Source organism: Phyllostomus hastatus, unplaced genomic scaffold, assembly GCF_019186645.2.
Source record: "Phyllostomus hastatus isolate PE091 unplaced genomic scaffold, TTU_PhHast_1.1 phas_contig_133, whole genome shotgun sequence".
NCBI lineage: Eukaryota > Metazoa > Chordata > Mammalia > Chiroptera > Phyllostomidae > Phyllostomus > Phyllostomus hastatus.
The window spans coordinates 702186-757548 of NW_025333577.1; the positions used below are offsets into that span (position 1 = coordinate 702186).

General features: G+C 47.0%; 1 protein-coding gene, 1 non-coding gene and 1 pseudogene across 2 annotated transcripts; 2 read left to right on the forward strand and 1 right to left on the reverse strand.

The window, feature by feature from the left end:
• The first annotated feature begins 4788 nt into the window (after positions 1-4788).
• Positions 4789-25928, forward strand: LOC123826571 (zinc finger protein 2 homolog). The gene is made up of 4 exons (XM_045850562.1): positions 4789-4813; positions 9410-9478; positions 12615-12741; positions 21463-25928. Exons 2-4 carry the CDS (start codon positions 9431-9433, stop codon positions 23181-23183), a joined length of 1896 nt encoding a protein of 631 aa, XP_045706518.1. The 5' UTR covers positions 4789-4813; positions 9410-9430; the 3' UTR covers positions 23184-25928.
• On the forward strand, positions 24456-29029 carry LOC123825921 (annotated as a pseudogene).
• A 1538-nt stretch (positions 29030-30567) lies between these two features.
• Positions 30568-30700, reverse strand: LOC123826923. The gene has a single exon (XR_006787144.1). It is a non-coding gene; the product is annotated as a small nucleolar RNA SNORA38 (small nucleolar RNA).
• Between the last annotated feature and the right edge of the window lie 24663 nt (positions 30701-55363).

The window sequence follows — 55363 nt, forward strand, 5'->3', positions numbered from 1 at the left end:
TGAACACTCAATAGGAACCTCACAATCCTGCCCCAAGTATGAGGCTACCTGCACCTCCCAGCCCTGGCTTCCTGGCTTGGGAATGGTGAGACTAGAAGGTTGGGCCCAGACTATGTGTCAGAGATGGGGAAAGCCCCCTTTCCAGAAACCCAGCCAGGCTGGCCCCCCTCCCCACAGGGCTGTTTCAGTTACAAGAGAACAATCCTCAGATCACAAGCAATCCCCCACCCACTCCATGCTGGCTGGAATTTTGTGAAAATAAAGTGCCTTCAGTGTGGTGGGCACATTATCCAATTTATGCCTTACCCTCAGCCTTAGCCATGGTGTACTTAATGATTTTGATATTGATGATGATAGTGATCTGTTATTAATAATAAATAGTAAACCTAAAAATGGTGCTCTGTCAACAATAAAATAATACATAAAGTGCTATATTAATAAATGGGTAATTAAATACTACTCAGAGACTGCTACACTACTGCCTGGTGCCTTGAATCCATGTTACCCTACTATTTATTTGCATTGAAGGAAATGGGTTTTTATTAACAGGGTTCCAACCTTGGGGGTGGTGAGAACACTCCTGCTCTGAGCCCTTCTCTCCCACAAGACCCAAAACTTCCCTTGCTCCCCAAAAGACTTCAAGCCAAAAACTATGCCCAGAAATTCCTCATTTCCTTATCTGTCCTTAAGCTGGTCATGCAAACAGATCTCCATCCTCTCTGGAATGTGCACTTGAGGGTTTCAGAGTCACCATCGCCTGGCAGCAGCTCTCAGGATCTGGGATGCATTGTTTTCAGTCTCCATGGAGTGGTCCAGAAGCCGTGTGCTGTGCTGCACTGGATCATGGTGTCCTACATGCTGGAGCCCAGGGAGGCACACATCCCCCTGAGAGACCCTGCCTCCAGAAGTAGGTGCCCATCCATGTGGGGCTGGCATCTCCTGGTCCCAGAAGTGGTCCCGTCCATTCCCAGAGCAGGGACAGAGGCCCAGAATGTCCAAATGGCAAAAGCCCAGTGAGAGAGCTTGCACCAAGCTTCAAAGCAAGAGAATAACTTTAAGATTTTATTTATTTTTAGAGAGGGGAAAGGAGGGAGAAAAGAGAACTATCAAATGTGTAGTCGCCTCTCCTGCATCCTCTACTGGGGACTTGGCCTGCAACCCAGGCATGTGCCCTGACTGAGAATCTAACCAGCAACCCTTTGGTTCATAAACCTGAGTTCAATCTAGTGAGCCACACCAGCCAGGGCAAGAGAGTAACTTCTTACCAAGTGTCCATACCCAGAACAGGAGGGAGAGAGAGCGTGAGAGAACTTGTGTTAACTTTTAAAAGCTGTCCCAAAATCTCAGGTGCGCAGGAAGCCAGTGGGAGTATCCATCTTTTCCTATGGGTGCCTCGTGTTCGCCATTTTTGTCAGTTCCCCAGTCACTTTGACCCTCTTTGAGCTGCTATCTTTAGTCAGCTCAAGTTTCCCAGCTGCGCCCAGGTGCATGTGCATCTGTAAGTCCAAGGGGAAGCATCTGGGCCCCCACAGCTCAGACAGCTCAGACAGTGGTTATATGAGCTCCCTCTACTTTGTCATGAATCCCTCTGCCTGCTCACTTCCTCACAGTCAGGTTGACAATTTGCAACAGGCAGTAGCCTCCTCCTCCACCTCTGCCCTTCAGGAAGGCAAGAGCTATTAATCTGCCTTTGATATGCAGTGTGCCTCAAAAACTGCCTTCCTCTCCTTGGGCACCATTCCCAGTCCCCCTGCCTTTTTTTAGGAATTGGTGTGTGTGGGGGGGATTTACCCTGTTTTTCTTCTCCATAGATTGAACCCAGTTAACATTCCCCATCCCATAATTACAATGCCCATTGTGGCTCAGCCTCTTACTATGAAATATTCACTATCATTATTAAATATGCTATGATATGCCTTGGCTTGTGTGGCTTAGTGGGTTGAGCACTGGCCTGCAAACCAAAGGGTCACTGGTTCGATTCTCAAATCAGGGCACATGCCTGGGTTGTGGGCCAGGTCCCCAGTAGGGGGTGCAGGAGAGGCAACCATACAAAGATGTTCCTCTTTCTCCTTCCTGTCCCCTCTGTCTAAAAATAAATAAACTTTTTTAAAAAGTAAGGATTTTTAGGAAATTTTAAGTTGCAAGGCTTCATGTCACTCAAAACAAATGCCACTGCAACATGATTTCAAATGTTTATAATCTGAGTTAGCATAAAGTATAGCCATGCTATATTCTTGTAAATACACAATAATGCCCTTCTTTGATCCACCTCCCAACATAAAAACTAGAACTTTGCCAATAACTCACATATCCTTACATAGCACTCCCTCAATTTTCCCCAAGCCAAGGTAGCCATCATCCTGAATCCTGACACATCGGTCTTTTGTTTTCTTTTTTGAGGGGGATACATTTTTTTTTGCCACAGAACTCTTTAGAAACTCCGTGTTAATAACTTCAGTCAGGTTGTAGCCAGGCCCTGCCATTCTAAAAGCCAAAGCTGCCACTTAAAAATGACTGTGCAGGTTTTGCCATCATCTGCTTCCATCCCACACTCCTCACAGCCAGAGCTTTGTTTCCAGAGAGGGCAGCAGGGCTCTTTCCCAGGCATGCCGCTTCTTTGAAGAAGTCAGAGGTAGACAGAGCTGTGCGTTCTGCCTAGGGATTCAATCACAGACAGAACCAGCTAGTCTGACTCAGCATGAAAGCCAGGTCTACGAGTTCAGTACTGCGGACAGATCAGCAGGTTTAGGTCAACGCCAGGAACAGTTATATCTAAAAGGGGGTTCAGGCCTGGCTCCGTGGCTCAGTTGCTTTGAAGCATCATCCCGGGCACCAAAAGATTGCAGTTTCCATTCCTGGTCAAGGCACATACCTAGGTTGCAGGTTTAATTTCAGGTGGGGCGCCTGTGGGAGGCAGCCGAAGGATATTTTTCTCTCATACCAACGTTTCTCTTTTTCCTTGCCTCTCTCTAAAATCAATGAACATATCCTCCGCAGAACATTTAAAAAGAAAAGAAAAGATGTCATTAATCACCACCTAAGGAGGCTGCCGTTGGCATTGTTGTGGTCACTGAGACATTCAGCAAATTCGTTTGCACTTGGCTTTGTTTATGGTACAAGGAGGCCCCAGCCTGGAGACACACTTTTCCACTCCCCCACCCCCATTTCCTCTCCTGTGACTTCTCTCGTTTGTTTCACTGTCCTCATCTGGAATGTAGCTTGGTTCCGAGGATTAAATGAATTTGTGCATCTTAATGATGCTGATAGCCTAGCACGACCACTGGGAGAAGCCAGAGGGCGGGAAGGAAAAAAAGAGAGGCCACCGGAGGATATCTCTGTCGTCCAGTCTTTGATGAGGCAGAGGGCAGGACCATGTTGCCTAGGTAACCAAGCACCTGCTTTGAAAGTCGAGCATTCTATCATGGAAGCACAATCTCGTGCTGGGCCAGATGCTAGTAATAGGAAGTATTTCACTGAGCACGTGCTAGTCTATCAAGATGATTGGATAGGGGAAAAGCCCTCCTCCGGCATCTGGTATCAGATTGGGTGTGGTAGCAAGGGAAGGCGGGCACTTGCACCCCAGAGATCAAAATGTGAGGGAGGCGGGGAGATGCTGGATGGAAGACTAACCAGTCAGTATAGACTATGGGAAGGAAGCAATTGGTCGCGGTTGAACTCTCACTGTGTGAAAGTTTGGGCAGTTCATTAGTCAGTCTCACCGTTCTCAAACCTGAAACTAATATAAAAGACAGGAGAAGGTAGAGACGCTCTCTCAACCCTGGCGACCAAAATAGGTGTTGTGTTGTGGATCTTTCTGGCCCTGGAAACGGACTGAACGCTGGTAGTGCCGGCCCCCCAGGCGAGTTCTAGGAGGGAGTCTAAAGCCGAAACGGCAAGGATCAGAGTGAGCTGCCTAGGTGACTGCTCAGCAGCCGTCTGTAGTTCCCAAAAGACGGTACTTTGAAAGGGAGCAGGAACTCTGGGCACTGCCTTCTGTTCTGTTCTGGCTGAGGACTGCTGGGTTTTTCCTGGAGCTTCCCGGAGGGGAAGGGCTTTGAAACAAAAGTCTGCCATTCTCCCTGACCCTGTAGCATCTGAATGACAAATCTCTTTCCATTCTCACCAGCCTCTGCCTCTAGAAGTGGCCTATTTGGGGTATTGGGCAACGGAACCCCCACTTTGGTTTTGTAAATATAATGCCCACCACAGGGCCTGGCCGACAACGCAAAGGACTAATACTTCTTTGCTGGTAACGATCCTTTGCTTTCTTGCTTCTCTGCACGCTTTACAAATTTTCCGTAAGTCAGCACGACCATTAGGACCCCTGGGTGCACAGCAGCATTTCTGCAGTGGGACTAGTTTCTTTCCCCTTATCTACCCAAGGCCCCATTTTTTCCCTGCAATTTCCCTACTCTCTGACCCTCTGCATTCCTCCCTCACCACCTCCCCGCACTTCTCTCAGCCTTCCCCCAACCGCCACCCCCTAGTCCCGGGCCCTACTCCCTCTGCCCACTCGCTCCACGCTCCCCAGTCCGTCCGTTCCCCAGATCCCTCTCGAGCCCCGCCGTCTCGACTTCGTTGCCGCGGGATCTTCTGGGATACAGAGCCGGGCGCAACCGCCAATAGCGTTCAGCGTCGCCAGCAACACTCGCACTACCCGGAGGCCCGATAGTTGGCGACGGGAGGCAATAGAAAGCGGACTTCTGGGAAATACAGCTGTGAGTGCGCGCAGGCGCAGTGCGCAGGGGGTTTGGGCGCCCGCCAGTCTTTTTTCTGAGGAAGGCGTGAGGTAAGTCCTGCTGAAGTTCGGCAGGTGAGAGAGAAGAAAGTGTGCGGCCCGGGGAAGGGACGGGGTGATGCGAGGAAAGATGATGTCGTGTGTGTGTGTGTGTGTGTGTGTATTGGGCTCAAACTCTCGGGCTGTCTTGGTGTGTCTCCGGGTTTGGCACTGCGTGTGCCCGGGAGGCCACCTGTGTCTCGCTCGCCTTTGCTTATGTGTGTGTTTGTGTCGGCTGCCTGTCTTTGTCTCTCCGGGGTCCGTCCGTGTCTGCGTCTGGGTGCGTGTCTGCCTTTGTTTCCGTCCGCGGTGTCTCAGCCTGAAGACGCCATCCAGGTGCCCACCGGTGTCTGGTCCCTTCCTCTGGGCCTGTGTGTCTGTGTGGGTGCGGGGGGTGCGGGGGAGCTGTGTGTGTGTGTGTGTGTGTGTGTGTGCGTGTGTGGTGCGTCTCTCCTGGCCGAGCCTTCCCCAGTCTGTGTGCACCTGGGCCTCTGTCTCTGGCCATGGCTGACATGTGTGAGTGGGTGAGTCGCGGGTGGACAGACGGGCCTGGCGGAGCTGCCTGCCTGAGGGCCCCAGAGCCCATCTCCTTCCTGCCTTTAGAGCCTCCCCTGGCCCTGGGAGGGTAGGACGTGTGTGGTAGCCAGGTGCGGAGTCAAGAAAGAGGGTCAGAGAACTATTCCTTGCTGACCTGGGTGGATTTGTTCAGGGAGGGTGTGTTGGGTGCTCAGGGTATTGTTCTGGGCATTTTATAAGCCTCCCAGTAAGTCTGAGGTAGGGACCCTCACCACCCCCATTTTGCAGATGGGGAAACTGAGGCTCCGAGACTTTAAATGAATCACCCAACTCCATACTCAGACATCTGGGTTCAAGAGCCTTCACACCAACCCACAGATGGCAAATCCTTGTTTCCCTTGGAAACAATGTATGGCAGGAAATGCTACAAAGCTTGTACAGAGGAGGAGGAGCTTGAGCATCTGGAGCCACAGATCTGAGACCACACTGGGTTCAGAGGTCACCAGGTCATGCACAGGTCACTTTCGGGCCACTGTACCTTTGTGACATCCCTTTAAATAAGGTAGAAGTTAAAGTTGTGATTGCATTGCTATATGGACAAATATGGTCCGGGCTGGATTAGATTGGCTTTTTCTCTTACAATTTTATAAGAAATGATGATATTTTCAAGGTCCTGTACAGGTGTCAGGTGCCCTGGGCTCACCGTGCTTTCTGGGTAAGTGGACTCTGGTGCCTTCCACATCTGACAAAAGGAGCCCGTGTTGTTGCCCTCACTGTGCAGGGGCAGGAGTCAGACACCACAAGTCCAAAAAGAATATTTCTGAAAATTAAATTCTGTTTAAAGAAATCATGAAGTCACTGCACCCAGGAGCATAACTCCTGCTTCCTGGTGGCAACTTCAAAGTTTAGAATGAACTCCCAGCCCTCTGTCTGCTTACCCAGGGTTTATTTGTTGATGTTTGTTTCTAGGAACAGCACTACAATTAACATCGTTTATATATTTTTTCATTTTTTAAAATAATATTTTATTGATTATGTTACTACAGTTGTCCTGATTTTTCCTGTGTTGCCCCCACCTCCATCCAGCACCCTCTACTCCCTCAGGCAATCCTTACACCATTGTTCATGTCCTTGGGTCATGCATATAAATTCTTTGGCTTCTCTATTTCCTATACTGTACTTTACATCCCCTTGGCTATTCTGTATTACCTATTTATACTTCTTAATCCCTCACCTCTTCACCTGTTCTCCCCCTCCCCCCTCCCATCTGGCAACCATCTGGTAACTAACTTCTCTTGCTGCTTTTAAGATTCTCTCTTTGGCATTTTGATTATGATGTGTCTTGGAGTGGGCCTCTTTGCATCCATCATAATTGGGACTGTCTGTGCTTCCTGGACTAGCATGTCTGTTTCCTTCACCAAATTAGGGAAGTTTTCTTTCTTAGATTTTATTTATTTATTTTTAGGGAAGGGAAGGGAGGGAGAAAGAGAGGGAGAGAAACACCCCCGTGTGGTTGCTTCTCACATGCTCCCTACTGAGGACGTGGCCCACAACACAGATATGTGCCTCAGATTGGGAATTGAACCGGCAACCCTTTGATTTGCAGGCTGACACTCAATCCACTGAGCCACACCAGCCAGGGCCAGGGAAGTTTTCACTCACTATTTTTTCAGATAGATTTCCAGTTTCCAGATCTTTCTCTTCTCCTTCTGGCACTCCTATGAGGTGAATGTTGGACATCTTAAAGTTGTCCCATAGGCTGCTTACACTATCCCCATTTTTTTGGATTCTTTTTTTCTTCTGGTTGTTCTACATGGTGGTTTTTTGCTTCCTTATGCTCCAAATCATTGATTTAATTCTCAGTGTCATTTATTCTACTGTTGTTTCCCTGTAAATTGTTCTTTATTTTAATTTGTGAATCCTTCATTTCTGACTGGATCTTTTTTATGCTGTTGAGGTCCTCACTAAGTTCCTTGAGCATCCTTATAACCAGCGTTTTGAACTCTTCATCTGATAGATTGCTTATCTCCATTTTGTTTAGTTCTTTTTCTGGAATTTTGATCTGTTCTTGGCCCTGTTTCTTTGTCTCCTCATTTTGGCAGTCTCCCTGTGTTTGTTTCCATGCATTAAGTAGAGCTGCTTTGACTCTCTGTCTTGGTAGTGCGGCTTTATGTAGTAGGTGTCCTGTAGGACCCAGGGGCACAGCCTCCCCTATCATCCAAACTGGGTAATCTAGGTGTGCCCTTCATGTGGGCTGAGTATACCCTCCTCTTGTAGTTGAATCTTGGTTGCTGTTGGCAGATCAATGGGAGGGATTTACTCAGGACTAGTCAGGGATTAGTCAGCTGCAAGGTCTGGCTGTGACCACTGACCACAAACCTCTGCCATCTGTGGAGGATCAGCTGTGCAGGGGCAGGGCGGTAGTGCTCTGATGTGGTCTGTAGCTGTCCACTGGGTGTGCTGGCCCTTGGGTTTCCAGGGTGGTGCAGGTCAAGGTCAGCCCCCACCTGTGTTTTGTTCAGGGCACCCTGCCTGAGCTGTAAAGCGATCTAAGATGACTGCTACTTGTGCTGGACTTGGAGATTCCCAGGTGAAGCCAAGGTGTGACTCTAATCTGGCTATAGCTAGGGCTCACCGAAGCCAGCTGTTGCTTGTTTGATATGATTTAGGAGCCAAGACCAGCCATTCTTGTGGAAAAGCAGCTTGGCTGAACCCATGAATTGAGTGCAGTGGAGCCTCTGTAAATCTCTAAGGAGGGTCACATAATGTTAGTCAGGTTTATGGAGTCTCAGATATGGCACCAGTCTATCAGCTCTGGGGGTGGGGGGTGCTGCTGAGCAAAGGGACAGTGGCCTCTACTCACCCTGATGCCAGACACTTCAGTCTCTCCCTGTACACCACTGGTGCCCTTCAAGCTGCCACTCCAGTGCTGGAGCTCAGTGGGAGCAAGTCTGAGTAGGTGAGTAGGTGTGTGGGTTCCCCAAGAGGAACTGCTTAGGGCTCCAGCAGCCTCCTTCACCGACTAAATCACTACTGGTTTTCTCAGCCAGAGGTTGTGGGGACTTATCTTCCTGGCATTGGAATCCTGGGCTGGAGGGCCTGGTGTGGGTCTGGGACTCCTTGTTCCTGAGATAATGCCTCCCAAATTTTTATCCACATGGGTGTGGGGCCAGCCAGTTCTGTTCTGCATCTGTGCCCCTCCTACCAGTCTGGATGGATATGGTTTCTTGAATTCCGTAGTTGTCAGACTTCTATTCAACTCAATTTTGTAGTTATCAAACTTCCATTCAACTCAATTTCTGATATTGCTGAGTGATGGTTGTTCTATATTTTAGTTGTAATTTTGATGTGGTTGTGTGAAGAGGCAAGCCATATCTGCCTACGTCACCATCTTGACTGGAAGCCTTGTTTATTGATTTTAGAGAGAGAAAAATATTAACCGGTTGCCTCCCACTAGCACCTCTCCAAGGATGGGGGAAGAATGAAACCTGCAACGTAGGCCTGGTCCACGACCAGGGATTGAACTCTACCTTTTGTGTTTGGCACGATGCTCCAACCAACTAAACCACCTGGACAGGGTTGGACTGAGTCATTACTTTGTGCCCCACTGCTCCAGGATCCGTACATGTACCTGTTCAATGAGCCTCACAGTAACCCTGCAGAGTGAGGCAGCTGGTTCCGTTGCTTCCTCCAGGCTGTGGGACTGGCTGTGTGCGTATGTGTGTGTGTTGGCGGCGTGTCACTGTGCATATGTCAGGTGTCTGCCAAGCCTGGGAACCCGGACCTAGTCATCCCAGCACCAACTGCAGCTCTGTTTTCTTGGGCGTGTGGCTTAGGTCTTTGGCCCTAAGGTCTTTGGCCCTATTTCATCTGTGAAATAGGGTGAGTAGAAATTGCCCTCACCGTATAAAGCGTCATAAGGATTAAATCATAGATATTTGTAGAGTGCCTTGGATGCCACAGATACCCTTGCCCCCCACATGTGTCCATTATTAACGTGTATGCGTGTTCTTCTCTGCCTGTCTCCTAGTGGGTGTGTCTGTGGCTGTCTGCAATGTGAGGTGGGCCTCCACCTGATCTCTCACTGTGCCTTTCCCTTTCTCTCCCTACCCACAGCCTGCCTGTCCCCTGGACACCATGGGCACTGGAAGGATGTTCCCCGAGCCACTGACCAAGAAGGCCCTGGTGAGTCATGTCACCCTCTTGCACCTCTTTCCTGTGAGTCAGCCTTTTGGGCAGGGATGACCCTCTGACCCCTGAAACCCTCTCAGTGCCCAGGTCCCTGGCCCAGTCTACTGGGGTTGCACCTACCCTGAGGATGGATGTTACTGTTCTGACACTGGTGTTTGTCAACTGCATAGGACAGGATAGCTCACGAGTGACCTGTTCTACTCTAGGGGCTCTCAAGAGACACCGGTGGGCACCTGGAAATGGCAGTATAAACATATTGCAACTAGTGTGACAGAGGCCTTGGGAAGGACGTGCTGGACGAGGGACCTCAGAAGCAGGCAGAGACTAAATGCCCAGGGGATGGGAGGAGGAGATCTGTACAGAGGGACCTATGCATGTCCCCAGCTCTTGCTGTGATGTTTTTATGATGTTTTAGTGGTTGGCTATTTGTGGTATTTTTCTCTATATTTCCTTTTATGCAAGAAATGCTTTACAATAATAAATACATTCATGATCCAGGCCATGTAGCTCAGTGTGATAGAGCATCATCTTGATATGCCAAGGTTACAGGTTTGATTTGTGATCAGGGAACATTTAAGAACAACCAATGAATTTATCATAAGTGAAGTGACATCTCTCTATCTCAAATCAATGAATGGGGGAGGCGCATAATTATATATTTTTTTATTTCATCCTCACTAGCGGATATGTTCATTTGAGTTTTACAGAAAGGGGAAGAGAAAGAGAGAAAGAGAAACACAGATGTGAGAGAGAAAAATAGATTGGTTGCCCCCAACATTCCTCCCAGCCCTGGGATTGAACCTGCAACCTTTTGGTGTATAGGACAATGCTCCAACCAGCTGAACCACCCAACCAGGACTGGTCATAAATCTTTCCCCTGCTTTTTGTATGATATTTTTTCAGTCACTTATTTATTTGTTTATTTAAAGAGAAGGGAAGGAGAAGGTGAAAAAGGGACATCAATGAGTGGTTGCCTCTCTCATGCTACCTTCTGGTGACCTGGCCCAAAACCCAGGCACGTGCCCTGACTGGAAATAGAACTGGTGACCCTTTGGTTCACAGGTCTGTGCTCAACCCACTGAGCTACACCAGCCAGGGCTTTTTTTTTTAAGATTTTATTTATTTTTAAAAAGAAGGAAGGGGAGTAGAAAGAGATGGAAAGACCCATGTGTGAGAGAAACATCTATTGGTTGCCTCCCATATGTGCCCCAACTGGGGATTGCACCCACAACCTCTGGTTGTGCAGACAACACTGTAAGCAGCTGACTCACCTGGCTAGGGCTTTCTTATAAATGGAATCCCATGACACGTGGTTGTTGTTTTTTTTGTCACTGGCTACTTTCACTGAGCTTCATGCTTCGGGTGCTCATCTGTGTTGTGGCAGGTGTGCTTTTTCATTACTGTTTACTGTTCCATTGTACAGGTAGACCATGTGGTATACATTTGGGTTGCTCTCACTTTTGGGTTGTTATCAGCAATGCTGTTGTGAACATTCATGCAGTTTTTTTGAGCTTCTGATTTCTCTTGGGAGTAGTAGTGGAAAGTATGGGTCCTTTGATAACAGTATATTTAACCATCCAAGGAACACTCTGACTGTTTCCCAACTCGGCTGCACCATGGTGTCTCCACTGTTACCTTCTCTGTGATGGTTGCCTTGGTTTCCTCCTTCACCAACATTCTTTAGGATTTCCTGGCAGTTGTCATTTCAGTGTGCTTGGAATTTTGGAGTTCAATTTTTACTTTCCTTAATCTCTTTTACTGTAATTGCATTCTTTTTTCTCTCTAAAAATACAGCCTGCCCTGGCTGGGTGGCTAAGTTGGTTATAGCATCATCCCATACACCAAAAGTTTGCAGGTTCAATCCTAGTCCGGGGACATGCATGAGGCAAACAGATCAATGTCTCTTTCTCTCCCTGACTCTGCCTTCCTCTCCCTCTTAAATCAATAAATATACCCTCAGGTAAGGGTTAAAACAAAACAGATCCTGATTTCAGCTCTTTGGAACTGGGTGAGGTTTTTCTTATGGTGAAGTAGTTTGTGCCATTAGACAAGAATCCCAAACAGATGGAGCCCTGGAATGAGCTGCCTCAGTCACGTGAGTATATCAATCATACCTCAATAAAGTGCTTTTTTCAAAAAAAAAAAAAAAGTTATTGCCCTGGCCATGTGGCTCAGTTTGATGCAGCATTGCCCTGTGTATGAAAAGGCTGCAGATTCCACCTCAGCTCAGGCACATTCAGGAGGCTGCCAATTGATGTTTCTCTCCCTTCCTTTTTCTCTCTCTCAAATTAACAAGTATATATTCAGAAAGTGATTTTAAAAGAAATTATTAGCTTGGATTTCCCAAAGGATGAATCAGGCAAAGAATCAAATAATAATGACATAAGATTTGTGGTAATGACAAGAGACATATAGAAGAGATATATGAAATGTCCAATTAATCAAATGATTAAGAACTGCCATTTCTGAGAGCTTCTTGCAGCTGTACCACACTGTGGAATCACCCACACATGACTTCATTTAACCTTGTAACAGCTACATAGTGGGGCGTTGTTACTAGGAGGTCCAGTGAACAAACAGGCTCAGAAAGGTTAAGACAGTGATCTGAGAAAACACAGCTGGAGATGTGCAACAGAGCCAGAATTTCATCACAGGCTCCCCAGCCCAGACTGTGAACCACTGACCACCCCCTACTACTCCCTCATCACATGGTGGTGGCCCCAAGACTCAGAAGGCCTGTGTAAGCTCAGAGTCCCTAGCAGACACTCAGACCACAGAGAGATTGGCCAGCAGGTGGCACTCCACTAGCAGAGGGTGCATCATACTTCATGGTCCACGACAGATGCGTACTCTTCCAGAAATGTCTATTCAGGCCCTTAGCCCGTGTTTCAGTTGGGTTGTTTGTCTTCCTGGTGAACAGCCCCATAGTTTATTTGTACCTCCAAGGACCATCCAGTGACTTAGGCACCAAGGACATTGAGTGGTCAGGCCCTTCAGAGCTCTGCACCATGTTGATGCTAGGTCAGGGGCATACTGTGTCTCTTCCCTGATCCTCTTGGCCCTTCTGGCCACAGCTCCCAACTTCTGTGAGGAGGGCCCTGTGGTGAGTAGTGTGCGCTTCCTCTTACAGGGGTCAGTGGCGTTCAGGGATGTGATTGTGGACTTCACCCAGGAGGAGTGGCTGCAGCTGAAGCCTGCGCAGAAGGACCTGTACAGGGACGTGATGATGGAGAACTACTGGAACCTGGTCTCACTCGGTGAGGGGACAACTTTCCTGCATTATTCACCATTTGCCTGTCACTTCAGGATGGCACAGAAATGAAAAAGATGGACAGATCTGACTAAGTTGGAACTTCAAATTACTCAAACTTAAAAATAAACTTCATAGGTGATGAAGTTGGGAATAGCATTTACCACATGTATATCAGTCAGAGGATTATACTATATAAAGAGCTTGTAGGAATAAATGAGAAAAAGACCTAATGAATGATAGATGGTCTAAGCTTAAGGGCATGCAATTCATATATATAGAGATGCATGGAGTAATACTTCATAAAAGATTTTTAAGCCTTACTAATCATCACAAGTATAAATTGAGTCACAGAAATACATTTCTTGCCTATGAGGTACACAGAAATGAAAAATAACAGTCCTGGCCATGTGTGGCTCAGTTAGTTGGAACTTTTTCTGGTATACCAAGAGGTTGCAGGATCGATTCCCTGACCATGTACATACCTAGGCTGTGAGTTTGAGCACAAGGCAGAGCACATTCCAGAGGTAACTGATAAGTGATTCTCTCTCATTAGTGTTTCTCTTTTTCTTTCTCTATCCATCCCCCTCTCCTTCCCCCTCACCTTTCTCCCTCTCTAAGCATATCCTAAGATGAGGCATTAAAAAAAGTAATCGCATCCTGTATTATGAGAGTTCAGGGAAAAAGGACTCTTCACTTTAGGAGCATGAAGTTGGGAAAACTTTTGGAAGATAATTTGGTGTTATCAACCAAATTTCAAATGATTCCATTTCTAGAATATAAACCTTAAAATTTTTCTTGTAAGTGTGCAGAGTTTGTCATAGGAAGAAAAATCAAGAGAAATGCCCTAGTTTCGCACCTATGAGACTGATCAAACAGATTAGGGTGTAGCTATATGATGAAATCACAGAGATCTTGGAAGATGAGCACCCTTTGTAGTCACTGGCACAGAGAGATTTCCCTGGATAACATTGTTCAGGAAAAACACTAACTTTCACAATTAGTGTATAGTTCCATTTCATTAACAGCTTTTATGGAGGTTTAACTGACCTAAAACTAACTGCACATAGTTAATGCTAACATTTTGTTGCATTTTGATATTTATATGCACCCGAGAAATCATTGTCGTGATGCAGACATGTCCATTAGCCCAAAAAGTTTTCCTTCCATTTCACCCACTCTCCATTCCCTGGTGAGACTGGTTTAGATTGCCTATTCTAGAATTTTATATCTATATAATCATATGGTACATACCTTTTTTAAAATCTGACTTCTTACAAGTGGTATTATTGTTTTTTATTTAAGGTTTTATTTACTTATTTTTAGAGGGAAAGGGAGGGAGAGAAACATTGCTCAGCTGGCTCTCGCACACCCCAACTGGTGCCCTGGTCTGCAACCCAGGCATGTGCCCTGACTGGGAATCAAACCAGTGACCTTTTGGTTTGCAGGGTGGCGCTGAATCTACTGAGTCATACCACCCGGGACGGTATCATGTTTTTGGGAGTTACCCATGTTGTCCATATATATCAATAGTTCCCTTCATTATTTTGTTTTTCTTTTTTTCTTTAAAAAAATTTTTAAGAGAGGGACAGAAACATCAATGTGTGGTTGGCTCTCATGCACCCTGCACTGGGGACCAGGCCCCCATTGCAGGCATGTACCCTGACTGGGAATCAAACCAGCTTGTTTGTAGGCCTGCACTCAATCTACTGAGCCACACCAGCCAGGGCTATTTTTCTTTTTTTAACCCCTCACCTGAGGATACATTTATGCATTTGAGAGGGAGAGAGAAACATGAATCAGTTGCCTTCCCATACAGAACTTGATGGGACTGAACCTACAAACTTCTGGTGCTGGGGACATAGTTCCAATCAACTGAGCCCTTCAGCCAGGTCAGTAGTTTACTTCTTTTTATTGCTGAGTAATATTCTACTTCATGGAGAGACCACAATGTGTTTATCCCTTCACTTGATGGTAAACATGTGGGTTGATTCCAGTTCTGGATATTTTTCTGTAGACACAATCTGTCCTTTCTGTGGAGGGTGGTTGGGTCATATATAGGTGCCTGTTTTACTTTTTGAATCTGCCAAACTTTTTTCAAAACAGTTGTCTTGTTTTTTATATCTACCAGCACTTGCTGGGAATTTCATTGCTTTGTGTTCTTGTCAGAACTGAACATGCTGAGTCCCTCTCATTGCAGCCATTCTCGTGGGTGTGCAGTCTTTCCACAACCCAGCTCCGAGATGATACTGAGAAGCTTTCCAGGTGCTTATTTCCCATCCGTATATTCTCTTTGGTGTAGTGCCTGGTTCAAATCTTTGTGTCTTTACTTAGGTTGTTTGCTTCCTTATTATTCACTTTGAAAATTCTTTATATATTCTTTTGTTGTTAATTCTTGCTCTAAGACCTTTATGAGACATGCACTTTACAACTATTTCTCCCATTCTGTGGGTCCTCTTTTCTCTTCCTCAATGGCATCATTTGGAACACAAACGTTTTCAATGTTGATGGGGTCCAACTTATTTATTTTGTTGTTACTTGTGCTTTAGGTGTTATATCTGAGAGACTGTTGCCTAAACCAAGGCCATGAGGATTTACTCCTGTTTCTTCTACGAGTTTTAGAATTTCCCTCTTTATTTGTGTCTTTGGTCTAATTTGAGTTAATTGTTATGAATGATGTAAAAAGGATCTAACATCACCATTTTTTTTTAATTAAATTGATTGTGGTGACATTGGGTAATAGGATCATATAGGTTTGAAGTGTACACTTTTAGGATAAGCAATCTGTATGTTACATTGCGTACCCGCCACCCAAAGTCACATCACCTCCCATCACCACGTATCATCGCTCTTTTGAATGTGGATATCCAAGTGCCCTGGAACCATTTGTGTGTTTTTTCTGTTTTTGTTTTTGTTTTTAAAGATTTTATTTATTTATTTTTAGAGGGGAAGGGAAAGAGAAAGAGAAGAGGAGAAACACCAGTGTGTGGTTGCCTCTTGTGCGTCCCCCACTGGAGGCCTGGCCCGAAACCCAGGCAAGCACCCCAACCAGGAATCCAATCAGTGACCGTTTGGTTTACAGGCTGGCATTCAATCCACTAAGCCACAGCAGCCAGGGCCCCCACATCATTTGTTGATGAGAAGATATTTGTAATTTGATGAAGTCTAGTTTATGAATTACTTTCTTTGAGGATTTGCTTCTAACCATATTCACAACCATAATTCTTCTCTGTCCAATCTCTGAATTTACTGGCCAATTATGTCCCCAGCATGTCTGAGACCCATGGGCTCCAAACACACCCACTATCACCCTCATTCCCTCTACCCTCTGGAACATTACCCTCAGCCTCCATGTCCCAGGCCACCCACCACCTTCTATGGTATCACCCCACACCTCAGGGTCAGGAAACCAGGATCGTTCTCCAATGTAAGATACTTGTCAAATCCTTTCCTCTGGGATGGGACAGTGACAGGTGTCCAGATAGTGACTCAGGGATTGGACCACATGATAGAATGCGCTGGGTGACCTTGAGGGTGTGGCTCCATTCTCAGAGCCTGGGTTTCCCCATCTGTAAAATGGGTGTAATCTTACCAGCACCTATTCACGTGCTGTGAGGGCTACTTTGTACCATGCCAGCAAGTGGCTGATGGTTGGTGAAGGTTTATCAGGCACCTTCCATGTGCTGGACACTGTGCAGGAACTGAGGACCAATAAGGCCCTTGCCTTCATGGAGATAACTTCCCACTGCGGGATCTGTCAGTGTGCACATGGAGGAAGAATGCCTTAATGGGCTCTCACAGTGATGCAGGTAAGAGAGTGGCAGGTGGGAGCTTCCTTTGTACAGCAGCATGAACAGAGAAGGCCTCCCTGTGGGGGACAAAGGCTCAGTGAGGCTCAAGGATGAGTGCCCATGGGAAGGCTGGGAGAAAGGCAGGTGCAAAGGCTCTGAGACAGGCACTGGGCATGGACAAGGAAATCAAAGGGAAACAAGGATGAGTGGGGCTGGGTGGCATAGAGGAGTCAGGATGGTGGGAAGGCATTGCCTGTGGTCCCCCCCGCCCCAGTACTGGGAAGGTGCTGGAGGGTTAGGTCTGACTCCTGAGCTCCTCTTCCTTCGGAGTGGGCAGTGGGTTGTAGAGAGTGGGGGAGGCTGCTGCATTGCAGCCGTGGTGGTGCGTCAGTCTGGTCCAGTTCAAGGTGTTCTCCTGTGCGGTGGCATTTGTTAACAGTCTGGACAGTGGGAGGGAAGGGGTGAATCAAGGATGACTGCTAGATCTTTTTTAATTTAAAAAATTATTGTTGCAAAATATATATAACATAAAATTGACCATTTAACTCCTTTTAGGTGTATAGTTCAGTGGCATGAAGTACATTCACATTGTTGCTCACTGCCATCCATTTCCAGAGCTCTTTTAACGTCCTCAACTGACAATCTGTCCCCTCCAAACAACACCTCCTCATCCCCCTCCCCGAGCCCAGGCACTTATGTCCTCCTTTCTGTCTCTATCTTTGATGATTCTAGTTGCCTTATATGAGTGAAATCATAAGGTGTCAGTCATTGTGCGTCTGAATTATTTGGCCAAGTCTCTTAATGAGCCTTCCTTTTTATTATTTGGGAAAGAATTCTAAAATCACAGACTCACATCAAATGTGTTAGGTTTATGATACCCAAGAGGGGCACACAAGGTCTCGGATTATTCCTTAGCAGAGCTCAGAGCGGGGGTTTGGGCAGGGGCATCCATGTAGGAGGTGTCAGCATAGAGAAGAGACAGAAACAGGACTCTCGTGACTCAGCAGAGGGGTCTCCACCTCAGGGGTTGTAGGCTCAATGGGAACTTAAATGTGGGGAGGGGAACAGCTGCTTACCAACCCTGCTTTTTTTGTTGCCTCTTAGGAAGGAGGGCTCATTGTGACAGGATCCTCAATTTTGTAATGAGATTTTTGTGTAAGATATCATGGTTTTTAATGTTGGCATGAACCGCGAGGTCCATGTGTAGAGTCCAGAACTCAGGACAGCTCCTAGGCTGGAAACAGAAATTGAAGAATCCACAGGACACAAGCAAGAGGGAATTGGAGCAGCTGTGATCAGCACAGAGGGATGAGTGTGCAGAGTGGAGGGGTCTGGACCCAGCTGTCAGGGCCAGGCTGCTCCTGGGCAGTGCATGAAGACAGGAGCTAGGCTGGAGAGTGGGGAGACAGAGGACAACCAGCACCCACACGAGAATCAGCTCTTATTTGATCATTTTTAATAAAAGACATTCCTTTGAGAAGCACAGATGGAATGTCCAGGGTGGAGTCTGGAAGCGAGGAGCCATGTGCAGGGAATCCTCACTGAGTTTGTGGGAACCTTTGATCTGCTCCTTCAAGCCCATCTTCCGCCAGATTCTCTCCTGCTGTCTATCTGCCTAGCTCTGAGCTCTCCTGGCCGCCTTTGCACCCACTCCCAAGGGGACTTTTTTGTCTGTGCTCACCTCCTACACCTCACTGTGTCAGCTTACTACTTTCCTTTCTGCCTGCCCCACGATAGTTTGTCCCCTGTCCTGAGACTACCTGGTCATGCCTTGGGAAGGTCCTCCCTCCCAGCTTTGTTAACTACATGTGTGTCATCATCTCTTTCCCCCTCTCCTCAGACTTGGAGAGTAGACCTGACATGAAAGAATTGGACCCACAGGAGGACACGTAGAAATACAGTCCATCTGTTGCTGGGTGGAAGGACCCATGAGGAATGGTTTGTGACTGTGAAGGAGCAGGGACACAGCATGACTGGGTAGGGTGACAACAGGGGAGCCCAGGAACTTATCTGGGGAGGTTTGACGTGTCCCAAGCATTAGTCCATGAATGTCATGAATTTAAGGCATTTGTGCACCAAAGAACCATGGCAGCCCTACCAAGATCAGAAGGACCAAGAGGACTAGGTCCTGTTAAATTTTAGTGTTCTGTTAAATTTTATTTATTTTTAAAATATTTTATTTATTTATTTTTAGAGAGAGGGGAAGGGAGTAAGAAAGAAAGGGAGAGAAACATCAATGTGTGGTTGCCTCTCATGCACACCCAACTGGGGACCTGGCCCGCAGCCCAGGCATGTGCCCTGACTGGGAATCAAACTGGCGACCCTTTGCTCCCTAGTCCAGTGCTCAATCTATTGAGCTACACCAGCCAGGGCTAAAAATTATTTTTTAAATAAAACTTTTAATGAGGGAGATCATTCCACATCATTTTGAACCATCAGATGTAAAAGATATAAATAGCAGTTGTCTGTCAAAATGAGTGTCAGTACTTCGGAGTGGGGGCACAAATTGCCAACAGGAACCCTGGGAACCCAGCAAGCCTGCCCCAGGTATGAGGACACCTGCTGCCCCCAGCCCTGAATTCCTGGCTTGGGAATGGTCAGACCAGGTGGCAGGGCTCAGACCCCCAGAGTCAGAGATGGGTTGAGGGTCTCCTGAAGAAACCCACTTAGGTGGCACCCCTCCCCACAGGGCTGTTTCAGTCACTGGAGAAAAGTCTCTCACATACAGACTGTCTGCCACCCACCCCCTGCTGGCTGGTATTCTTGTGAAAATAAAGTGCCTTCAGTCTGGAGGGCACATTCAACCTATGCCTTACCCTCAGCCTTAGTCATGGTGTACTTACGATTTCATTATTGATGTTGATAGCAATCTGTTACCAATAATAAATAGCAAATGATATAAGAATGGTGCCCAATTAATAATACATAAAGTGTTTATTAATAAATGAGTAATTAACTACTACTCAGAGCCCTGTAATTATCCTGGGGTTTCCACTGAGGTAACCAAGGCTCAGGGTGCTAATACTTTGCATGAGAAAAACACCAGGGGCCAGTGAACCTGCCCTATGGACTCCAGCAGCCATCTTTCCAGAACTGCAAGGTCTATTTTCCTGGGGCCTGGAGGTCACACCTACCTCCCCTTCCTCTGATGTGGTGGGAGGGGCAAATGTAGGGGGAGGAGCTTAAAGGGGGAGAGGAGGAAGTGGTAGGTGGAAGAATAGGTCAGAGTAAGGGCAGGTGCAAAGGCCCTGAGGCAGGAAACACTGGGCATGGACAAGGAAATGAAAGCGAACCATAGGATGTATGACGCTGGATGGAAGAGAGGGGTCAGGAGAGTGAACAGGCATTGCCTGTGGTCCCCCCCAGTACTGGGAAGGTGCTGGAGGTTTTGGTGTGACTCCTGAGCTCCTCTTCCCATGGAGTGGACAGTGGGTTGTAGAGAGTGGGGGAGGCTGCTGAATTGCGGCAGTGGAGGTGCATCGGTCTGGTCCAGTTCAAAGTGTTCTCCTGTGCAGTGGCATTTGTTAACAGTCTGGACAGTCTGGAGGGAACGAGTGAGCCAAGGATGACTTGTAATTCTTTTTTTTTTTTTTAATTAAAAATTTTTTATTTCCTTAATGTTCACAAAATATATGCAACAAAATAGACCGTTTAATTTTAGGAGTAGATGTTAGTGGCACTAAGCACATTCACATTGTTGTTCAACCATCACCACTGTCCATCTCCAGAACTATTTAATAATTCCCAGCTGACACTCTGTCACCTCTAAAGACCAGATCCCCATCCACCCTCCTTGAGCCTGGCACACATGTCCTGCTTTCTGTCTGTATAAATTTGATGGTTCCAGTTGCCTCATATGAGTGGAATCATACAGAATTCATCACTGTGTCGCTGAACTATTTTGCTAAGTGTGTTTTGATGAGCCTTTTTATTATTTAGGAATAGATGTTCCAAAAGCACAGGTCTTGCATCAAAAGCATTAGATTTGTGATACCCAAGAGGTGCGCAGTAGGACTTGGGTTACTCCTCAGCAGAGCTCAGAGGAAGTCTGGATGGGAGCATCCATTTAGGAGGTGTCAGCATAGACAAGAGACTGAAATCCAGGCTCCTGTGGCTTACGGGAGGGTAGTTAAACTTTGGTTTGGGGTCCACTGTGGGCTTAAATGAGGGGAGCAGGGCAACTGCTTACCACTCCCTATCTCTTTGTTGCTTCCTGGAGGGGAGAGCTCCATGTGGCCAGATCTCCACTTTTTCTTATCAGAGTGTTGTGTAATGTCTCACAGTTTTTAAATACTGGGATGAACTATGAGGTCCATATGCAGAGTCCTGAACTCAGGACAGCCCCTAGGCTGGAAACAGATTGAAGAACCCACAGGGCACACGCAAGAGGGGACTGGAGTGGCTGTGGTCAGCATGGAGGCACGAGTATTTAGAGAGGAGGGGTAAGTAGTCAGCTGCTAGGGCCAGGCTGCTCCTGGGCAGTGTAGAAAGGCAGGAGCTTGGCTGGGCAGTGGGGAAACAGGACAACCAGCACCTAAGTGAGAGTCAGCCCTTTTTTGTTTCTAGTAACTGTTGATGCTTTGAGAAGCACAGCTGACTGGGGTTGTGCAGAATGGGGCCTGGAAGCTAGAAGCCCCTTCACCCCGTGCAGTGACTCCCCACTGGGTTTGTGGGAGCCTTTGGTCCAATCCTCCAAGCCTGCCATTTTCCTCTTTCTCTCCTGGGGCCTGTCCTCCCAGCTCTGAGCTCTGCTGGCCGCCACCTTTGTACCCACTCCCAAGGGGACCTTTCACCCTGAACTAACCTCTGTAAATCTCACTATCTCACTTCTTCCTCTGTCCCCTGCTCTCAGGCTGTGCCTTGTTGCACCTTGAGAAGGTCCCCCCTCCCAGTGTGGTTAACTACATGTGTGTTGTCATCTCTTTCCCCTCCCTCAGACTTGGAGACTAGTCCTGAAATGAAAGAATTGGACCCACAGAAGGACATTTGGAAAGACAGACCATCCATTGCTGTTGTGGCAGAAGGACCCACAAGGAATGGTGCCCAGGATTCTGCCTGTGAAGGAGCAGGGATACAGGGCGACCTAGTGGGGCAGCGACAGGGGAGCCTGAGGACTTCTCTGGGGTGCTTGGACATGTCCCAAATGTTATCCCCCGAATATCTTGAATTTAAGGCATTTGTCCACCAAAGCCCCACACCAGACCCACTGAGACCTGAAGGACTGGGAGGAGTGGGGATGTACCCGTTCACCATGTGTGGGAAGGACTCAGGTACTTCCAGCCTCGGTCCTCCCTCCAGACTCCATGCAGAGGGGAAGCCCTATGAGTGTGGGGGCTGTGGCAAAGCTTTCAGCTATAATTTGTCCCTGAAGGAGCAGCAACGAATTCACACCAGGGAGAAGCCATTCTCATGCATCACATGCGAGAAGCAGTTCACCTGGACGTCTTCCCTCACCATCCACCAGCGTGTGCACACTGGGGAGAAGCTGTTCACCTCTGGGGACTGCAGAAAGGTCTTCAGCAGGAACAAGTACCTCATCATGCACCAGAGGACTTGCAGGGGTGAGAAGCCACTCGTGGTCCCGGAGTGCAGCCAGGCTGTCAGCCACAACTCCCCAATTATGGATCAGCAGCGTGTGCATACTGGGGAGAAGCCATATGTGTGCGTGGACTGTGGGAAGGCCTTCCGCCAGAACAAGCACCTTATCGTGCACCAGAGCACTCACACCGGGGAGAAGCCGTACATGTGTGGGCACTGTGGGAAGGCCTTTAGCCAAAACAAGTACCTCACTGTGCACCAGAGGACGCACACTGGGGAGAAGCCATTCACGTGTGTGGAGTGCAGCAAGGCTTTCAGCCAGAAGGCTCATCTCGTTCGTCACCAGAGGACGCACACTGGGGAGAAGCCATACATGTGTGGGGACTGTGGCAGGTCCTTCAGCCAGAACAAGCATCTCATTGTGCACCAGCGAACACACACAGGCGAGAAGCCATTCATGTGTCCAGAGTGTGGCAAGGCCTTCAACAGGAGCTCGTCTCTTAGGCTGCACCTGGGCACCCACACGGGTGAGCGGCCCTACTCGTGTGGCCACTGTGGCAAGACTTTTAGCCAGAATGCCTACCTGATCGAGCACCAGCGCATCCACATGGGGGTAAAGCCCTTGAAGTGCAGCATTTGTGGAAAGACTTTCAGCAAGAACTTCTTACTCATGCAGCACCTGCGTGTGCACACCGGTGAGAAGCCCTACAAGTGCAGCCAGTGCGGCAAGGCGTTTGGCTGTAACTCATCACTGAGGACGCACCAGCGAATTCACACTGGGGAGAAGCCATATGAGTGCAGGGAGTGCAGCAAGGCTTTCCGCTATAGCTCATGCTTGAAGAATCACCAACGAATCCACACTGGGGACAAGCCTTATGAGTGCAGGGAGTGTGGAAAGGCTTTCCGTTACAAATTGTGCCTAAATATGCACCAACACATCCACACTGGGGAGAAGCCATACCAGTGTGTGCAGTGTGGCAAAGCTTTTAGCTGTAACTCGATTCTGAAGAAGCACCAACAAATTCACACTGGAGAGAAGCCCTTCTCATGCACCTTGTGTGGGAAGCAGTTCACCCAGCAGTCGAACCTCACGGTCCACCAGCGTGTGCATACTGGGTGAAGCGTTCCATGTGTGGGAACTATGGCGAGGCCTTCAGCAGAGCGCTCAGCTCATTGTGCAACAAAGACACACAATGGGGAGAAGCAATCCAAGTGTGCCCTGTGCAGGAGTGCCTTCAGCCAGAGCATGCATCTGATGGATGCACCAGTGGATGCATCGGCGAGAACACCTGGCTGATCCAGCACCAGTGCTACCAAAAGGGGGTGAAGGCCTCCCAGTGTAGCCTGTGTGGAAAGACTTTCAGGAAGAACTTCTTCCTCATGTTATACCTGTGCTTGCACCCCGAGGACAGGCCCGACAAGTGCTCCATCTGACAGATGCACTGCGCAGAGCACTCGTTCCTGTGGCACACCGCCACACCTGGGAGAAGCCCTACAGGTGCAGCCAGTGTGGCAAGGCCTTTTATAGGAACTACTTGCTCACCCTGCACTAGAGGATCCATAGGGAAGAGAAGCCCTGCGAGCATGGCAAGGGAGAGAAGATGTTTAGCCTGACCATCTACCTCTGGGACACCTGAGAAGGATGTGCCTGTATTGGGGGCGGGCAGGGGGAGCATGGGATGTCAAAATTCACACCCAACAGGCTGATCCTGAGCCCGTGGGCCACTGCCAGGCTTGACATTGGAGCTTACAGGTAGGACTCAAGAGAAGTCCTGTCCAGATGGGTATTAGGCATGTGGATTCTGGGGAGAGGCCACGCCATACACACAAGCTGCTTCTAGAGCATCTGCAGGGCCATGAGGAAAGCAAGCTCTCTGTAGGTCTGGTATCTGGGAGCGTGGCCAAGGGCTCTGTGGCTGGAGATTGAGCTCAAATAAACTTGACATATGAGTTTAGAGAATGCAATAGTGTCTCTGGGTCTCCATCTCCTGGATTGTAAAGTGGGGGAGGGGAAGAAGAAAGAAACTCTGGGGAGGTGGGCTCCATGGGGACATTCTCCTTGTCACACACACCTGGATGTAGTGCAGAGGTCAGGTTGTTGCCATCCCTTGGTTTCCTCATCTTCCCACACCCAGCCTCCAGTTTCCCTGCAGCAGGAGCAGTTTCCATGTGGTTCATGAGGGGAAAAAATTCTTTTTGTCAGCATTAGAAAGTAACTAATTGCTTCATGTGCCCAAGTTTCACATAGTGGTCTGTTCAATTATTTTTAATGAAACTTTTAATTAATGGGAACCAATGCCATTTTAAACACTCTTAAGGGGCAAAAGATACAGGTGCAGGTTGTCGTGTCAAAAATGAGTGTCGTGAGTGTCAGCGCCTGGGGGGAGGGGGCATGAATTCCCCACCAGAACCCCCGAAAGCCAGCAATGCTGACCCAGGTATGAGGCCACCTGCCCCTCTCAGCCCTGGATTCCTGACTTGGGAAAGCTCAGACCAGAAGGCAGGGCCCAGACCCTCGGCCTCAGAGATCAGGGGAAGGGTCCCCCCTGTTGTAAGCCAGCCAGACTACCCCCTCCCTCCCATCAGAGCTGTTTCCCTTACAGGAGAACAGTCCTGTCTCCGACCACAGGTAATCCCCCACCTCCTTGTGCCTGTGGGAATTCTTGTGAAAATAAAGTCTCTTCAGTCAGATGGGGGCATTACCTTGTCTGTGCCTCACCCACAGCCTAGGTCATGGTGTACTTAATATCTCATTATTGATGTTGATAGCAACCTATTACCAATAATAAATAGCAAGCAATATAAAAATGGTGCTCTATTAACAACATTACACAAAGTATTTATTAATAGATGGGTAATTCACTACTACTCAGAGCCCTGTTACTATTCCAGGCTTTCCTCTGATGAAACCAAGGCTCAGAGCTCTAATATTTCACAGGATGAAAATCTGGGGGCCAGTGAACACAGCAGGCTGTCTGACTCAAAGGCAAGCTTCTTAGTGGGGAGGTGCTCAAACCCCATACTCCTGGGTAGAGCACAGTATCAGCTTGTGTGGTCTGGAGGCCACTCCCATTTACCCCCTCCCCCATCCCAGATATGGTGGGCCTCAACAAGTGAAGGGAGAGGAACTTGGACACTTGGACAGGGAGAGGAGAGGAACAAGGAAAGGAGGGAAGGAAGGGGAACCATGCAGCAGCGCTGACAAGATCAGGAAGAAGTGGGTGACTGACTGGAACGGGTTGGGAGCAGGAACTCTGGCACCAGGTCTGCCCAGGCTCACACCCCAGCTGTGTGCTCCGACCAGTGCGGGCATTTTCTGAGCCCGGTACCCTCATCTGTAAGGAGATTGAGTAAGGGAATCTGCCCTGTGATGTTAAGTGGGTTTTCTGAGCTAATTCACACACGGTTCCTACAACACGTGCTGGGACCTGCTGGAGCAGGGCCGCCCCCAGCACTTCTGCAGGGACAGAAAACTGTGCTGTCCATGTGGGGGCCACTGGCTACAAGGGGCATTGAACTTGATGTGTGGCCAGTGTAGCCTCAGAACTGAATTTTTACCAGTGTTTAATTTTATTAAATTGATTTTAGAGAGTGAGGAAAGGAGAGAGATTAAAAAGCTTTTGTCATTCCACTTATTTATGCATTCATTGGTTGATTCTTTTATGTGATCTGGACTTTGTTTAATTTTAATAAATTTATGTTTTCATAGTTAATTCTGGCTACTGGTTACTGCATTGGACTGTGCAGCTCTAAAGCTTTAGCTATTTTTGTTCTTGCTGGTGTGGCTTACGTGGTTGGGCATTGTCCCACAAACTGAAAGATTGTGGGTTCAATTCCCAATCAGAGCACGCGCCTGGGTCACAGGTTCGGTTCCCAGTCTGGATGCATGCAAGAGGCAACCAGTCAATGTTTCTCACGTCGATGATTCTCTTCCTTTCTCCCTTGCTTCCCCTCATTCTAGAAATAATAAAAGAAAAAAATTTTAAGTAAATAAAGCCTGGGATATTTTTTACTACATATTCTAAAGCTTCCGTGTATTTTTAAAATGTGATGAGTCCTCTTAAAAGCCATAGCACCAATTGCACTTAGTTGGCTCTCGCACACCCCCATTTGGGGATCTGGCCCGCAATCCAGGCATCTGCCCTGACTGGGAATTGAACTGTGAACCTTTTGGTTCTCAGGCCAGTGCTCAATCCACTGAGCCACACCAGCCAGGGCCTGTTGTGGGATCTTTTGAAAGAACTCCTCTCTGACCTTAGTTTCCTCATCTGTATAATGGGGATAAGGATGGTATGTACCTTATAGTGTTGTGAAGAACAAATTGAGTAATACAGGGAAGCATTTAGAAAAATTTTTTACACATAGAAAGTTCCATTATATGTCATCATTCTAATAATTTTTAAAAAGATTTTGCCCTGGCTGGTGTGGCTCAGTGGATTGAGCACTGGACATTGAAACAAAGGGTCACTAGTTTGATTCCCAGTCAGGGCACATGACTGGGTTGCAGGTCCAGTCCCCAGTAGAGGTGCATGAGAGGCAACCACACATTGATGTTTCCTCCTTTTCTCTCCCTTCCCCTATGAAAAAATTTTTTTTTTCAAAATATTATTTATTTTTAGAACTTAAGGGAAGGGGAAAGAGAGGAAGACAGGAAGATCACAATGTGTGATCACATCAATGTGTGGTTACCTCTCATATGCCCTCTACTAGGGACCTGGCCCACAACACAGGCATGTGCCCTGACTAGGAATCAAACCGATGACCCTTTAGTTTGCAGGCCAGCACTTAATCCACTGAGCCACACCAGCCAGGACTCATCATCGTAATAATTGAATCCTCACTTTCTAAGATGGGTAGGAGGTTTAAGTACAACCATGTCTCATGGTTCTTATCAGAACAGGTTTCCCTGGGGTGTGCTAGTCTCCCATGATCAGAGAGAAATATTAGCAGGAAATTACATCTGCCCATCTCTCCACCACACACACACACACCACTACCACCACCCTCACAGGAGGCTCAATAGATTTCCTATCTCCTTCATCATGGATGCTCATTTACCCAGTAAACATTCCCCATGGCATGTAATTTCATAGAAGGAATTTTCCTTTGGCCCAAGTTTCTTAAAGAGATGCCTGGAAGGGAATGTGTCCTTACAGGTGATCACCTGCTTTCCCAAGGGGCTGAGAGGTGGTGAGAAGTGGAGGAGGAGAGGCAAGTGTGAAGCTGGCATTTTTTCCATTTTTTCAATGTGACACAGGGAGGTTCATGTGATAGGTATGTGTGGGGGAGGTAATTGGGTAAAGAAGGAGCCTGAGTTTTTTTCCCACTTAGTGGGGGGAGGGGGTACACTGTTTGAAGAATTAAGAAAGTGGATGACTAATACATGAAAACCTAGAATTTCCAAACCCTCTGATAAGCAGGAATCTCAAGAGATCAGAGGCTTCAGGTAAACCAACGAACCATTTAACAAACATTCGAGTGCCTCTTCTGTGCCTGGTACTATTCCAGGTGCTAGTAGTCCAGCAGTGGGCAAACCTCCCTTGTCTGACGGAGCCCCCACTAGTCATTACTGACAGATCACAGATGACGAGGTAGAAAGTGAAGGGAGGGGCTGTTTCAGCTCTGGTGGTGAAGTAGGACTTCTTTCAGAAGGTGACATTGGAATACAGCCCCAGTCTGCAAAGAGAATGTTAGGTAGGTTAGTGAACCAAGGCAGGGAGGAGGTGGGAGACATGTCTCACCTACTAACTCATCAGTCTTGAGCCTGGTCTGATTATATTGCCAGGTGTTCCAACATCGTCAGAAACACTATGTTAGCATGGGAGAAGAGAGCCCTTGAAATTCTGTGCATGATTTCTATGTTGCAAAGAAAGGCTTTGAAATTATATATTCATCCCAAGGCCTGGAAGGTGGGAGGGGCGTCCACAGTGCCCAAAGAAGATGCCCACAAAACAACTTTTATTAATTGCCTACCTCTGGTAACTATCTCTTACAGTAAGAGCCCATAAATAACTCTGGGTAACTGCCCCAGATTTTATTAATTGCCTCCTATCACATTTCTGTTTTACAACAAGATGAAGAAATAGAGTCTGTTCCAAAAGATTAGAGTCTGTTCCAAACAGATTTTATTAATTGCCTCCTATCACATTTCTGTTTTACAACAAGATGAAGAAATAGAGTCTGTTCCAAAGATTAGGACCAATAGACCCCCACACCTACCTAAATTTGGTTAGTCACGTCCCACTAGGAAAGCTGGCACCACCTTTACCTGTCAATCAATATGTAACTTCTTCACCCCATCCTGCCAATTACATAAGTCCTCAGGACAAAGGACCTGATGGTCTAGCTACCCTTGCTCTTGCCTTTCTCCCCCACCTCAGCAAGACCCATTCTCTTCCATGAGAATGTACCACCAATAAATTCCGCTTGCACGCCAGTTGACTTGCTGATTTTTAATTCTTTACTGCATTGGCAAAAAGAACTGAGTTTCAGATCATCTAGCAGGCCACAGGAGGAAGAAGGTGGTGGAGTCGCTCATCACCCAGGAGGAAATTAAGAAAGAATTGGAGAAGCCAATCAACAAGATGTTCTTTCTGCTGTTGTGTCTTCAACCAACACCAGGGGGCGCCACCACCACATGGCTGTGTTCTCTGGTGGGAACGTGCCCTCCAGGAAGCTGCAGATCTACACCTGGATGGCTGCCACCTTGAAAGAACTAATTAGTAAAAGAAGTTTACCCAGAAGCTAGGAGGAAGGGCACACACTTCAATTTTGTAGTTGTTTTTGTGGATATTAGAAGACCTGGCTATCAAGTAAAGGAGATTGGCAGAACCATGCCCGGAATGGGGACAGAAGATTCCATGACCCTGCAATCTCAGAAGTTTCAGATTGGAGATTATCTGGAGATAGCAATTACCCTCCGAGAATCGGGCACCACCTCCTTCAGGGCACATGAGGCCATATTAAATTTTGTTGACTATTTCTTGAGTTTATTTTTCATTCATTTATGTAAAACAAATGTACGCTTTCTCTCCTCTCATTATTTCCCTTAAGCATTTAAACTTTAAACAAATTGCAGTGTATTTAGTTGGAAATTAGGTTAGGCTGTGCTATGGTAAGAATAGTAATAGAAAGTTCACGTTTCAAGTTCTGTAAAATAATGAAGTGCTCTTGGAAGTCTGTGTAAAACTGTTGTTAAGTATACATGTGCAGCCCTGGCTGGTGTGGCTCAGTGGATGGAGCACCGGCCTGCAAACCAAAGGGTTGCCGGTTCAATTCCTAGTCAGAGCACATGCCTGGGTTGCGGGCCAGATCCCCAGTAGGGGGTGTGTGGGAGGTAATCACACATTGATGTTTCTGTCCCTGTCTTTCTCCCTCCCTTCCCCTCGGTCTAAAAATAAATAAATAAATCTAAATATATATGCATATATTTGTGTGTGTTCAATCAAGAAAAAAAAAAGAACTGAGTTTCTCCCATAACAAGAAGATAGCTCTATAGATATTGGGGGACAGGACAGTGTCCTTTTAGTCCAGGGCTCAGTGGAGCTGTGCTTGGAAGACAGAAAACATTGACAACACCCAAGGATCTGTCCTTAGAAGTTTGGATAAACACATTAGGATCTGTCTGGGTAAGAAATGGTGAGGGAAAGCTGCAGATACCAATAACAGAAGATGCCCTGAGTTGCAGCATTAAATGACAAAACAATTGACAACAGTATCTACTGTGCACTGTCATTTTTGTATTTTTTCCATTGATTTTTTGTTGTTGTTGAAGAAATACAACTTCAGTGGAATTTATTACATGGTATATAAAAGCATAAGAGAGGCAAGAAACTGCAGAAAGTAGAAAGCTTACATGTATAATAGTTTGCCTTTAAAATGGCATTTCTCTTGTGGGCAAAAACACTGAACATGAGATCTACCCCCTTTTTAAAAAAAAAAAATCCTGACTTGAGGATGTCTTTATTGATTTTAGAGGAAGGCAGAGAGAGAAATCGATGTGAGACATATTGGTCAGTTTCCTACCACACGTACCCCGACAGGATCAAACCCACAGTCTTTTGGTGTACAAGGTGATGCTCCATCCAAGCCACCCAGCCAGGGCGTGAGATCTATCCTCTTAACAGTTTTAGGTGTACAAGAGAGTATCATTAATTAGAGGAGAATTGTGCACAGCAGTGGACCTCTAGGACTTATTCACCTTGTAAAACTGAGATTATATGCCCATTTATTTAAAAATTAGCTTCAATCTGTTCATGTTCATGTTGCTTTTCTTTTTTTTCCTGTGTAGGATTTCTTTTTTAAGATTTTATTTATTTATTCCTAGAGAAAGGGGAAGAGAAGGAGAAAGAGGAGGAAAGAACTATCAGTGTGTGGTTGCTTCTCGCACACCCCATACTGGGGACCTGGCCTACAACCCAGGCATGTGCCCTGACTGGGAATTGAACCGGTGACTCTCTGGTCCACAGCCCACACTCAATCCACTGAGCCACACCAGCAAGGGCCTGTGTGGGATGGTTGGTCTTGAGCCTGCAGGGAGCAAGCTGGCCGCAGATTTCTCCAAATCCATGTTTCTTGGCCTCCAGTTAGTTCTTAGGTGTCCAAAGACAGGGAAACCTACACATCTTTATAAGAGGGTATTATTTGTGTTTTTAAGAAAGTATATCTATATACTTTTATATATAACTCTATAAATATATAGAGAGAGAGCAGTAGAAGAAATACTACTATTTTTGTACAGGTTGTTACTTCATTGAGATGCTTCTGTGAATGCTGGTAAAATGGCTGCTGACTGAAGGCTCTGAAGGCCTGCTTGGGCCCTGGGGCCTGGCCCGCTCCTGCGCATCACAACAGGGTGTGAGCTGCTGGCGATGAATACTCAGACTGGCTCCAACTTCTATACAGTTGTTGATGTGCTGTGTGTCAGGTGTTAGGAATCTAGACAAGCAAGACTGTACATATCTCCACCTCTCAGAGGGGGACTGATTGTCCCCAAGTCCCTTTTTTTACAATTACTCTTTTATTTCTTTTCTTTTAATCCCCAGCTGAGCATATATTTTTTATTTTAGAGAGAGAGAGAAACGCTGACGTGAAAGAGAAATAATGTGTTGCTGGCTGCACACTCCCTAGTCAAGGATCAAACCTGAAAGAAAAGAAACCCTTTGGTGTACCCGGATGACATTCCAAACAACCCAGCACCTAGCCAGGGCTTTTTTTTTTTTTTTGACAGTTAATGATGTTAGGTCAGAGTTGCTCAAGAAACTGCACCGATGCAGTGAGCTAAGGAGCAGGGTTTATTAGCAAGGAAAAAGGGGAAAAGTGGAGCCAACCAAGGGACGTAAAGACTCCCTCAGTTGTTCTTAGGGCACAGTTTTTTCAGCACAAAAACCCATGAAGTATCAGAGTCTGATTGGCTAGGGCTGGTTACTGGGTACCATTTCTGCTGACCATTGTTCTTGATACATCTTGTCAGGCTCAAGTTAAAGCTGCATCCTGTTATGCCGGATAGGCCGACCCCAGACCCCAATCTTAGCGGAACATTTGTTTGTCCTGGGTGGGGTGGGCAGGAGGGTTCCAGGCAGGCAGTTTCCCACAGTGTAGTTTCCGGCCTGGTGATTTTCCATTCCTCCTAGGCCTGCCTAGGTCTGTAAAATAAACAAACACATTTTTTTAGACAAAGGTCAAAATGAGTCCATGAAGCAAGATTTGCATGTATGATAAACATACCTTTAGAATGTCAAGGTAACTTCTTCCCCTCCCCTCTACCTCACCCTTGGGCACCACCACCACACCAGAGCTGAGAACACAAATTCCCCTCACTGTCAGGTTACCATGTTAATGTTGAAGATGCCCACAAGACCTGGATGCTCACAAATTGATGCTCCTATCAATAGAATGTTCATAGAATGATTTTTATAATGTTATCATCCTCTCTATGGTTTCCTAATGGAAACAATATCTGTCTCCCCAGAACCCCTTCCTTATTTGATATGAAAAATTTAACTCAGGCCCTGGCTGGAGTGTCTCAGTGGATTGAGCGCTGGCCTGTAGACTAAAAAGTTGCCGGTTAGATTCCCACCCAGTCAGGGCACATGCCTGGATTGTGAGCCAGGTTCCCAGCTGGAGGCATTCAAGGGGCCACCAATTGATATTTCTCTCACACATTGATGTTTCTCTCCCTCTCTTTCTCCCTCCCTTCCACTCTCTCTAAAAATAAATAAATCTTTAAAAAAAAAATTAACTTGGGTACCTGCTAATCTCTGTCACCTACTGATAGGGAACTCAAGACTTGGAAAATTTTAGCTGAAGGTAAGAAGTTATAAGTCTAGCAAGTAATGTGTATGTTAAGCTTTTGTTTCTGAAACTACAGATAAGGCCCATCCTGGCTCCTGGGAAAACAGCCGGCCTCCTGGGGCACTGATAGAAGATTACTGCCTGGGGAGATGCGAACCATTGTTCCAGGGAGAACAAACGACCACTCCTCCCCCTTGGGATCAGCTAACTGCCCAGGACAGGAATGTTGCAGCTTCTGAATTTCAAAGCTCTCACTGTACCTTATTTGTCCTCCCCCACCCCCTTATGAAAGACCTGACTATGAAAGAGAAGGGAAGTTGGTTTGTTAGGGTATGAACCCGCCATCTTCTGGGATCACAAGCCACCTGAATAAAGCGTCCATAAAAGATTCAATTGCTGTCATTGCTTATTGGATTTGGTAGTGACAGACAGCCTGGTGTCTTTTCCGGTTACACTACTAGACAATTATATTCTAATTATTAGTTAGGATAATGGAGGTAATGTTTTCTTGGCCACACATTGGGCTTCTCTTAGTATTGATAGGGGACTTAAATGTTAGAAAAATTTTAGTTTCAGGTAATGGCTAATAAGCACAGCAATCAATGCATGTAAAATGCATTATTTCAGGAACTGAAGGTATGACCCACCTTGACCCCAGGAGACCATCAGCAGTCCCACCTTTGTGCCTAGGGAGGAACGCTGCAATCAAGATGGCATTTGAGCCGCCCAGGACACAGATAAAGACCACAGCCCCTCCAAGAGCTGAAAGAATGCTGCAGGTTTTATCTGATTAACTCTTCTCTGAATTCTAAATCTCTTACCTATGCTTTTCTTCTCCTTACAAAAAAAGGTCAGTTTAAAATGAAATCAAAGACAGTCTGTTAGGGCACAAACCTGTCGTCTTTCTTTATTTTCATTTTTTTGAAGATTTTTATTTATTTATTTTCAGAGACAGCAGAAGGGAGGGCAAAAGAGAGGGAAAGAAACATCAGTTGGTTACCTCCTGCTGGCCCATGAGTGGGGACCCGGCTGGCAACCCAAGCATGTGCCCTGACAGGGAACCAAACCTGCGACCTTCCAGCTGGCAGGCCAGCACTCGAGCCACTGATCCACACCAGCCAGGGCCAAACCGGCCATCTTCTCAGATCTCAGACCTGAATAAAGTATGCATAAAGATTCAATCCCCCCCACCCTACCCCCCCCAAAAAAAGATTCAATCCCTGTCTCTGCTTATTGGGTCTGGTAGGTGACAGGCAGCAAGAACATCTGCTTTTCTGATTTCACTCTCAATATAAGCTGTGAGACTTTTTTTTTTTTTTTGGTTAACACCTGTTATAAAGAACCCATTATGGCAAATATGTCCAGTCCAAGAACACTTCCCTGACAATTCCTCATAGAATCATATACAGATCCAGTCTAGATGAGTATTGTATAGCTATAGCAATGGAAGAGATAGTCTGAAATTAAAACTTATTAACTGAAAGCAGTTCTTTGTGGGTAGTCATGTCCAAGGCAGATGTTTCTCCCTGACAAAGGTCCGTCTTTACCTACACTGAGCCTGTCCTCTTTTTGCATCTATGATAACATACCTTTAGAATGTCGGGGTAATGTTGCTTTTCCTGCCCTTGGGCACAACCACCGCACCAGAGCTGAGATCACAAATCCCCTCGTTGTTGTTGCCCTGTGAATTGTTGACTATTACTATCCTGTACCCACCTGTCATTGTGTAAGATGCGCCTATCATTTTACCTTTTGTGCAGTCCCTGAGGTTTCCCCACTTTGCTTTCTCCTGCCTCCCTATTCTGTCACCAACGGGTTTCATGTAACGCCCTTCGAAGAACAAAAAAGGCCCTCTATACCAGCACTAGCTCTCGCTCTCCTTGAGCCCGCCAGGCATAATGAACTATTGTTTCTCTGAGCCTCTATTCTTAGGACTGGGTAGATTATTAAAAGCATTCCCCCACTCCACCACCTGACACAGGTACTGTAAAACTTACACAAACAGGCCAGACCAGACCCGAGCACCTGGACCCTGAACCCAAAGAGAACAGTGAAACAAACCGAAGCTGCACTGACGCCTGAAACCTCCTGATTCACAGCTAACTGCCCCAACTGCCCAGCCACAGCTCCCCTTCCCCTTCATCCTGTAGTGAAACTGACAGCCCCGACTTTCGCCAACCCGCCAACCGCCTCTGACGCTCTGAGACCCCTTCCCACTCTTGCAAAGCGAAAACACTTTGCCCTCTGCATTTTCTTCTCTTTGTGAATTCTTTCAAATCCCTCATTGGGGGGGGGTGCACCCTGACATTTGGTGACCCTAACACCCTTATGTCTCCTCCTTTGGTGGTAGTATATATAATAAGGTGCTAAACTGCGGTTCTTCCGAGCATTTCTCAATCTGATGAGATTTCACTTCCCAGCAACTGTCATCAGCTTTGCTCAAGTAAACTAGCCAAGAATTCTACACAGGTTACGACGACTCTTACATGGAGGGTGGCTTTGTTGCAAGAGACAGCATAGAAAGAGCTCTGGGACCACACTGCTGTTGCTAGTCAAAGGCTAGTGTTCTGGTTGCCAGGTAACGCATTGCAGCAGCTAGGAGTGAGCTGCCAGCAGGGAAATAAAGGCAGGGCCCTCGCCATTGTAGTCTAACAAAGAACTTAATACAGGAGGCTGAAAGCAAAGTCTCACGCAGTTGACCCAGTAATTCTGAGCCTGGTCTGATAAGGCTGCCAGGCATCCCAAACAACAAACAAAACTATGGTTGTGCTGGAAGCCGGGGAGCCCTTGTAAATCTGTGTGTATCATCTCCACTAGCTAGGAAAGGGAAAACCTTGAGACTGTGTATTCATTTCAAGGCCTGGAAGGGGGAAGGGGAGGGGTCTACAGTACCCAGAGTAAAAGCCCATAAAAGAACTTTGGTTAATTGCCTGCCCCAGTCAAATAGAGTCTAGAGCAAGACAAGGATTTGGGCTAACAGACCCCCACCCATACCTACCTTTGGGAACTTACGTCTCCCAGGGAAAGCTGGCACCACCTTTACCCTTCAATCAAAATGTAACTCCCTCCCCCCTCCCCACCTATCCTACCAACTATGTAAGTCCTCAGAACCAAGGACTCACTCTCTTGGCTCTTGGCTCCCTTGCCAAGAGGAGGCCCCTGGCCACCAGACCTCTGTGGGGGGAGAGAAAGATGAGGGGTGGTCTCTGGCCCCTCTCCCCTTTTTTGGCCACCCAGTTGCTGACCAAGATGGCCCTAGTGAGTCATGTCACCCTCTCGTACCTCCTTCCTAAGGGTCAAGCTTCTGGGCAGGGATGACCCTCTGCCCATCTGAGCCTCCCTCAGGGCCCCAGTCCAGCCTGTTCTCCTGGGTTGTGTTCACCCTGAGAAGGGAGATTATTGTCCTAACAATGGTTTTTGTCAACTGCGGGGGACATGACAGCTGAGAAGTGAACTGTTCCATGCTGGGGTCTCTCAGGAGACACCTGTAGACACCTGGGAAGTGGTGGGTTAATCATGTTCCATCATTTGTGACAGAGGCTTGGGCAGCACATGCTGGACAAAAGACCTTGAGATGTGGATAGATGTCACTGAATGCCCAGGGGACAGGAGGAGGACACCTGTGGGGAGGGACCTATGCATGTCCCCCGCCGACTGTTGCCATGATGTTTTTGATGTTTTAGTAGGTGGCTATTCCTTTTATGCAAGAAATATTTTATATTAAAAAATATATATATGGCCCTGGCCAGGTAATCAGTTGATTAGAGCATTGTCCCGATATACCAAGATTGCTGGTTCAAAACCCAGTCAGGGCACATACAAGAATTTACCAATGAATGCATGAATAGATGGAGCAACAAATTGATGTCTCTCTCTCCCCCCCTCTCCTTTCCTCTCTCTAAAATCAATAAATTATATAAATGTGGCTGGGCATAAATCTTTTTGTTTTTTATCTTCACCAAAGGATATATTCATTGATTTTTAGAGAGAGAGGAAGGGAGACAGAAGCGTCAGTGTGACAGAGACATCAGTTGGTTGCCTGCTGCATGTGACTAACCCCAGGATTGAACTTACAACCTTTTGATGCATAGGACAACGCTCCAAAGGGCAGGGGATGCATCTTTCCCCTGCATTTTGTATGATTGTTTAGGTGCAATTCCCTGCAGAGGAAGGGTGGGGTTGGTATTTTTAAGTCCTTTCAGAAATCTTCATAGTTCTTGGCTGGAACAGTTTATGCTCCCATCAGCCAGCTGTTTCAAGTGGACCATTTCTTGGTGTTTACTGCACTTATTTGATATAAGTGACAAGTGGTATAAACCTGCATGGTAGGTGACAACTGATGTCACATGATCTCTTTCTGAGTAACATCATTTGTGGTATTAGTGAGGTTTGATTTTTAGAAAATATTTATTGGCCCTCTCTGCAGGTGGATAAATTATCTATCCTATGCTTTGCCGGTCTACAGGAATCGTAGCATTCTTGAATGTCTTAAACAGAGTTTGATTAGGTGACTCTGTATGTGTGTGTATGTGTACATATTTGTGGCAAATATTCTTCCTGGTTTGCTTTTTGTTTTTCAAGTTATATTATTTATTTGTTTATTTTTGAGAGAGAGGGGAAGGGAGGGAGAAAAAGAGGGAGAGAAAGATCCATGTGAGAGAGAATCATCAATCGGTTGCCTCTTGTGCATGCCCCAATCGGGGACCGAACCTGCAGCTGGGCATGTTCCTTGACCAGGAGTGGAACTGGCAACCTTTCGCTTTGTGGGATGTCGCCCAACAAACCGAGTCACACCAGTCAGGGTATCAACTTATTTCATTTTATAAAGTCCCAAAGCAGTGCCTATTTTTAAAGTACATTCTGTTGGTCTCTCCCCCTCTGGTGTCTCCCATTGTCTTTGAGCAGAGAAAGCACTTTTCTATCTGCATGCCACTTGCCACCTACACATTTCCTTTTTTCCATTTATCATTTGGGTGTTAACAGTGAACTTCAGAATCTTTTCTATCCACTTGGAATTTTTGCTGTATAAATGTCAGTTCCCTTACCTACAAGCTTTGGTTTGTCATGTCCTCTCTATAACATCTTTACTGAAATGTACCCCACACACCACGACGTGTACAGTTCATTGGTTTTTGGTTGTGCATCATCTCCACAGTCAATTTCAGAATACAGGGTGGGGCAAAATTAGATGTATCAGTTGGGTGTACTCGAAATGCCGACTTTATTTTTGTATTACTATTTATTAATTATTGTGTTATTTTCCAAAGGAACAACTGGAGACCTACTTTTGTCCCACCCTGTATTTTCATTACCACGAATAGAGCTGCAGTCCTGCCCTCATTCCTCCCCATCTACTCCCTGCGCCTTGCAACCGGTTGTTTACCTTTTGCCTCTGGATTTGCCTATTCTGGACTTTTCTTTTCTTTTCTTTTCTTTTTTCTTTCCTTTCCTTTTCTTTTCTTTCTTTTTTTTTTAACCCTCACTAGAGGATATGTTTACACATTTTAGAGAGAGAAGAAGGGAGAGAGAGAAACATTGATGTGAGAGAAACATCAGTTGGTTGCCTTCCATATGCACCCCCAACCGGAGACAGAACCCACAACCTCGGTGGTACAGACAGTGCTTGAACTAACTAAGCCACTTGACCAGAGCTGGTTATTTCTTATAAATGGAATCACACAAACACGTGCTTTTTGTGTCTGGCTGCTCTCACTGAGCTTCACATTTTTGGTGTTCATCTGTGTCATAGCAGGAGCCGGTGTCCTTGCTCGGTGCATGTAGCCCGCCTGGTAAACATTTTATGAATCATTGCATTAGGCAGGGAAGACTTAGGTAAGACTTTCAGCAGAAGTTATATTTTAAAAATTAATACGAAATAACTACAAAAATAAAGGAGGACAGGAGGAAACTTTGGGAGGTGGTGGATGAGTTTGTGGCCTTGTTAGTGTTGATGATTTCAAAGGTGTGTACATACTTAGGCCTGGCTAGGCCTGGCTAGTGGCCTCAGTGGATTGAGCACCAGCCCACGAACCAAAGATGTGTACTTACTTGCAAACTAATCACGCTGTATTGCCTTAAATACATACAGCTTTATGTATGCCAGACATACCTCAATAAAGTGGTTAAAGAAAAAATTATTAACTGGGCTTTCTCAAAGGATGAATGAAGCAAAGGCTCTAATAATAAACAAAATAGTATTCATAATAAGAGCTATATACAAGATGTACATGAAATGTCCAAATAATCTAATGATAGCAGAAATAGTTGCCATTTCCAAGATCTTCCTGCAGCCATACCACACGGTGGAGTCACATATACATGACCTCATTTAACCTTGTAACAGCTGCAGAGGGGGCCATTACTAGGAGGTCTGTTGTACAAACTGGCTCAGAAAGGTTAAGACAGTTGTCCAAGGAAACATAGCCAACGGTATGGGGCAGTGCCAGGATTTTCTCCCAGATTCCTGAGCCCAGACTGTTAACCACTGACCAGCCCATACTGTTCCCTCATTACATGGTGGCAGCTGCAAGACAGAGGAGACCAAGGTGAGCCCAGAGTTCCTGATGGACACTCAGAGCACAGAAGGATTGGCCCATAGGTGAGGCCTCCTTTTGGGAGGGTAAGCCGTGGTTCATGGTGCATGACAGATACAGTACTCTGCTCAAGTGCAGGGCTGATCTAACAAAGCACCACAGATGCAGAGGGTTGAACAAGAATCTGGTTCCCACAGTTCTGGGGTCCAGAAGTCTGAGACCAAAGTACCCATAGAGTGGTGCCCTCTTTGAAGGCACCAAGGATGTGTCTGTTCTCTGAGTGTCTCACAGCTTCTGCTGGTCCTGTGGCTTGTGGCACCATACCTCCCATCTTCAAGTGGAGTGTCCTGTGTGTGTGTCTCTGTGGCCAAATTTGTCCTTTTTATAAGGACTGATGTCCTACGGCCTTAGAGGCCACCCTTCCCCAGGGTGACCTCATATTAATTCAATACACCTGCAATGACCCTGTTTCCAAATCAGGTACCATCCTGAGGAGCTGGGGGTTAGCACTTCAACACAGGGACTCAGTGTGAAACCAAACTGGAAACCTGGCTTAGACTAAAACCTGGCACAGGGGAACCACCTCATGAGTGATCAGTGTCATTGCTGCTGTGAATGTCCCTGTGCTTCTCATGTCATATCTGAGGGAGCATTACCTAACCAAAGGTCATGAGGATTTACTCCTATTTTTACCATGACTTTTAGAATTTTAGCTCTTTATTTAGGTCTTCAGGTTATTTTGAGTTAATTGTTGTGAATGATGTAAAAGAGGCTAACATCACTGTTTTTAAATTAAATTTGTTTTGGTGACATTGGCTAATAGGCCTATGGGTTTTCAGGGAACATTTTACAATAAATGATCTGTATGTTACATTGTGTGCCCGCCACCGAGTCACGTCACCTTCAATCACCACATACCATCGCCGTTTTGAACGTGCATACCCAGATGCTGGAGCACCATTTGCTTATGAGCAGATGTTTGTAATTTGATGAAGTCCAGTTTATCAATTACTTTCTTTGGGGATTGCAGTTCCAACCATGTTCCCAACCAAGACTCTTCTCTCCAGTTTCTGTAGCCACAGGCCAGTTCTGTCCCTGGTGTATCTCAGATGCATGGGCCCCAAACACACCCACTGTTGCCCCCCTTCCTTCTGCTGTCTGGAAAGTTACCCTGAGCCTCCATGTTCTAGGCTGCCACCTGCTCTGACATCCAGCATCACCCCCACACCTCAGGGTCACAAAACGAGGATCACTCTACCTTACATACTTCTTCAAATCCTTTACTCTGGGGTGAGACAGTGACATGAGGCCAGATAGTTACTCAGGGATTCGACTGCGTGATAGAAGGTGCTATGTGACCTTGAGGGTGTGGCTCCATTCTCACAGCTTTGGTTTCCCTGTCTATAAAATTGGTGTAATCAGGGTTTTTTTTTTCATCTTTTTTTTTTAGAATAAAGTTTTTATTTACTCTCCAAGAAAGGAGAGGAGCATGGTGTGGAGAGATAATTGGCATAATCTTATCAGTACTTACTCATATGCGGTAAGGGCTGCTTTACACCAGGTTAGCGCATAATCGAACCCCAGTAAAGGTTTATCAGGTGCCTACCATGTGCTGGACACTGTGCGGGAGCTAGGCACTGATGGGGCCCTTGCCTTCATGGAGCTCACCTCCCACTGTAGGAGCTGGCAGTGCACAGAACGGGGAAGAGCACTCTAAGGACGTCTCATAATGACTTAGATGGGAGAACAGCTGGTGGGATCTTCCTTCCACCATAGGGTGGACAGAGAAGGTCTCCCTGTGGGGGACAAAGGCTCAATGAAGCTTGAGGATGGACTCCCATGGGAAGGCCAAGGGGATGGAAGGTGCAAAGGCCCTGAGGCAGGAAGCACTGGGCATGGACAAGGAAATCAAAGGGAAACCACAGGACTAGTAGGGCTGGATGGCACAGAAGAGTCAGGAAGGTGGGAAGGTGTTACCCCTGATCCCCAGGGTACTAGGAAGGTGCTGGAGGGTTTGGTCTGACTCCTGAGCTCCTCTTCCCACAGAGTGGACAGTGGGCTGTACAGAGTGGGGGAGGCTGCTGCATCAGTGGTAGTGGTGGTATTTTGAGAACTGCCCTGCCTGGCTTCAGGAGCTGTAACCTGCCCCCCCACACACACACACACAATGGCTAAGGCTGAGTGAGCAACTTTGGGACCATAATCCTCTAAGGAGGCAAAGCTTATCTCCCTGGTAGGGGTGCCGCTTCTGCTCCTTTTTCTCCACCCTGCCTGACCCCCAATGCTTGATCAGTTAGCCAATGATAGGTAAGATTCTCTAAGGGAGGAATGATCCAACACAGGCATGATCATGTGGAGGCCCTCAGGGAAGGACTTGGGGGCTACAGCAAAAGGGGGTGATGGGCCCTCGCCCCTCAGCTTTGACAAAGCCTGAGTCCTCATTCTGCCTGTGAGTAGTCTCCTAATCTCTTGGCTGTGTTACTTCCCCTGCCTGACTTAAGCCTGAAATAATGACAGAGGGCAGTATAGCCCTGTGCTGGAAGGGGTGGGCTCCCTGGGTGATTGGGCCTGATAAAGAATATATAAAATCCTGTGAAAACTGCTTTGCTAAGAATGTTCTTAATTAAATGATAAGGGTCTGAGGAGGAAATGAGTTTATTTTCCAAAGTTTTATAGCATTTTAGCTAATAGTCCTGACTCAGAGTTCTTTGTATGTTATCTATTGTTTGATCCTTACTGACTGACAATGATTAATGAGCTTTGCCTGTATTCCTTTGCAAAACGAACCTAATAAAAACGCACTGAGGAAAAGGTTCTTGGTCCTTCTCCTTTGAGAAATCGGCCACCTTTCCTCCCCAAGCAGATCATGTCTTGGTAGACTTATTCTCATCTGTGGCGGCTGGGGAGGCCCTGTGGACAGAGCCCCCCATAACCTAAGACAGCCATGGTCACGGGGACCCCAGGGAAAGACTTGGGGGCTATAGAAAAAGGGGGTGATAGGCCCTCGCCCCTCAGCTTTGACAAAGCCTGAGTCCTCATTTTGTCTGCAAGAAGTCTGCTAATCCCTTGGCTGCCTTAATTCCCCTGCCTGATTTAAGCCTGAAACAATGCCTTAAGCCTGAAACAATGCTGGAGGTGGGTGTAGCCCTGTGCTGGAAAGGGTGGGTTCCCTAGGGTGATCAGGCCTAAGAAAGAATGCATAAAATCCTATGAAACCTACTTTGCTAATACCCTCAATTTAAATGATAAGGGTGAAAGCAGGAAGTGAGTTTGTTCCACAAAGTTTCATGGCCCTTTAACTATCTAACTCTGACTCAGAATAAACCCTGAGTTCTTTGAATGTTATCTATTTAATAATTTCTGCCTGACAATGATTGATGAGCTTTATTCCTGTGCAAACTGAATCCAATAAAATCCTGTCAAGGCAAGCGTTGGGGCGTTCCCCTCTGGAGAGAGAAGCTACACTGCCCGTTTTCCTCCGTGTGAATTTGTCTTGTATTTCATCCACACCGCCTCAGACCCAGGAGTCAGGATCCGCATCAGTGGTGTGTCAGTCTGGTCCAGTTCAAGCTGTTCTCCTGTGCAGTAGCTTTTGCTAACAGTCTGGGTGGTGGGAAGGAAGGGGTGATTCCAGGATGACTACTTAATATTTTTTTTCATAACAAATTGTAATAGTTGTGTTTTATTAAGCACCTACTCTATGGCAGCTTATGGGAGTGACTACAAGTGCTTATTGACATCTTGTTTTTCTCTTCTCCTGGAACATCCATTTGTAGTTAGGCAGGAGCCAGTATGTAAATTTCCATGCTTCCTTTGCCAGTCAGCAGCAAACATGGAGACCCAGAAGTGAAACAGTGGAGCTACAAGGTAGAAGCAGCAGGATCCCTGAGTTGCCTGATGGCAGAAAGTCCCCATAAATACTTGGATTTATTTGGGCCTTTTTTCCATAAAGGGAGAAGGTCCAGGTGTGTTATGGGCTCCACACTTTGAATCAGAAAATGTGTGTCTCTGGTACTTAGTTTCATTCATTCATTCATTCAGCAAACATTTATTGAATACCTATATTTCTGGCTGACTGGCTATCAATTAAGTTTTAACAGTCTTCTTCTTGGGTTTGATTAATTTGATAGAACAACTCACAGAACTCAGGGCTAACTAGTTTACCAGTAAAAGGAACAGCCAGATGGAAGATATGTATAGGGAGCCCTCTCCAAGGGAGTCCCCTCAGCGGATCTCCACATATTAGCAAACTCAGAAGCTCTCCAAACCCTGTCCTCCAGGGTTTTTATGGACGCTTCATTACATAGTCATAATCAATTAAATCACTGAACATTGGCAGCTGAATTAAATCTCGAGCTGCCATTCCCTGGAGGTTTGGGCTATTTTTTTTTATTTCAAAAAATTTTATTTTCTTAATGGTCATAAAATATAAATAACATAAAATGGACCATTTAACTATTTTTAGGTGTACAGTTGAGTGGCATAAAGTACATTCACATTGTTTTTCAACCTTCACCACTGTCCATCTCTAGAACTTTTCGATCGCCCCCAACTGACAATCTGTCCCCTTTAAACAGCAGTTTCCCATCCCCCTCCCCAAACCCTGTCACCCATGTCCTACTCTCTCTATCAATTTGATGGTTCTAGTTGCCTCGTAAGAATGGATTTGTACAGTATCGGTCATTGTGTGTCTTGCTTTGCTTAGTCTGTTTGATGAGCTTTTCTCTCTTTATTACTCACATCCAGTGTGTTAGGTTTGCAATTCCCAAGCAGGGTGCCCAGTACGCCTTGGATTATTCCTCAGCAGAACTCAGAGAGGAGGTCTGGGAGGGGCATCCATTTAGGAGGGGTCAGCATAGAGAAGAGACTGAAATCCAGGCTCCTGTGACTCAGGGGAGGGGTCTCAAACTCAGGGGTTGTGAGGCCTGTGGGAACTTAAGTGGGGTAAGGGGGACAGCTACTTACTACTCTCACTTTTTTTGTTACATCCAAGGAAGGAGGGCTCTGTGTGGCTGGATCTTCATTTCTTTATGAGATTTTTTTGTAAGATCTCACAGTATTCAAATGTTTGGATAAACTGTGAGGTCCATGTGCAGAGTCCAGAGCTCCAAACAGCCCCCCAGACTAGAAACAGAAATTGAGGATCCCATGGGACACACACAGGAGGGGTTTGGAGTGGCCGTGGTCAACAGGGAGGTACAAAGGGAGCGTTCAAAGAGGAGGGTGAGGAGCCAGCAGCCATAGCCAGGCTGCTCCTGGGCTGCATAGGAAGCAGGGAGCTTGGCTGGCCAGTGGGGAGACAGAGGACAACCAGCACCCACAGGAGAGTCAGCTCTTACTTTATTGTGTAATAAAAGGCGATGGCTTGAGAAGCCCAGCAGTCTGGGGACGTGCAGAACTGGGCCTGGAAATGAGGAGCTGGGTGGAGTGAACCCTCACTGGGTTTGTGGGACCCTTGGATCTGTTCCTCCAAGCCTGTCTTCTTCCTCTTTCTCTTCAGGGTCTTTCCTCCTAGCTCTGGGCTCTGCCGGCCGCCTTTGTACCCACTCCCAAGGGGATCTTTTTTGCTCTCCACTCATGTCCCTCAACTTCACTGTCTCAGCTCACTGCTTCCCTTCTCCCTCTGTCCCCACGACAGGCTGTCCCCTGCTCTCAGGCTGTGCCTTACTGTGTGTTGGGAAGATCCTCCCTCCCAGCGTGGTTAACTACATGTGTATTGCCATCTTTCTCGCTCCCCTCTGACCTGGAGATTAGACCTGCTGTGGGAGAACTGGACCCACAAGAGGACGATTGGGAAGACAGACCTGCCGTTGCGATGGTTGCAGAAGGACCTGCAAGGAATGGTGCCTGAGGCTGCACCTGTGAAGGAGTGAGGACACAGGGTGGCTCGGTGGGATGGCAACAGGGAAGCCCAGGGACCTGTCTAGGGTATTTGGACATGTACCAAGCGTTAGCCCCTGAATGTTGTGAATTTGAGGCATTCGTCCACCAAAGCCCCATGACAGCCCCACCAAGATCGGAAAGACTGAGAGGAGCAGGGATGCACCTGTTCACCATGTGTGGGAAACACTCTGGTACTCCAAGCCTCGGTCCCCCCTCCAAACCCCACACAGAGAAGCCCTATGAGTGTGGGGACTGTGTCAAGGCTTTCAGCTGTAGCTCATCCCCGAAGGAGCAGCAACAAACCCACACTGGGGAGAAGCTGTTCTCTTGCACCATGTGCAGGAAGCAGTTCACCCTGCGGTCTTACCAGCAGAGGAGGTGGAGGGCAGTGCCTGTATATCAGTCCTGAATAGATGTCCAAAGCCTCAGGTCCCAGGTGTTGATAGTAATTGTTGTGTCCTGGAGCCAATACATTTGACAAAAGGGTTAGTGGAGCGGAAGACCTGGGACTGTGGAGGATACCGGCCTGCAGTATCCATCTTGGCTGTGAATGTTCATCAGCACATGAGAAAAACATACACAGAGACAACCAGGTCCTGTGGGGGAATAGGAACAGCAGGGCCACTCCTCCTGTGGGGAGCATACCGCTTGGCCACCCTCCCTGGTGGGGAGAGCACACCGTTCCCCCTCCGGAGAGGCTTTTTATTGGTTTCGTTTGCATAAGAATTCAGGTAAAAGCTCATTACTCATTGCTAGGAAGTAAGGATCAAACAATAGATAACAAGGAAGTCTGAGGGCCTATTTTGAGTCAGGGTCAGAGAGCTGTAAGACTTTAAGGAACAAACTAACTTCCTCCTTGGACCCTTCTCATTCAACTAGAGCATTCTAAACAAAGCAGGTTTCACAGGAATTTACATGTTCTTTCTTAGGCCTTATCACCCCGGGAATCCGCCCTTTCCAGCACAGGGCGGTACCACCCTGTCATTGTTTCAGGCTTAGGTGGAGCAAGGGAACTAAGGCAACCAAGAGATAAGGAGATTTTCTCCCAGACGCTGAGGACTCAGGCTATGTCAAAGCCAAGGAGTGAGGGTCCATCACCCCCTTTTGCTGTAGCCCCCAAAGTCCTTTCTTGGGGGCCTCCCACGTGATTGTGCCTGTCTTAGATCATTCCCCCCTTGGGGAATCTTACCCGTCACTGGCTAACTGACCAAGCTTTGGGGTTCAGTTATGAATGAAGCAGCAGAAGCAGCACTCCTGCCAGGGAGATAAGCTTTTGTCTCCTTGCTGGTTTACGGTCCAAGGCCACTCCCTCAGCCTTAGCCTTGGCGGGGGTTACAGCTTCTGATACCAGGCAGGGCAGTTCCCAACATGGGACTCTGTCTGACAAGGGTTAAATCCAATAGTGACAGAAAAATTCCTTTCAGGGGGAGGAGCCTGAGCATATTGACAGGCTGGTGGAAAGAGTGTTAGAAATATGAGAAAGACAATTCTATTAAGGCCTAGTTGTTGTGTTATTTATCTGTAACAGGTTTTTTGTCTCTTGAAGAGGACTTTGAGGTTCTCAATGGCCTCATAAGCATATGTCTCAGGCTGTGGTTCCTGTGAGGACTTACAAGACACAGGTTTAATGTGAGATAGGTGGACCTAGGGGCTATTCCTGTGAGCTTTGCTGTAGTTGGGGTGTCGAGTAGGACCTGAAGTGGACTCTTTTGTCTGGGCCATAGTTGAGACATAGAATAGTGGTTCTTCTAGGTTTTTTAAATAGACTATGGCTCCTGGTTTGATTTGTATGTGTTGGTGGACTTAAGTTTGTTTCTGTATTTTGTAATGCCTTTTGTATTTTTCCTAGATTAATGGTGGAAGAGAATTTAGTGTATTACATGTTTATAGCCCAGGTCCTCTGTGGGGGGAATAGGTAAGTATGTCACTTACATATCTGATTACTAGGCTATCCCTTCAATTGACAGGCCCCTTAAGTCCTCTGCTGATGCTTGCCTCAGTAAATGAGAGCTGTCCCTAAACCCCTGAGGGACATCAGCCCAGGTTAGTTGTGTCTTACATCTCTGTGAGTCTGTCTGTTTAAGTGTAAAGAGGTCCTGTCTGGTTTGGCTCAGTGGAATGAGCTGCAGCCCATGGGCCAAAGGGGTGCTGGTATGATCCTCAGGGTTACAGGCCAGATCCCCAGGTGAGGGCATGGGAGAGGCCACCGGTGGATTCTCTTGCACACTGATGTTTCTCAACCTCTCTCTTCCTCCTGACTCTCTCTAAATATAAATAAATAAAATATTTGTAAAAGTAAAGAGAAAGTCCTAGTTGCAGGCTTTTCTGCAGGATTGTGAGGAGAGAGGTCTGGGGATCGAAGCAAGGACAGAGTAGGTGGCTCTAGTACTCAATAAGAAAATTACCGTCCTATTGCCACATCCACACATTCCCTAGGCTCCGGTCCAGTAGTGGTGACTTCTTCAGGTGGGATCATCTGGCACAGGAACTTCGGTAGAGTTACTATTTGCAAGTTAGTCTCAGCCTCAGGCCCAGGGGCCCTTTGGCCCACAGGACACAGTACCTGTGCACTTAACTGCCTGAGGTGACTTGTCAAGTTTGGACATTACTTGGCCTGGTCCCTGTCTCTCGACATATAAAACACTTAGTCTCCTTGGCAGTGGGCCTGACAGGGCTAGTGGTATCTGACTGTCCTTCAAGGGCTGCTAGAATCTGGGCGTGTTTGGCCTCCTTCCTTTTTCCTTCTCAAACAATGCTGAGCAGGAACAGGCGGTTCCCCGGGGCAGGGCGGGGGATCAGACCTAAGAAAGAATACACAAAATTCTGTGAAACCTGCTTTGCTAAGAATGCCCTTCTCCTGAGCCCTGGCCTCTCTTTCCCAATCTGGGTTGTAGAAGAATGTATTGGCTGTGGCTAACATTTTATTTAAGGAGACTCCAGGTTTCTGGATAAGCTTCTAGAGTTTTGTTCTAATATTAGAGGCAGACTGAGCTAGACTCTTGTCTGTCGGTATGACCCACCTTCATATGACTGTAACTCTGGGTAGTGTGCTTGATAATGAGTGGCTTATGTCTTTGGGCCTCAGGTTCCTCATCTTTGAAATGGGGTGAGTGGAAATAGCACCCACTTTGTAAGGTGTCAGAACGATTAAAACATAAACGTTTGTCGAGTGCCTTACATACCATAAGCTGTGACATGTGTTCACTCTTAACAGGTGTGCGTGTCCCTGTCTGCCTGTCTTCTAGTAGTGTGTCTCTGACCTGTCTGTGTCATGGGTTGGGCCTCTACCTGCTCTCTCAGGGTGCCTTTCTCTTCTCCCCCTGCACACACCCTGCCCATCCTCGGGTCACCATGGGCACTGGAAGGATGACCACCCAGTTGCTGACCACGAAGGCCCTGATGAGTCATGTCACCCTCTCACACCTGCTTCCTAAGAATCAGGCTTCTGGGCAGGAATGACCCTCTTCCCCATAAACTCCCTTAGGACCCCTAATGCGGATTCCAGCCAGCAGTGTCTGTGGTGTTATGGGTGTGACAAACAAAATCACATGGACTGCAGAAGTCCTGTGGAGAAAGGGACAGCATGGCCACTGTCTGAGTGAGAGAACACCCCAACCCTCTCCTGGACAGGTTTTTATTGCTCTCTGGGAGCGTGACTTCAAGGAAGGTCCTCATTCATAATTGTCAGGCTGTAAGGATCAAACAGTACATAACATTCAAAGAAGTATGAGGGCTTATTCTGACAGACCTAGGTAGGCCTAGGAGGAATGGAAAATCACCAGGCAGGAAAACTGTAGCCTGGGAAAATGCCTGCCCAGGAAACTGACTGCCAACCCCACCCAGGACAAACAGATGCCTGGCTAAGATTGGGGTTTGGAGTCTGCCAATCTGGCATAACAGGGTGCAGCTTTAACTTGAGCCTGACAAGATGTATCAAGAACAATGGTCAGCAGAAACGGCACCCAGCAACCAGCTCTGGCCAATCAGATTCTGACACCACAACCAGTTACCCTTCGCGGGTTTTTGTGCTTAGAAACCCTGCCCTAACAACAACCAAGCGAGTCCTAGCCTCCCTGGGTTGGCTCCACATTTCCCTCTTATTCCCACTAATAAACCCTGCTCCTTAGCTCACTGCGTCTGTCGGGTTTCTTGAATGACTCCGACCTAACATATTCTGAGTCAGGGTCAGTTAGCTAAAGGACCATAAAACTTTGGGAAAGAAACTCATTTCATGCTTGGACCCTTTATCAGAAAATTGAGGGCATTCTCAGCAAAGCAGGTTTCACAGGATTTTGTGCATTCTTTCTTAGGCCTAATCTCCCCAGGGAGCCGCCTGTTCCTGCCCAGCATTGTTTGAGGCTTAAGTCAGATGGGGGAAGAAGGCAGCCAAGAGATTAAGAGACTTCTTGCAGACAGAATGTGGACTCAAGCTATGTCAAAGCCACAGGGTGAGGGTCCATCACCCCCTTTTTCTATAGCCCCCCGAGTTCTCTGAGGACCACTTCGTGACCATGCCTGTCTTAGGTCATTCCTCCCCTGAGGAATCTAAACTGTCACTGGCTAACCATTCATCAGCCCAGGGCCAAGGAGGCTGAAATAAAAGGCAGCAGAGGTGGTGCCCTCGTCAGGAAGATAAGCTTTGTCTCCTAAGTGGCTTATGGTCTCAAGGTCTCTTAATCAGCCTTAGCCTTGGGGGGTTATAGCTGCAGGGCAGTTCTCAACAGACCCTGGCCCCTGGCCCCTGGCCCATTCTCCTGGGACTGTGTCCACCCTGAGTTGGGAGAGTACTATCCTGACACTGGTGTTTTTCTACTGCAGGGGACAGGGTAACCCAGGAGTGACCTGTTCTTCACTAGGGGCTCACAGGAGGTATCAGTGAGCACCTGGGCAGTGGGGGCCTAAACACATTTGATGAAGTATGGTAGATGCCCGGGCTGGGTGTGCTGGAGGAGGGACCTTCACATTGAGGCAGATAGCACTGAATGCCCAGGGGACTAGAGGGGGATGGGAGGAGGACACCTGTGGTGAGGGACCAGTGAATGTCCCTGGCTGTGGCCATAATGTTTTATGTTTTACTGCGTGGCTATTTGTGGTATTTTTCTCTAAATTTCCTTCTATGGAAGAAATACTTTATGATAAAAAACATGCAGATGTAGCTCAGCTGGTTAGAGGATTACGTTGATATGCCAAGGTCGTGGGTTTGATCCCTGGTCAGTGCATGTTTGAGAAGCAACCAATGAATTCATCAATAAGTGGAACCACATGTGCTTCTCTCTCCCAAATTAATATATATTTTATAGTATAAATATATATTTATATATAAATTTGTATTATGTAAATAATTATAAATCATATATATATATAAAGTCTAAGGGTATAGCTCTTTTTTTAATGATCACCAGAAGATATGTTCATTGAGTTTTTAGGGAGAGAGGAAGAGAGGAAAAAACACATGTGAGAAACACCGATCAGCTGCCTCCCACATGCACCCCGACCTCGGATCAAACTCGCACCCTTTTGGTATATGGGACAACACTCCAACCAACTGTGCCACCCTGTCAGGGCTGGGCATAAATCTCCTGCATTTTGTATGGTTTTTCTTCTTCTTCTTTGTTTAAAATTATGTAAGGTGGACCAACTGTGTAAAGATTTTATATATATATTTTAGAGAGGGGAGGGGAGGGAGAAACAGAGAGAGAGAAACATGATTGCAGGAGACAAACATCAATGGGTTGCCTCTTCCACACTCCTGACTGAGGGTCCGGTCGCAGCCCAGACATGTGCCCTGACTGGAATCGAACAGGAGACCTAGTGGTTCACAGCCTGGCACTCAGTCCACTGAGCCACACCAGTCAGGGCTTTTTATGATTTCTTCTTCGGCAGTTCCTTGCAGAGGAACTTTGGGGTGGGTATTTTTAAGGACCTTCATAAGTCTTCAGAGTTATTGGGCGGGACAGTTTATTCTCCCTCCAGTGTGCATCAGGGGCTGCCAGTATTTAATGTAGGTGCTGATTCTGCTCATTGCATATAAAAAACAGGTGCTATAAACTATCCTTGTGGCAGGTGAAAACTGATGTCATGTGATGTGTTCCTGAGTAGCATCATTTATGGTATTAGTGAGGCTTGTTTTGTAGAAAATGTTTATTCACCATTTGTGCAGGAGGGCAAATTATATATATAATACTTTGTTGGTCCTCAGAGTCTTAGAATTCTTGAAGGTTTTTATTTTTTTTTAAGAATTTATTTTTAGAGATAAGGGAATGGAGGGAGCAAGCGGGAGAGAAACATCGATGGGCTGGAGCCTCTCATTTGAGCCCCATTTGGGGACCACTTCCTCAACCTTTGGTTGTATAGACAATGTTCCAATCAGCTGAGTCACCCAGTCAGGGCTAGACATTTATTATCAGTGGAATCACACAACATGTGGTTTTTGTATCTGGCTAGTTTCCCTGATCATCATGTTTTCAATGTTCCTCTATGTTGTAGCAGATGTCCTTTTTCATGGCCGTATACTATTTCGCCATACGGGTAGACCCTGTGTATACATATTTATCAGGTGATGTACATTTGGGCTGTTTGCACTTTTTGATTGTTATTAGTAATGCTACTGTGAACATTCATGTACAGTTTTTTGTCTGAGCTTCTCATTTCTCTTGGGTGTAGGAGAAGAAATTAATGGGTCTTTCATTAATAATATGTTTAACCATTGAAGGAACAATCGACTGTTTTCCAACGCAGCTGCACCATGATGTCTCCACTGTTACCTTCTCTGTGATGGTTGCCTTGGTTTCCTCCTTCACCAACATTCATTAGGATTTCCTGACAGTTGTCATTTTGTGTTATTGGGATTTAGGGGTTCAATTTTTTTGTATTTATGTTTTCGAGCGAGGGGAAGGGAAGGAGAAAGAGAGGAAGAGAAGAAACATCCATGAGCAAGAGGGACATCAATTGGTTGCCCCCAAATGGGGACCTGTCTTGAACCCCAGGCATTTGCCCTGACTGGAAATTAAACCGGTGACCCTTTGGGTGTGCAGGCCTGCATTCAATCCACTGAGGCACACCAGCCAGGGCTAAAGTATGTGTTTTGTTTTGTTTTAGGTGGTGGCATTGCATTTTATTTTAGATGGTCTGGACCTGCTGCTCCTGCAGCGGAGGGGTTTTGTGAAACAATAAATAGTACCCGCCCCGACCCCCCCCCCAGCTTCAAGCTTCTCCTCCCTCTCCTCCTCTTCCTTTTTTTAAAAATCGACACCAGGAATCATTAGCCTCCGGAATAAATAAGGGCGATCTTTGTCTCTTGATGCCATAGAAATATCAGGAAAAGTCCTGATAGAGAGAAATGACAGCATCATTAGCCTCACCCCAGGGACTTGTTAGTAATGCACAATGTTCAGCCCCACCCCAGCAGGGCCGAGGAGGAAACTCAGGGTGGGGGTGGGGAAGTCTATGTTGGGGGAGGGGCCCAGCACCGGGCGTTTTCAGGAGCCCTCCCTCCCATTCCCCCCCGCCCTGGGGTGGGAGAACTTCCGTGCTGGGCACGGCAGAAGCCAGGTCTTCCTTTTAATGCCCACTGTGAGGGGGGGCTTCTGGTGAGTCCAGGGACCCGCAGTTTCAAGCCTCAGGTTGCTAAAGTAGTTTTTTTTTTTAAAGAAAGTATTGCCCTGGCTGTGTGGAGCAGGTGATTGGAGCGTTGTCCTCTCCACAAAAAGGTTGAGGGTTCGATCCCCAGGTCAGGGCACGTTCGGGAAGCAGTTGATTGATGTTTCTCTCACACTGATGTTTCATTCTCTCCCTTATTTTCAGTAAGCATATACTCAATCAGTAAGCATATATTCAGTATAGAAAATATATCTGAAATGTCCAATTAATCAAACGATAAGAGTAGTAGTTGTCATTTCTGAGATTTCCCGTAGCCACACCACACTGTGGAATCACACACGCATGACCTCATAACAGATAGAAAGGGGGAAATTGTTACTAGGAGGTCCATTGTACGAACAGGCTCAGAAAGGTTAAGACAGTTGTCCGTGGAAACACAGCCAAGAGGGTGGGAACAGAGCCAGGATTCCATTGCAGGCTCTTGAGCCCAAACTTTTCACCACTGACCACCCCTGTACTGTTCCCTCATCACATAGTGGCGGCTGCAAGACAGAGGAGGCCAAAGTGAGCCCAGAGTTCCTGGCAGGCACTAGGAGCACAGAGGGATTGGCCCGCAGGTGAGGCCTCCTCTCAGGGAGGGTGAGCCGTGGTTCATGGTCCCAGACAGATAATGTTACTCTGCTCTGGCCTCAGACTTGCTGTAACAAAGCACCAGAGACACAGAGGCTTGAACAATGGAAATCTATTTTCTCAAGTTCTGGGGCCTGGAAGTTGGAGACGAAAGTATTGGCAGGGCGATGCCCTCCCTGGAAGCTCCAAGGAAGGGTCTTCCCAGCGTGTCTCCCAGCTTCTGCAGCTACTGTGGCTTGTGGCACCATAACTCCCACCCTCACATAGCGTGTTATTGTGTGGGTGCCCCTTCACCCAGTTTTCTCCTGTTTATAAGGACATCAGTCCTGCTCTGGGCCACTGGTCTTCAGTATGACCTCATCCTATCTCTTTCTGTGATGACCCTGTTTCCAAATCAGGTCCCATCCTGAGGTGCTGGGGGTTAGCACTTCAACTCAGGAGCTCAACACAAAACTGAACTGGTAACATGGCTTAGACTAAAACCTAGCTCACATGAACCACCTAGTGAGCGACAGGTTTCATGGTGATGACATTGTTGTCATCATGTCATGTTGTCACCTACCGCATGCTCAGCCATGTTCATTTCATGCACAGGTTCATGGTGTCTACAACCTCAGTGCTTCGTCTGCCATTTAAGCCTCAGGACTTGACCCACCTGCCCCCACATCGAATGACTCCTATGGTCCCAACCACAGACTGCACCTTGCAGCTTCCTGGACATCCCCAGGAGCTGCTGTTGCTCAGGCACCTGTCAAAATGGTAATGACCAGATTGCAGTTCCATTATGGGGGTTTCTGTCTGAACCATGAGAGGTGACATCTCATTTTGGTTTTAATTTCCAGCTCTCTCATGAGTACTGATGTTGAGTTGTTGGGAACTGCCCTGACTGGTATCAGAAGCTGAAACCCCCTCCTAGGCTAAGGCTAAGGGAATGCCCTTGGAACCATAAGCCAGCAAGGAGACAAAAGCTTATCTCCCTGGCAGGAGTGCTGCTTCTGCTGCTTTACTCATAACTGAACCCCAAAAAGCTTGGTCGGTTAGCCAAAGACAGGTAAGATTCCCCAAGGGGGGAATGACCTAAGACAGGCACGATCGCTCTGGGAGGCCCCCCAAAAGAAGGACTGGGGGGCTGCAGCAAAAGGGGGTGATGGACCCTTGCTCCTCGGCTTTGACATAGTCTGAGTTCTCAGCGTCTGGGAGAAAATCTCCTTATCTCTTGGTTGCCTTAGTTCCCTTGCTCCACCTAAGCCTGAAACAATGACAGGGTGGTGCAGCTCTGTGCTGAAAAGGGTGGATTCCCGGGGTGATCAAGCCTAAGAAAGAATATGTAAATTACTGTGAAACCTTCTTTGTTTAGAATGCTCTCAGTTGAATGAGAAGGGTCCAAGGAGGAAGTTAGTTTGTTCCTCAAAATCTTACAGCTCTTTGACCCCAACTCAAAATAGACCGGCAGAGTTCCTTGTTTTCTATGGTTCCTTACTTCCCCCTAATGAGTACTATACTTTACCTGAATTATTATGCAAAATGAGCCCAATAAAAGCAGATATGGACGGTAAATCGGCGTGCTCCCCACTGGGGGGGGGTGGCCATTTCGTCCCTACTTCTCCACAGAAACTAGTCTGTCTCTGTGCATGTTTTTTCTCGCGTGTTTTCGTCGAGCCATCCACAGCGTTCAGTGATCACTGCTGGCCGGTGACCCACGCATCATTGAGTATTTTTTATCAGTCTGTGGGCCATATGTATATCCTCTTTGGAGAAGTGTTTCTTCAGGTACTTTGCTCTTTATTTAATTCCATTGCTTGTCTTCCTAGTAACCAGCCCCTAGTTTATTTGCCCATCTGAGGACCATCCAGTGTATTAGGCACCAAGGACACTGAGGGGTCAGGCTCTTCAGAGCTCTGCACCTTGTAGACACCACATCAGGTGCACTTTGTGTGCCTTCCCGATCCTTTCAGCCCTTATGGCCTGCATCTCCCGGCCTCTGTGAAAAGGGCCCTGCAGTGAATGGTCTGCACTTCCTCTTACAGGGGTCAGTGGCATTCAGGGATGTGATCCTGGACTTCACCCAGGAGGAGTGGCAGCAGCTGAAGCCTGCACAGAAGGACCTGTACAGGGACGTGATGCTGGAGACCTACTAGAACCTGGTCTCGCTGGGTAAGGGGGCAGCTTCACTGTGTTATTCATCACCTGCCTGGCACATCAGGATGACTCAGGAATAGGAAAGATGGCCAGATCAATCCATGTATCTCTTGCACATTGATGTTTCTCTCCATCTCTCTGTCCCTCCTTCCCTCTCTCTCAAAATAAATAAATAAAATCATAAAAAACCCACTTGTTATCTCTTAAAAAACAGTTAAAAAAA

Excerpts from the sequence above, each read along its gene's own strand:
- LOC123826571 (XM_045850562.1), top strand. The coding sequence starts at position 9,431 with ATGGGCACTGGAAGGATGTTCCCCGAGCCACTGACCAAGAAGGCCCTG. Across the intron at positions 9,479-12,614 it reads CACTGACCAAGAAGGCCCTG|GGGTCAGTGGCGTTCAGGGA; the intron begins GTGAGTCATGTC and ends TTCCTCTTACAG. Across the intron at positions 12,742-21,462 it reads CTGGAACCTGGTCTCACTCG|ACTTGGAGACTAGTCCTGAA; the intron begins GTGAGGGGACAA and ends CCCCTCCCTCAG.